Source organism: Eumetopias jubatus, unplaced genomic scaffold (assembly GCF_037043125.1).
Source record: "Eumetopias jubatus isolate StellerSeaLion01/CBP00866 unplaced genomic scaffold, mEumJub1_p1.0 scaffold_6, whole genome shotgun sequence".
NCBI classification, from domain to species: Eukaryota; Metazoa; Chordata; class Mammalia; order Carnivora; family Otariidae; genus Eumetopias; species Eumetopias jubatus.
In genome coordinates this window covers 26086786-26147733 of record NW_028274812.1, presented here as the reverse complement: position 1 = coordinate 26147733, position 60948 = coordinate 26086786, and the positions used below count along the sequence as shown (strand labels likewise).

Genomic DNA, 60948 nt, shown 5'->3' with positions numbered 1-60948 from the left:
GATATGCTATAGCCAATGTTGGTGACCATCATCTCATTAGAGCAACAAAAACACTGTCTCGTTAATGTTGAAGAGTGTAGATTTATTTTAGAACGTTGACCTTTATTTAGCCAATGCTATGATTTGTGGTGTTATCATATGTTTCTTGTCACTTCATAAACCAGAGTTTGACCCTTTCTCTTATTTTCTCAGCTACCACATTTGTATGTCTCTAGAGTTCCTTGCTTATTAATTTCTTTTTTGAGCTGCGTTAAGTTCACTCTAGCTATATCCAGATTTACTTGGAAATGTGCCGTGGAACATCCAAGTTCAAGGCATAGCACGACTTTTCCAAACAACATGCAAGAATGTTGTATATTTGTATTTGCATAGTCATGTTTATTCTATAAATAACATAATATGCTTCCATGTTTATATGGTAAAGTGTATAAGATTTGAATACATAGTGTAAAGACTCAAATTTGGTGGCAGCTCATAGCTATTACTCTCAGTTGAACTACTGTTCCTTTCTCCAAAGACTAACATCGTGTTAAATTAAAAAGATAGATATAAAATATATGACAATAGAGCGAATGTTGACCCTGGTTAAGTTAGGGTGATGGAATTAAGGGTAATTGTCTCTTTTCTCTGTTTTCTACACGTCCCATGATGTAATTTTATTATTTTTTTTTACTGAAAAGAATGCATTTATTATTTTAGAAGAAAGGCAAACAAGAAGAAAAACACTAAAGCAACTGCGCTGAGAAACATGTCCGTAAGAAGCCGCAGGGAGGATTATGGCTCTTGCCCTCTGGTGGCATCTTGCTTTCACAAAAGGGCCCACTGACTCATGTGCCTCTTCCTTTTATTGCTCTTAAAGTTTTATCCTTTTTATTTTTCATTTTTGTATGAGCTCTCAGACTGAAAGTCTCTTTTTCTCCCTACTTTCCCTCTCTTAACATAATGTCTTCTGTGGTGGTTTTGTGTTATTTGACATAAAATGTCATACTGACTGTCAGCCCTGAAATAAGGAGTTTTATACCTTGGTATGTTTCAATTATGACATGAGGTAATTGAACATTATGATATATCACTTTGTAAAACATTGACCTTGTTTCTTATCTCCTGGTAGAGTGAATCATCTTCTGTGGATGATTTTTTTGTGTCATGAATCAATGAACTTGTAGGTTTATTTTGCTAATGAAGTCTTTCTATCAAATATCCTTCTTTATACAGGAAATGATTTCTTCTCATAGTTTGTCCTTGTCAGGAAAGGTAATAGTAATAACCTTTGAAAATACAGGTGTAAACTCACTGACAGGAACAGCATCAAATCTAGGACAAATTTTGTACACATGTGTTTATATGCGCCATGTGTATATGTGTTTGTGGAAACATTCACACACATATACAGCAACAACTGGTATTTGTAGAACTTCTCTTGGGATACCACCAAGGAGACCACTTCAAGTATGGAAAATATGGCTTCACAAGACTAAGAAAAATCTTTAGTGCTATCATTTATGAATGCTTCTATTCAAATGGAATGCCCTCATGGTTGATCTAATGATAACTTTAATTTTTAGGTTGTAAAGTATAGAAATATAAATGGTTTAAACCTTGTGAAAATGTACCCACCTACCCTATTTGTACCCTAAATCTTACCTGCCAGTTTATGATGGCAACAAATTTCAGAGACCAGACTCATTATTTTTATTTCCTATTTTCTTTTAGGCAATTCTTTGCATTTTATGTGAGCTCTACATGCAACGTGGGGCTTGAACTCATGACCCTGAGGTCAGGAGTCTCATGCTATTCCAACTGAGCCATCAGGTACCCCAATTCTTTACATTTTAAATTGCTTTTAGTTTTCCTAAATACTGGATTTAGCTGCTGATTAGAGGAGAAAGAGCTGAGGACATTTTCCTGAAATGATTTCTCTCTAACTATATCTTAGTCTTACTGAAAAGCAGCTTCAGTTTTGGAGCAAATACATACTTTATTATCTCAAAAAAAAAAAAAAGAAAAGAAAAGAGAGAATGAGAGAGCTATTTTAAAAATGTGTATCTAGGGACACCTGGGTGGCTCAGTCGGTTAAGCGTCTGCCTTCGGCTTGAGTCATGGTCCCAGGGTCCTGGGATTGAGTCCCGTATCGGGCTCCCTGCTCCGTGAGGAGCCTGCTTCTTCTTCTGTCTGCTGCTCTCCCTGCTTGTGCTCTCTCTCTCTCTGACAAATAAATAAATAAATAAATACACACTTAAAAAAAAAGCTCATTAAAAAAAAAATGTGCATTTATACCAGGCAAAAAGGAGCAAAAACAGCCTTCAGAGCAGGGTTTAATCTTTTTTTTTTTTCCATTTTAGGGAAATATTTCTCTTCTCCGAGTATACTAGGAAATGTTTTGTTCAAGAAACCCCTCCTGGATCGGTATAGACTGGGAAGAGAGAATAAGCAAAAGGCAGAACAGTCAGGACTCTTGGGGTCTTACTAAGGAAACTCTTGGAGCAGTTAGAAGGACAAGGTAGAGAGGTACAATGAGCTGACACCTTCCTCATCTGCTCCCTTGCTCCTCAGTGTTTCTGAGAGCTCACATGACCGAGCAACCTGTGGAAACAGTTTCACTGGAGTCGGGCACCAAGGAGAAACATCAGCCATGTGATCTCTGCGGGCAGCTGAGGGCCAGGCAGAGGAGCTGGGCTTTTGCTCTCTCACCAGTTCTGGGCAGTCGTGTTCTCTCTCCCTTCTTTCGCTCCTCTTTCTCTCACCACACAACACACACACAGACACATGCCAAGGTGTTCAAAGTGTTCATTATATGTACATTCGACTCAGAGACCAAAAATGTAGCCAACAACAATTTAAAGCCATACTCTTTGTTAGGTATTATTGACACATGGAAGTAACAGAAGTAGGCATTCAGGAAGAGAAGTAACTTCAATAGATACATAAATTAGAGTTATTTAATTTAGAAAATGCAAACAATGCTGGTGTTTCTGGAAAGTAGACTTGGCATCTCTAGAAAGAGCTACGTGAACTTGATAAAGAATAGAAATTCCTTATTCTTTCAGGTCTGATGAGTTATTGTGATAATTAGTAAGGCTGAATTTTAACACAGAGGACTACAATAAAACATTCTTTGAATATTAAAATAATCCTTCCAGAGCCTATATGAAGCTTTGCAAAGTTTAGGCAAGGTATTGCATTGAAACTCGGCCCAAGATATACCCAGTAGTGCGTAATGTGTTGCTGTGAAAGCTTTTTGGGTGAAAAAAAAAAAGAATTTAGGTATTAGAATATTTGATTTACCGGATTTTGGCTCCTCTCCTGCCTGTTTGTCTTGCGAAACATTCAGACTGAGACTTTACTATGATTATCTAACCTTACTCCGTTCTTGGAAGTTTAGCTTCTGTAAATAGTGGGCCATGAGACCCTCCTGGATTGTTGTGGTGAGTACTTGGCTGTGAATTAAATTAATGTTTAAATCTCTAAGATTTCCAGTAATGTTGAATTTGGCTGGATCGTCTGCGGCTATAGTATTTCGAGCCTTTAAAAATCCATGGGAAAAAAATAAATAAAAATACGTGGGTTCTCAAATAGTGATATGCTTTTTTTTCCTGATTAGCATTTTGTTATTACCCTCACTGTCTACTTCAAACAAATTTTATGCAGTTTACAATTCTTGGAGCATATGGTTGCTGCCTACAAGCACTTTGTGTTCCTTGGCAGAAAGCCACATGCGACACTCAAGAACGGTTTTCTGGATGAATTGTAGAGAATCTTGCTTTCACCCATTTTTCTACTTGAATTCAACTTTTAAGGTAGGGCTGGGTTACACCTTTTCCCCTTTTCTCCCTCCTCTCGCGCTTCTTTTCTCCTTTGCCCTCCTGTCCTCCCTTGCTTCCTGTTTCTTTGTTCCAGCCTCCTTCTACCCTCGGTTGAGTGATTTATGCTCTCAGTGGTGTTAGAAGTTCTTGTCCAGCAATGGTAACGTAATACTCAGGTAGACAACCCCAGGTGTCTCTAGCTTCTGCCTTCTTCTGAGTCCTCACCTATTTTTCAAAATATTTAGAGTAGGGCCCCATTTGTTCTTTGTAGAGAATTCCACAAAGCAGATAACGTGTTGGTTTGTACACCTCATTACTCATATTGCAAAACTGTGTGGACTTCTGCTTTGGAAAAATAATAGCTTTTAGTTAGCAGTAATTGAGATGAAGGCCAGGTATAATTTCCTGCAAAGTCTGGGGCGGGGGTTTCAAAAAAAGGTGCAGGTGTTTTGAGAATATAGATTAAAGCCGTGACAGCAAGAAGTGGTGGGAGCCCCTCTGGAGAGAGAGCAGTAGATGACAGTGAGGGAACTGGGGACTTGGCAGGGCCAGGTGAGTATTCTTTCTCAAGACTCCCGTAGCACAGGGGGCAGCCTCGTCTCAGTCTGGGGGCCCTCAATCCCTCCATGCCCTGGCTCGCTTCCCACTTCCAGAACTTTCCGTGCAGGTAGCCACCAGTGCCTGCCTCACCACGCAGGGTAGCAAGGCAGTGCTCTGAGTTGTGTCCAAGTGGCAGCTGGAGGAGGTGAGCGGTCTACAGCTGCGATTGTTCCCCTTTTCTGTTTACGACCTCTTGCGTACCTGCGTGTCTACGTGTTCTGCACACTCGCAGTCGGACCCAACTGCTGTTCGGTCATTTGATCAACTGGTTGGATTTATTGATGTACCATTCAGTTACTTGTTTCTGCCCAACATTACATGGCCTGCATACTTATGTTCTGAACCTGCTTCTGATTCATAGAGCATTAATCTACTCTCATCCCAAGCAAGTAAGAGATGTTTTTTTTGATTACCATCTAAATATTTTGCATAAGACAACTCCAAAAAGGGATGAGGTGTATGTATTTTATACACACACACACACACACACACACACACATATGTATATATATATAAAATATACACATGTATATATAGGTGCATAAACTCATATATGTATATATTCACACACATATGTATATATTCAGACATATATACATGTATGTATATATATATATACACACGCATACCCACATGTATGCATATATTATGTATATAATGCTTAAATGGAACCTGGACATTCATTACTTACTTTGGAACCTATTAAAACTATATAGGGAAATAAAATGAAACATCACATTTTCTGTATTTCTAAATTGTAGTGGAAGTCTTGAAACTCCAAATCTTACTGGTTGATTAAGAAATTGAAATAAATACCATCTCAGTGGAAAACTAATATGAATTTTCTATTTGTATGTTCTGTTGCCATTTGGGAAAATTATACTATCAACCTGCGTTAAATAGAAAAGCTCCAAATCAGTTATAAATTGAGAACAAATGGCACAGGATGAATGTGTTCTGCATAGGATTTGAAAATGTCTTGATTCTAAGTAAGTCTCTTCCCTTAGACATCCCTAGCCCTTAATGCCTTTTCAGAAGACAATCTGTTATGATGGAGATGTAACGTCAGGAAGAAGAGCTTCGGAAGGCACCATGAGGCTTAATCTACTCCTTCTAGGTTGGTGTCGGCTACTTGGGGCAGCTGGGGCCCCCCTGAGGCCCCTGCTGGCAGCCCCCCTGCTGTTGTGTCCGGTGGGGGTGGGGGCGGCAGCCTGCTGGGCCCACATCCAAGCACCCCAGCTGGAATCTGCTCAGCTGCCGTGGGTGGTGGAGCAGGACCGTCTGCCTCCATCGCAGGTAGGGAGGCCTCGCGGGGGGACGGCCGGGCCTGACTGGAAGCTTCTGCCTCTGGCTTGTGGGGTGGCTGATCAGCCTGGGCTGCTGCGAGGGGACCCCGGTCTTGGGCCTCTGCTCCCGACCCCAGGGGTTGGTTCCCGGGCCTGGGGGGCAGTTCTGCCTCATGGCCTCTTTCGGCTTCAGCCTGAGGAACTGGGGGAGGCAGGGAACTCTCTGAATGGCACAAAGGGCTCAGAGGGGATTGTGCCGGCTCCTGGAGAGCCGAGTCACCATCCCCTTGAGGATTGCTGAATTCTGGTTGGATTTCTTTGGCCTGGTCAAGGGTCGACTCTGGCTGATGAATGACCATGAAGGCTGTGGCCAGATTTTTCACAGCATTGTGAACACTCTCAGCTGCCTCCGCATCAACCCCCACCCCCTCAGACACAGTGGACTCGGGGTCCTCGTCGGAGGTGGGCTGACTTCGGTCTTCCTTTTGAGGCATTTTTGCCTCTCTAATTTTCTTGTAGAGTTCATTTCTCTCTTCTTGTAAAGCTCGACAGAGGTTCTCCAGCCTTCCGATTTTCATGACGAAGCACTCATATTCTTTAGCTCTCAGTGCTTTCTGTGATTTGAAAACAATAGAAAGCAAAAAAGCATAAAACAACAAAGCAAAATTGCCAGGACGCTGTCTGGAGACAAGCAAAACCATTTGTCCAGGAATCTGTCTACCAGCCTCTGGGGCCTGACCGCAGAGAGGTGGCTGAACAGACACCTGACCAGGGGCATCACTGCTGTTTCTCCATTAGTGTGTGAGACTCTGGTAGAATTTTAATCACTGTATCCTTTGCTTTGGGAGAGAAAGATGGCAAAACTTCTCTTTGCTTCAGGCCAAGGCCTCCAACATCTTAAAGTAGATGCATTTTCTGCTTCCAGGACTTAGATGTCTTCCAGTAGCAGAATGAATGAGATGGAGGGGGACCTGGCTGTCAGCAGTGGCTCATTTAGTCTATAGATAAACTGCTGGATGTGAATCCAGCAAATGTTTGATTTATGTTGGTGAATAATAAGCTCATCTCTTTGGAATTGGTTGCAATTTGGGATGAATTGTTAGAACAGTAATTATAACGACAGAAACTCCCCACATACTAATTCATGATGCTGCTTGCTCAACCTGTTCCATTCTCCTCCTTTTCTGTAGAAATGTTGGTGTGTTTGTGCATGAAATCGTTCCTAATCATCTTACTCCTTGCCTCCACCTTTGTGCTACTTTGTACCCTTTAAGACTTTTTTTTTTTTTGCCTGTTGACATGGAGAGACCTTTGCCTGTAAAATCTGCCTCTCAGATTCAGGGCCACGTATCTTTGGCTCAACACCTACAGAGCCTGACATATTACCGTAATTAAATGCCTGTTGGAAGAATTAAACAATACATCCCCATATCTGTCTATAAAGTAGTACATACCCTGGGTGCTCGGGCTGGTGTCTTCTCTCATATGTTCAAATCAACTCACTAATATATTCTGTACCTGCTATGTGCCAGGCACTGGGGAAATTCAAAGACAAGTAAGACACTTGTCCTGTCTTTAAGGAATGCAGTCGAGCAGGCATGGAGCTGATTTAAGGACAGCTTTGGACCCGGCAAGGAGGCATGTGACTTAGGGTCACAAAACTCTTTGTGAGTCTGGACCCAATTCTATTTTTTTTGCTCTATTTTTATTATAATTTCATATGTCACGTCTCAGAAAAAAAATCAGCTCTTTTTCAAAGATAATAATTTGTACTATTAGGTTATAATTATCTTCTGAGTACAAATATTTGGACTAGACAGGGGAAAATAAGCTGGGGGGGAAGTCTTCTTACCTCTTCAATCATGTCCAGCAGGGCTTTGTTACAGTTCTCAAACCGGGCTTTCCACGTGGCTGTGTCCTTCTCTAACTTCTTCATTTTCTTAGTTGTCTACAAAAAGTTGAGTATTTTAATGTTAATTCTGAAGACTTAATATATCAAAAAAGCTATTAGTTCCATATGTGATGCCAAGAAAAGTCCTTTTGTTACTAGCTGTTGAAGCAAACAGGTCTGATGTTGAGGAATGAAGATTGAGTGGGGAGAGTCATATTTATTTCTGAATCATTTAGGTCAGTGGAGAACGAACTTATTTGCACCTGAGCCAGTTCAGGAAGAAGGAAGCTCCTTAGGTCCAACCTGTTTTTTCATTGCATTTTCTTTAGTTTAAAGTAAAAGTTGCTTTATTTAGTCACAAGAATAAACTTGCAATTTAGATTTTTTACATTATTGAATAGGAGACTCTCAGTGAGGAAGCTGGACGGGCTCTTTAGCCATTAAAATGTTGATACTATCTGGGCACACCTGAGAAGTAGCTACACGAAGGCAGCTTTCTATTTTCTCAGTCTTTACATTTTTAAAAAAGTTTTTATTTAAATGCTAATAAGTTATCATACAGTGTAATGTTAGTTTCAGCTGTATGATATAGTGATTCAACACTTGCATACAACGCCCGGTGCTCCTGACAGCGAATGCCCTCCTTCATCCCCATCACCTATTTCACCCATCGCCCCACACCTCTCCTCTGGTAACCATCAGTTTGCTTTCTCTAGGTAAGAGTCTATTTCTTGGTTTGCCTTTCCCTCTCTCTTTTTCCCTTTGCTCATTTGTTTTGTTTCTTACATTCCACGTATGAGTGAAATCACATGGTAATTGTCTGTAACTGACTTATTTCACTTAGCATAATACTCTTTAGTTCCATCCGTGTTGTTGCAAATGGCAAGATTTCATTCTTTTTTATGGCTGAGTAATATTCCATTGTATATATAAATATACCACATTTTCATGTATCTGTTGGCCATTTGCATGTCTTCTTTGCAAAAATGTCTCTTTATGTCATCTGCCTATTTTTTAATTGGATTATTCATTTTTGGGGTATTGAGTTTTAAAAGTTCTTTATATATTTTGGATATGAACCCTTTATCAGATATGTCATTTGCAAATATCTTTTCCCATTCCATAGGTTACCTTTTAGTTTTGTTGATTGTTTCCTTCACTGTGCAGAAGCTTTTTATTTTGATGTAGTCCCAATAGTTTATTTTTGCTTTTGTTTTCCTTGCCTTAGGAAACATATGTATGAAGCTGCTACAGCCAGTGTCAAAAAAGTTACTGCCTGTGTTCTCTCCTAGGATTGTTATGGTTTCAGGTCTCACATTTAGGTCTTTAATCCATTTTGAATTTATTTTTGTGTATGGTGTGAGAAAGTGGTCTAGTTTCATTCTTTTGCATGTTGCTGTCCGGTTTTCCCAACACCATTTATTGAAGAGACATTCTTTTTCCCATTGGATATTCTTTCCTGCTTTGTTGAAGATTAATTGACCATATAATTGTGTGTTTACTTCTGGGTTTTCTCTTCTGTTCTATTGATCTATGTGTCTGTTTTTTGTGCCAGTACCATACTGTTTTCATTACTACTGCTTTGTAATATAACTTGAAGTCTGGAAGTGTGATTCCTCCGGCTTTGTTTTTCTTTTTCAAGATTGCTTTGACTATCTGAGGTCTTTTGTGGTTCCATATAAATTTTAGGATTGTTTGTTCTAGCTCTGTGAAAAATGCTGTTGATATTTTGTTAAGGATTGCTTTAAATGTGTAGATTTGCTTTGGATAGTATAGACATTTTAACAATATTTGTTCTTCTGATCCATGAGCATGGAATGTCTTTCCATTTCTTGTGTCATCTTCAATTTCTTTTTTTAAAAAATAATTTATTTATTTATTTGAGAGAGAGAGAGAGAGGGAGAGAGCACTCAAGAGAGCACAAACAGGGGGAGCAGCAGAGGGAGAGGAAGAAGCAGACTCCCCGTTGAGCAGGGAGCCTGATGTGGGGCTCGATCCCAGGACTCTGGGATCATGACCTGAGCGAAGGCAAAGGCTTAACCGACTGAGTCACCCAGGTGCCCCTGTCATCTTCAGTTTCTTTCATCAGTGTGTTATAGTTTCGGAGTACAGGTCTTTTACCTCTTTGGTTAGGTTTATTCCTAGGTATTGTATAGTTTTTGGTGCTCGTAAATGGGATTTTTTTTTTTTTTAATTTCTCCTTCTGCTTCTTCATTATTGGCGTATAAAAATGCAACAGATTTCTGTTCCCGTTCAGCACTTTGAATGTATCATGCCACTGCCTTCTGTCTTGCCAAGTTTCTGTTGAGAACTCTCCAGCTAGCCTTATGGATTTTCCCTTGTAAGTTAAGGACTTTGTCTTGCTGTTTTTAAGATTTTTTCTTTATCACTATATTTTGCAAACATAATTACAGTATGTTTTGGTGTTGGCCTGCTCTTGTTGATTTTGATGGGAGTTCCCTGTGTCTCTTGGATCTGGGTATCTGTTTCCTTAGGGAAATTTTCAGATTAGGGAAGTTTTCAGCTATTATTTCCTCAGATAAATTTTCTGTCCCCCTTTCTCTCTCTTCTTTTTCTGGGACTCCTACAATACAAATGTTATTTCATTTGATGGAGTCACTGAATTCCCTAAGTTGATTCTCATGTTGCATAATTCTTCTTTCTCTCTTTTGTTCTGCTTCTTTACTTTCCATGACTTTGTCTTCCAGGTCACTAATTTGTTCCTCTGCTTCTCCCAGCCTGCTGTTCATTGCAGCAAGCCTGTTTCCAATCTCATTTATTGCATTCTTCATCTCTGGTTGATTCTTTTCAAACTCTTTCATCTCTGTGGTAAGGGTCTCACTGATGTTTTCTATTCTTTTCTCAAGGCCAGTGAGTATTCTTATGACTGTTGCTTTAAGTTCTCCATCAGGCATGTTACTTATATCTGTTTCGCTTGGGTCTCTGGCTGTGGTCTCATCTTATTCTTTCATTTTGGATCAATTTCTCTATCTTCACATTTTGTCTAAGTCTCTGTCTTCTTCTCTGCATTAGAAAGGCCAGTTATGTCTCCTGCTCCTGAAGGTAATGGCCTTATAAAGAAGAGGTCATGTAGTGCCCAGAGTCTGGTGCTTCAGGGAAGGTCTCCAGCATGTGCTGTGGCGGCTGGTGTCCGTGCTGTGCTGCTTCCCGCAGGCGGCTCTACGTTTATGCTGAGGAGCAGAGGAGGGAAATGGTGCTGGCCAGCTCCTGTGTTCCTGGAGAGGTGTTTCCATGAATGCTGCCCCTCAGGGACACACTCTGAGAAGCAGGAATAATCTCCCCACTGTGTGCCCCAGGTGTTCTTCACATCACCATTTCCACATTGTCTACCCTAGGATTTTTGCATGCTTCTCTCCAGCCAGGACTGCTGACCTTTAAAACTCCAGGCTTTAAGACCCACAGGTCTTAAAGAACTCACAAAATTCAGCCCTTCTCATTTTCCAAGCCAATGGCTCTGGGGAAATGTTCTCCTTGTGCATTTCCCTGTGTGCTCCTCTCTCTCTCACCCTTCTCCATGACCACAGCTCCTTCCCCTCCACAGCAGCTGCGATCTGTTTCTCCCCTGAACCACGGCTCTGCACTGCCTACCTCTTTGATGTGGCCTCTTCTCTCCCTTTAGTTGTAGAGTTCATTCTGTCAGTCTTCAGGTCAATTTTTGGGGTATTTAGGATGATTTAATAGCTATCTAGTTGTGTTTTTAGGACGAAGTGAGTCTAGGATCCTCATACTCCACCACCATCTTCCTGCTCCCTCTGTCTTCACATTTGTAGAGTGTCGTGGGATTCATAGAATGTGGTTATATGCATTATTCATTCTATCCTTGAAACAGTCCCAAAAGGAAGGTTCTGTTTTCACCTTCACTTTATCACTGGGGAAACTGAGGTTCAGAGAGGTAGAAGAATATTCAGGTGAGTTAGCAGAAGAGTGGGACTAGAGTTATTTCATTCCATAACAGCAGCATAAACAGAGTGTCTGCTGGTCACCAGTAAGGAGCCGGGTGTAGGGGATACAGAAGTTAATAAAATGCAGCCCATCTTTTTTAAACCTGAAACTGTTGGATCTCTGCTCTGCTTGGATGAAGTGAAGGTCAGGCATGTAATGGGGTGCAGTTTCTCTGGATGAACCACACCTGGGCACTTGCTGGCTCTGTGCCATGCTGTCTGAGGCGGTGTATGCTTGGAGGCCAGAGGCTGGGCCCAGGCTGTCAGCCCCTGGGCTCTATAGAGAAGCTAGGGGAGCTTTGAGTGGTTTTCAATTTTGATCATTTCTTTACCAAGTTAGTAGTTTAGAAACTTTTTAAAGTCATCAACCTCTTTAAGAATTTGATGAAATCTATGGAACCACATTCAAAGAAATGCAATATGCACATCAGTTTTTTGTGTGTGTGTGCTAATTCTCAAGTTGACTTTAAAAGTCTATAAATAAATTCCAGATTAAAAATTTCTGTTCTAATATTTATTCCAATATCAAAACTAATTTTGAAATAAGTAAAAATACTTTTCTGCTCTAATATTTATTCTAATCTTAACACACTATAGTGAAAAAAGATTTTTTTTTAAAGATTTTTATTTACTTATTTGACAGAGAGAGAGAGAATAGGCAGAGAGGCAGGCAGAAGGAGAGGGAGAAGCAGACTCCCCTCTGAGCAGGGAGCCCAGTGTGGAACTCGATCCCAGGACCCTGGGACCATGACCTGAGCCGAAGGCAGCTGCTTAACCGACTAAGCCACCCAGGCACCCCGTGAAAAAAGATTTTTGAAAAATAGATAGATTCATCCTGGAGTGGGAAAGTAGTAATTTTAACAAGTGTTGGCCTATTTATGTTTGTTCATTGAATTGTGAAATTTATCATATAATTTTAAGAAAAAAATTTTTAAATTTTATTTATTTATTTGAGAGAGTGAGAGAGCATGAGCAGAGGGAGAGGGAGAAGCAGACTCCCTGCTGACCAGGGAGCCTGATATGGGCCTCAATCCCAGGACTCTGGGATCATGACCTGAGCTGAAGGCAGATGCTTAATTGACTGTGCCACCCAGGCGCCCCAAGAAAATGTTTTAAAAGGATGCTTTGTGCACTTAAAAAAGGTTAATGCCAGTGCCTGTTAAGAAACACAATTCTGATGCTAATTTTATTTTGGGAAAATATTGGATTGAATAAAATTTAAACATGTCCAATAATAATATTTAGCACTTTATATTTGTAAAAGGGTAGAAGAAAGTTTTAAAACCCTTTAAAAATACATTAATTTATATTTGAACTTCACAATCTTGTGAAGTCGGCAAGGGAAATGGTATCTTAATGTACAGATAAGAAAAATAAAATTGGAGGGAAGTTAAGTGGATTGCCCAGTGCTACTTGAGGAGTGACAACACACCCAGAATTTGAATTCAGGCTTCCTTCTCATTCAAGGCTCTGCCAGTTATAACATACTACATATATTCTCTTCTAAGAAGGATTGTATGAAATGGTTTTTCTACTCTAAAATTCTCCTCTTGCATTGTATGAAAGTTGTTTTTTCGATCTTTAAAAATTAGATTTTTCAAAAAATTTAGTATAAACAACATAATGTTAAATTGCCAGCTCTTGTCTTTTTTTCTTTTTTTCTTTTTCTTTCTTCTTCTTTTTTTTTTTTTTTTTAGCTCTCAATGGACTAGAAAAGGAAAATATTCTTTCTCAGAGTGAAGGTGTATCCTAGCGTTTTTGGACTCTTCCTGAGATTAATTTACCAGATACTTACCAATAAAAAAAATACAGTCTAAAATCTCATTTGTGTTTCATTACTTCATGAAATGCACTGAAGTATCTTAATGAGAGGAAAATGAACCCAAAGGAGAATTGCCTGTCAAAATAGAAAATGCAGGATTTTGTGGGGAGATAATAATACTCACTTTATCCATTTCCTGTTTGAAAGTGGCAAACACCTCATTGCTTTTTGTTAGCGTGTTCTGGAACTCTTCAAACCTTCCAGAGTACAGAGTAAGCTGTAAATAGGGGAAAGAGTGGATCTATTTTAGGGCTGCTTTCAGAATGCTTCTAGAACAAAACAACGTGTCATTGTTCATTATTTGAGAAGAAAAATGACTTGAGGGAATTTTCAATATAATGTTTGTAATATGTTCAGTTATTTTATTTACTATGAGAACAAACTAAGTCAGTGAGTACGAGTGAAGTACATTTTTAAGGAAAAATGAAATAATGACATGTCATCACCATTTCATTATATCAAAACTTTTACCAACAAACTTTTATTGAGCACTGAATATATGCATTGACTCTATGTACAAAAGCATTTAACACGTGACTACTGTTTTTGAGAGACTTCTGCTCCTGATAGGAAGATAATCTCAAAGACAACTTGATTGTGGGACAGTGAATACAAAGTGCCCACTTCATTAAGGATAGTGCCAGTCAGAGAAGGAAGTGAGCATGGCAGGTGATCATGTGAGCCATGTTTTTGTGGAGAAGGCGAGCCTTGCACTTGGTCTTGAAGGGAGTGAGAAAGTAGACAAATGAAAAGAAGTGGTAGGAAAGGTGGGCCAGACATGGGTGGCTGCCATTATACAGCTTGTGCCACACTGAGCAGCCGCCATTCACATTTTAGTCAAGTTGGTTTTGTATGTTTCTGAATACAGTGTTCTAGCCAATAGCAGTTAAATGTTCCTTTTCATCAAAACCAGTTTATTATACCAATTTTCTACAGATGGAAAGAATGAGTCTTGAGGAAGAAATGCCTTTTCTAATATGCATAGAATATCAAACATATGGGTTAGCATTGGCAAGTGTGTGGCTCACCATGGGAGTAGTACCTTGTACCTCTATCTACATCCTTATTCCAAGGGTTGCATTTGGGGTAGGAATAAAGCAGGGCAGGAAAGGAGAGTGTGTTGTTAGTGACAGTAATGCAATAATAAAATTTTGCTTTTGAAAATGATTTTAGAATAGCATGCTTTGAGGAATGGAGATTTAATATGGATGATACATGTTAGTAAAGCCTGCATTTTCTTTTTTCTTTTTTTTAAAGATTTTATTTATTTATTTGACAGTGAGTGAAAGACAGCGAAGGAGGGAACACAAGCAGGGGGCGTGGGAGAGGGAGAAGCAGGCCTCCCATGGAGCAGGAAGCCTGATGAGGGGCTTGATCCCAGGACCCTGGGATCATGACCTGAGCCGAAGGCAGACACTTAATGACTGAGCCACGCAGATGCCCCAAGCCTGCATTTTCAAATAAGTATTTGGTACTGTTGAATGCCTGGAGCAGCTCCAACTCCTCAAAATGGGCACTGAAAGACTAGCTGGTGGTACCTGTGACACTGTCATTTTGAAAGCAGAAAAAAAAAAAAAAAACACTGACTGGAAGCCAGTAGATTGGAGAGTTCTCAGTCTTGGGTGTGAGAGGTAGAGAGAGTATGGGACTCAACCCCTAGAACCCAGAAAATCTGCTTATCTAGAATGGCTTATTCTCAAATGTTTTAGAATAGCAGAGATTTTACCACAGTAAACAAGAACAACGAAATGATAACATAAAATCTTTCCACAGGATAGATTTTCCAAAGAAAAGTCAAACAATGGCTGGCCATGATCTTGAAATCACGCCTTAGCTTTGTGAATATGTGACAGGGCAATGCTGCTGGCCTAAAATTTGTTTCTTGTGGTTCCTTGGCACACAGATTAAAGAAGATTGAGTAAAGGAGCGTCAGGGAAGTCATGGCCAGGAGGGTACCCCAGGATTTTACACACACACACACACACACACACACACACAGTGCATAAGACAATCCTTACTCATTAACTCATTATGTGCAACACACTCTTGACCTATTCTATTTAATTGTTTCATTTTTTTTTTTTCCCAAAGTACTGGCTGGGATCCACTGAATTGATTTCAGGGCCCATGAGTAGGTCAAGCCCCTTAATCCGAGGATAAGCTTCTATGGGACTGGCTACCTATGCTGCACCTGATCTAGCAGTCTAGGGTAGGAACAGCTACTCCAGGCTGATGCTCTTCACCTTTTATTACAAAATCCGTTCATTTGCATTCCTGGTCAGGTCTCCTGTTAAGCTTCTTTTTCTGACTTTCTCTCCTGTCTTTTCCACACTTCTCAGTAATTCCTGCAGAGTTACAGGAGGGTGGCAGATACTCCGGGCTCCTGAGCAAGTCCTCCCAAATCCGCTCTTGCGGCCCTGGAGCTGCAGGAGGCCCACAGGAGGGGCACGACTGGGCGCATGCGCCGTCCACCTCTCAGGCGCAACCTTGTCAGTATCAGCGGGGGCAACCGCGCCCAGCTTGCTCAGCTTCTGCCCTTTCTTTGGGCAAAATGCTCTTTTGGGTGTATGCGTTGGGCAGATTTTGTTTCCCTTCCTCATGTTTTCTTGTGGCACGGAGAAGGCAGACACACCCAGAGTGCCAGGAAGCGGTGTCTCATTTCATTACCACTTCTCCTGGCCTTTTTCTAGTGACCGTTTTTTTTCTTCCCTCAACTTTTTTTCTTTCCTTTTAATTAGGGTAATTACATGTAATGTAAGATTTACCATCTCAACTATTTTAAGTGCACGGTTCAGTATTGTTAACTCTGTTCACATGGTTGTGTAACCAATCTCCAGAAGTTTCATCTCGCAAAACTGAAACTCGACACCCAGGAAACAGTTAACTCCCCATTTCCCTTCTAGAACTGTTTTTCATACTCTGCTTTTCTTCCTATTTGACCTCTTTGTTGTAGGTGGCAAAATCTGTGTAGATTATTCTTTTCTCAGGTAACCAACTCTAACACTCTTTACTTACACTAACTAAAAATGGGCACTTCCTGTTTACTTTATGCCAATTTGCTTGGTGGTACCTCCCCTCTCACTATTATGCGGACATGATGCATGTTTGGTTTCATGTGTCATATTTCTGCTCTTATTTTGGTATTTCAGAGAACCATGGAAGGGATATCCAGAGGTCATTCACAGTACTCCTGCCAGAGGCAGCAATAGAAACAAACTATTCTAGGGTCAGAAATAACAACAATTGCCCCATTTTCAGTTTTAAGTGGGTGAGCGACACACACGTTCTTTTAATGGAGCACTGAATTTTAAATACAAACTTTCATAGCATTTAGGAAACAGAAGCGTGTCCAGGAATTGTCTTAGCAAACTTGTGAGATTTGGTTTGGGAACAAGTCCAGTTATTGTAGTAGTCGCAGAGTAATCTCCTCTCATCCTCTATACAGAAGGTGAGGACTTCTGGGTTTAAAGGCTATGATTACTGTCTTTAACAATTTACTCAATGATCTTTTCCCTTGGGCCGTATTTTTGTGGCCACGTGGCTGGGTTGTTTGTATTGCTGACTTTCCACATCTACCATCTTCATCCGTATCGATCCAATGAACACTCTATTTGTAGTGACAATTGTATCCCATTGATCATGTCTGACATTTACTCTGTTGCCTTGGTTTGTATAATTGAGAGCCAGACATCGCTTCCCTAAGTGAAAACCATGCCCCACACTGGCAAGCTGTTGTCTTACGGCTGAAAGTGACTTCGTCTAGTAAAACACACTCTGTCCTTGTTATTTCCCTTGCTCAGACTGTAGAAATGGGGACTTAAGACTTCTGTCTCCTACCACTCCACTCCTTCAAACAAACTGTAAAATCAAAGGAAGTGTTCAAGAGCTAAGCACACTGACCTGTGGTAGATTTTGTTTCTCCAGGTTTAAAGGTTTTAAAAATATAATGTTGCTACTTTTGAAGAGGAACTTTAAACATGATTACACATAGGGTTTGGGGACCTCTATATTCTTCTTGAAGATGAAGTTATTATTGGAGTTTTGAAAAGTGCCTTGAAGACAAGAGACAGACAAGGGAGGGTCCTTGCAGAGAGCCCCACATGATGGAAAACAAAGCAGGAGAGGAGAAGGCTAGGTTAACCCAGCTTCGGGCCACATGGCTTCGATTCTGGAAGTTCTCTGCATTCAAGAACAGAGCTGGACAGGGTCTGGAGATCATCCGTTCCAGCGGTTCTTCAACTTTTTTGCAACTAAAGACTCCTTTTGTCTCATACATCCCTACGTAGATCCTCACCCATGAAATAATAGTTGTATTAGCTCACACCCTAATTGTTAGCATTTTTATTAATATTATTGTTATCACTAGATTGTGAATTTAATTGGGTAGGGATTTTTGATTCTCTTATTGATTAGTGTATCTCCTACACCTAGAACCTTGCCTAGCACTAAGTGGGTGCTCAATAAATATTGGTTGAATTAATTATGCTTCCTATGGGCCAGGCATGGAGCTAAGTGCTTTGCATGCGTAACCTGAAAACAAACTGCATATATTACATATTCATTAACTCATTTTCCTTTTATAAGTTTAACAAAACACGTGAATAATTGCCACGCATAGCTGCTGAGGGAGAACTGATATATAGTCAAAAACTACTATATTTTAGATCGTAGCTGCCGCCTTGTATGCTGTTATGTTTTGGAAATACTGAAAAGTGATGAACCTCCCAGAGGTCAGAGAACTCCAGCTCGGGATCACTGATGCATTTTACGGACAAAGAAATGTAGGTGTAGGGAGGTTCAGATGGATTGCACAGGGTCAGACAAATTCTGAGCAGAAGAGCCAGGACTCTGACCTTGGTCCCTGGACTCAGTCCAGTATTGAGGGATGAACGAGGAACATGGGCAAATCTAAAATTCCTGGTAGATGCTTTTTCGAATTTGAGGGGGTATTGGTGGGATATTGGATCACACCTTTATGTTTTATTCCACAGGTCTTTAAAGGCCTAGATTCTGATGCCAGCTGAAGACATGGCTCTCTAGCCCAGAGTCTAAGGTATTAACCTACCCTTCTCAAGTTCATTATCACCACTTAGTATAAAGGAGTAGACATTGCTCGTCACAAACGATGTGAACAATGAATAGCTTCAAATATTGTCTATTGTACCCCTCAAGGCTCTGTGCTGCGAATGGGGCAGAGATGGGGCCAGGAGCCCTGCCCTGATTCTCTGGACTGTCTCCAAGACTGTGAGGTCACACCTCCTCTCCTCCTGCCCACCCCTGGTTAGAGAGCGACCACTGCCTACCACCTACCCCACAACCATGATGTGGTGGCTCTGTGATGACCTAGAGGATGATCTTGAGTTGTAACTCTAGCGTTTAGTCTTTTAACTCTGGATCCTTTAGTTTTATTAATAGTAAGAAACATTATACTTCAAACTCCTATGTAATGAGTATTTAAAAATGATTTCGATGGGTTATTTTATATTACTGAGGGGAAACAATTATCACTGCATTCGGTTCACACATTGGAAAAGTCTGCTTCAGGAAGTTTAGATATGGAAATGTTATCTGTATTTTTGTCCGCAGTGATAATGATTTGTGATTTTAAGTTTCTTATTTTTCTTATCTGTCTCTTTAAAAATGAACAAGTATTCATTGAACTTGTTCATTCATGTAGTGAACAAGTTTTTTGGTTTTGTTTTTTATTCTGAGTAAGCATATAGCAGTCCGCACATAAACATTTACTAGTGAATTACCCAAATCTGAAATTACCGCTGCCCAGCTTGGAAGGCTTGTGATTTCCTCACGTTCTGTGAGTTTATTTGCTCTCTGTGACTTACAGTCCCTGTAGCACTGGGACTCCCAGCATGGGAGCTAGCGCCCCTCTACAGCTCAGCCCTGGGATGCCTCACCCGGAACACCACAGGGAACGTTTGCCGGAAGGGGCAGAGCCCCAAGGGCATGGGAAAGGTGGATACAGTCATCTGTTGCCTGAGGCTTTATTCTTGAGTCTGAAATATGGATTCTTGCAGTCTCCACAGAACACACACATGACAACACAAAGCCAAATCAAAATTGTTCCCTCCTTGTCCGCTGTTTCTGGTCATTAACCGCCGACAAGGCTGCCCTCTGACAGCATGAAAACTTTGGCGCTGGCTTTATTTTTCCAATTTCCTTATGTTATAAATAATATCAGACAAGCAAGGATATTCTAGATGGTGCATCTGATCAGTTCACATTTTATTCTTACTTTAGTAGGGTAATGGGGAGGAGAGAGAGAGGATGTTTTATGAAAGATCGGCAGGAACCTGGACACCAGCTCATTCTGACTGGCTATTCAGGGCCCTCACTGGTATGTCAGCAAACCTTCTGACTGGATGTTGTTGTTGTGGAACATTTATTTTTCTTAGATATAATATTGTGCTTTTCTTTTTACTTTAAAATAATAAATATGCAGTTAGTGTTCATTTCTAACTCCTATACCCCTGGCCCCACCACAAGTAAGGCCTGGTGCAGAGGAGCTTTGGTTCGAAATATGGAAACAGCGAGGAGAGCACACCCCATGCATTGTTGCCCCCCCAACTCCAACTTCACCTGAGCCTGCAGGACTGTCTCTTGTTCCTTCAGCACTTTGGCCTGAAGTTTCCACTCTGCTGCCTGGTTCAGCAACTGTGAGGAGAGAGAATGCATGGAAAGACTGTCAAATTGCCCTTTACATCACCATGTGACAATAATTTGTGTGTAAAACCTAATGACTTGCTAACTAACCCTCTTAAGTAATTTTTTGGGAACTTCACAAAGTATCTAGGAAGGCTAAGAAAACAGCTGAACAGTTGGATTCGTCACTAAAAATTTGTGGTTCTAATTGATAAAAAAGAGAAAAAATAATCTGCAACTCAAGCATGAATCACATAAAATTTAACCTCCCACCAAATTCTGGAACCTTCTCTAGCAGTCCTGCTTAACCATCATTCAGCGTCTGCTTGAACATCTCCAGAACACCCCCACCTGGATCATTGTTGTGAGCAGCTGTTCCTTTATAGTAAACTCAAAGTTATTCTCCTAGACCACAGTTCTCCACCATCGCATGCATCAGAATCTGCTAGGGAGCATGTTAAAATGCAGATCCCTCTCAAAGAATGTAAACTAGGAAGTATAGAGTGTGATTAAAGTCTATAGTGAGAGCAAAACTCCAAGGCAGTTTGGATGTTGGTGTTCCATGGATTACATTTTGAGAAACACTGGGTTAGAAATTTGACCTATTAGTCCCCCAGACTGCTGCAGTAGCATCCTTGTCCCTCTTCAGTTCATTCCACCTAGGAGCCAAATTCATCTGTTACAGATGCCAGGCAGATCATGTCACTTCCTTAGCTAAAACTACCTGGACTTTCTCAGTATCTTTAGGATAAAATCCAACCTACTTTCCAAGCCTACAAAGCTACGCAATTTGGCTCCTGGTCACCCCGTCTAGAGTAGCCCCCTCCTTCTGCCCTGTTTCAGTTCCTCCTTATTTTCTTAATAGTACTGATTATTATCTGAAAATTTCCTTCTTTGTTTGCTTGCTTATTGCCTGTCTTTTCTTAGTTAGATTCTAGTCTCTGTGCTGGGACATGGCCTTCTTGGTCTTGCTCACTGCTATCCCCCAGCACCTAGGATGCTGCTTAGCATAAGATAGGTGTTTGAAAAAGGTCTGTTGAATGGATGTGTGACTATTTTATGTCAAAAACCATGTAGGTATAGTGCCTTCTATGGGCTGGCCAATGTGGTTCTCTAGGGAAGCTCAGGCTCCCTCTATCAGTTTCGTGTTCTGTGATTCTGATCAAAAGCAACTTTCTCAGAGGTTCTCTGACCCCCAGGCAGACCAGACAAGCACACTGATAAGTACATATTCCTTCTCGCGTTTGTGTCGCTCCTCGGCTTCCTTCATCATTTCTTGGGCCTGTTCCAGTTTTGCATCTACCAGCTTCTGCTGCAGTTCTCTGTGTTTAAATATTTTGTCCAGATGCTAAGGGAAAATAAATGGCACATATCAAGCTTGACTTATTATTGGTGCTGAGAAATGTAAGATAAAAAAGTAATATCGACACACATGTTCTCCAGGTTTTGAGATTTAAAGAAAAGGGAGGCGGGGAGAATAAATGCATTGGCATCACTTATGACTTTGTATAAAAGTCATAAATTGGTGAAGTCCCCTGCATTTGGCACTATACAAAGTAGTGGCTGCAAAAGGTAGAGGTGTCAGAGTTCAGTAATGTTAGCTCCAGAAACTCCCAACTTTGTTGTCTAAACTTAGTAACTACTAGATATGATGCTACTTATTATGCTAGATGGCAGACTGATGTATATGACAAGGGCTACAGCACCATCACTCAGTATTTTGGTGATTTCTATGAATCTAAAACTGCTTTTAATCATATTCATACAATTTATCATAGTGAATTCTCTTCCACGTTCTTGTCTCAAGGGTTGTGACGCAGCTCTGGGGGACCACCCTGTGGCCCAGGGTCTGGGACTGAGTGGGGAGCCCCCCCACTTCAACTCTGTTGCTCTGGTGGGCAAAACAAGGGCCAGGGTCACTGATGAATTGATATGCAAATGTGCTCCTGCCTCCTCTACATCTTTTGACCTCTCAACTAGCTTAGTGAAGAGAAGCTTTGAATACTACTTCAGCGTAGAGAATTTCTTGGTCATTAGGAGGCCCCATCAGCAAGAGGACCTATGGGATTCTAGCCTTGGGGCTTATCTAGAATCAATCTCAAGAATGTACAACTGGTCTACCAGGCCATTCTTATCTGGTCTCTCTCTGAAGAATATGGACTTTTTTTTTTTTTTTTTTTAAAGCTTCTTCCCTTTTGCTTTTGCCTGAACCTCCACTCTGGACTAGAATTGATCTTGGTGACAAGATAAAATGGTACCATGGCATTTTGGCTTACTGTGAGGGGTGTCTTGATTTACCTAACTGCTGCTTCTGTGTGCTATTGGCTCAGTTTTTCTCTTGATAAAATCTTAGCATGTTGCCAACAGAGCCACTCTGATTATGTTCTGTGACATTTAAGGCAGACATTTAAAATTTGGGTGGGATGGGGTAAATTATGATATATAAAAACCCTGAGAGGGCTTTTGGAGTCTTAAAAATATATTAAATATTAAGATATAATTTTGGAATTTTAAAAGATCCTCATAGTCTCCCTAATGTAAAATATTAAAAGCAAAACTCTTTTGGCTTTTGTGACTATGGGTAAGTGATTTAATCTTAGCCTCTGCTTCCCACCCATATAATGTGGATATGGTATTATCTAATGCATAAGATTGTTGAAACAAGGAAATGACATATTGTATGTAAAGTACAGTACTCAGCGCCTTTCCTGGCATAAACTCAGCACTGAATAAATAATACCATTAATATTATAATTATTATATTATTAATACTATTATTGGTTTGCGGGGCATATAGAACACAGATGGTTCATTTAGTTGACATGATGATCCTTAAGAGGGGGTCTATGAGCTATTTCCTAGCGCTGTAGAAAGTGTTTTTAAAAAGCTGAGAAATACTATTTTCAAGGATAACTGTGCTCACGGCCTACTACTTCCTATTTATTGCCTTTGCTTTGCAATGATTCCAGTTTCAAAGAAATCCCATATGGCTTTTAGCCATGTCTTTTGCAATACCACCTGTTTTTATTTTGGCTAGTAAAAGAAATCCAATCCTAAATATTAATCAGTTGAGAGGGCTGGCCATAACTTTCTTATTAACCAAGTCTCCCACCTTCACAGCCCAGATCTGGATCTATATATAGTGCCCCTAAGTTGTTTGATGTGGTTCTCACCTCCTCTCTGAGCTCATACTGATCAATGATGCTTTTCAGTTTCTCTGCAAGCTCTGTGTTTTCCTGACACAGCTTCATATTTCGCTCACTCTGCTGTTCAATTTGGGCCTGGATATCTGTCAGAGTGGTCTGGAAATGACTTGTGATATCCTTCCTTTTCTCTTCTTCCTCTCGTGCCCGCTGAAGGGTTTCCTCCTGTGTATAAAAAGCAAAGTCTCTTTTAGGCTGGTTTATGTGCATCCAGGTTTATAGAACTCAGGGTTAGGTCAATGAAAGGAGATCAGTGTGCAGGGTTAAGTAGGATATTTTTTCTCTCAGTTCTCTGGAGCTAACCTTGCTCAGCCCCAAAATAAATGTATGAGCAAACGTTTCAGTTGTAAATACACAGTTACTCAGAGCAGGTGCAATGAGGGCCTTGCAATTGATAGTTAGTGATGAATAGGCTTGTTTTAAAGATGATGGGTCGTCATCTTTAAAATGCACTGAGTGCATACACTACCACTTTCTAACAAACACGCAGTAACAGGGTTTTGATTTCTTGGCTGTGGCCTGGAAAAAATGCCACTCAGCTTTACTGATGGATGAGACAGATCCTGTGTTTCCTTGGTTTGGTACAGAAAGAAGAATAATAGATCTTATATTCCTCTATTAAAAAACACACATACACACAAAACTATGGCATGTTAACCACGTAATTGTATTACCCAAGTTTAGTAAATATAAGTGATCACAATATAAACTTTTTCTTAGTAAGAAAAACTTTCATCAACAAGCTTGAAAAGGAAACAAAGATAGCTATAGATCAATTATAGCAATTCAAGAATGTAAAAAGAAATCTTAGAAAATTTGCTGTACATTTTATTTCTGAAAGAACAATCAGCCCACATGTCACATAGGGTAATTGAAATGTTCAATATAAAGTTTGAATCTGAAAGCAATTTTAAGTCCCAAATTTTCTTTAACTCTGAAATGAAACATCTAATTTCTCCCTCTTCCACTTTGTTAACATTCAAGAATGGAAATTAACTTTTATATCATTTCTGTTCTCTTTTCTCCTAAATCAAAGCACTCCCTTCATTGCTAACAACCAACAATGTGCCCAAATTTCCCCCATAACTATATTGAGAATTATTTGCTTTGTGATGATTCCTCTCATTCTTTTAGAATCAAAGGGTTTAATCTTGCTGTATCATAGCAAAGATAGAGACACTGCTGAAAAATGATATAGGCATTTTAGGATGCCTTTCAGTTGTGATTAATTATTATTATGAAAGCTTGCTTCATGCTTGGCAAGTAAAATTATATTGCATTTAGTTGCCTCCTGTGATCAAATTATGTAACAGGATTTTTAAAAAGAAATAATGATTTAAATAGAAGTAATTGTGCAAATCCTTATTATGATAGTAGAATATTGTGATCAAAATAAAAACTGGTGCTAAGAATTATGCTCTGAAAATACATTAATTTATCATTAGGTATCCTCTTTCCTCTACAATATTAACATATTCTCCTACTCCAATAAAACTCCTGCTATCTGAATCATAATTAAGTCATAAAACCATTTCTTAGGGGTATTGTAGGAAATAGCCACACTTCCTAATCTGAAGACATTAACTGAGATGTTATTTCCCTGATCTTTGTATGCTAACACTCACTATATATCTTTCACTAAGCATGATTATAACCATCTGTAAGAGTCACTGAATATACATATGATAGTGATTGTCTCCTTGCTGCTTCAGCTTAGCTTAGAAGTCAACAGGTTCCTAGCTGTAGAACTATGGACCATGATCTGAATGCCATTTGCATTTATAACTATTCCATCCATGAATGAATGAGTAAATGAAAGAACCATCCCAGGATAGTCAGCAGGTTTGAGCTTGTCACTGGCAACGGGCTACAGAAAGAAGGTGTGGGTGTCAGGACGGTTTAAACACAGGTCAAACCATCATAGTGCTGAATCCTGGCCCACAAAGTAGCATTTTGCATTTCACAGTACACTGTTTCTCAGTGAGAGAAAAAGACATCTAGCAAAGTCTTATATAACATTTGATTCTATTGGTAAAGAATTTGGAATCATTTGGATGATGTCAGAGAAAAAAATTTCCTTATCAAGCACGTTATTCAAAATGGAAATTAATAATGCAAATAAGATTGAAGGGCAAAGTCTGAAATAACTAAGAAAATGGGCTGTGCAAGCAGCACTGTGCATCTTAGAACTGGTGCTGTGCCTGGCCCATGATTCATAAATATTCAGTAAATGTTTATTCAGTGAATCAATAAATTATTAATTTACATACAGACATTAGTAACGTGGACTAGGTGAGTCTTATAGTCCTTTCCATGTTAAAATTTGGTGGTATTCTGATAACAAATCTTATTCATTTACTAAAGTCATATTCCCTGAAACACTTACCCATCTCTTACTGGCAAGTTCTTTTTCAGTATAGTTTGAAGTTTCACATTTATTGCTTCAAATATATGGGTATTTCGTTGAAATAAACCCATGTCTTAGAACTTCGCTGGTCTTTTTCTAAATTATCTTAAATTGTGAGGTTTTGTGGGATTTTTTTTTTTTGACTCACTGAAGAATCAATTTTATTTTATTTTTTTTAAAGATTTTATTTATTTATTTGACAGAGAGAGACACAGCGAGAGAAGAAACACAAGCAGAGGGAGTGGGAGAGGGAGAAGCAGGCCTCCTGCTGAGCAGGGAGCCCGATGTGGGGCTCGATCCCAGGACCCTGGGATCATGACCTGGGCCGAAGGCAGATGCTTAACCAACTGAGCCACCCAGGTGCCCCCACTGAAGAATCAATTTTAATAAAGAATAGTAATAGTTAAGGGTTTTTTTTGGTGGAAGAGCCTGGCATGCATCCTTTTTCTGCATCTTCCCAGGCTCCTAGCACATGGATTTTAGATGCGGATATACTTAGGTTGTTTTACTAGTATGGCCAAGGAAGCTCATACTACTTTGACCCTTCTATGGATAATAAGTATAAGGTGTGGACAAAATGCAAGAAACAACTACTTAAAAACACTGGAGAACTGGAGATAGAATCAAGCAAATTCTAGAGGGAAGTTGACACCTGTAAAAAGGGAATGGTATACTGTAAGTTTCTCTCTCTCTCTCTCTTTTTCTAGCTTTTAGCTTGAATGCAGACTGAAATTATCAGCTGCATGGGATGGATAAAACTCTCATAAAAAACCTACCTACCACTTTTCTGGTGTGAAGAATGAAGAGTTCTGGGCAGCTATAGCTCCTGGAAGATGAGGGGAGATTCCCAAAAAAGAGAGAGAGAGAGAGAGAGAAAGAGCCCTAAATTCTGTGGATAAATTCTGCCCAAATCTTTGGCTGACCCTGAACCAGACAAGTGCAGTGTAGACTCAAAGCAGCCTAACTGAGAAAAAAGAAATGAACTGAGTTTGAGCTGCTGCCCAAGAGAAGGGATTTGCAATTTGACTCTAATCAAGTTAAATGCCTTCTTAAAAAGAATGACAACAACAACATTCACAAGGAGTATAGTAGAATCCATATGCTCCACAACACAACAGCTGCAACATCCAGGATACAGTCTACAGTGACTTGATATATGAAGAATTAAGAAAATGTGACCCATTCTCATAAGGAAAGATAATCAGAGGAGGCCTATTCCATATTGACCCAGATGTGGAATTAGCAAATGAGAATTTAAAATAGGTATTATAGGTATGCTTAATGATTATAAAGGAAAGTATTATCTTAATGAATGAAAAGATAGGAAATCTCAAGAGAGAAAAAAAAATCTCTAAGAAAGAACCAAATGGAAATTCTGGAGTTAAAGTAACAAAATATGAAATTTACAGATCCCTGGGTGGACTTAGAGCAGAATGGAGATGACAGAGAAACGAATCAGTGAATGTGAAGCTAAACCAGTATACATGATCTAATCTGAAGATAGAAGAAAAAAGATTGGTGAAGAACATATGAGAGACCGAAGGACCTATGGGACAATAGCAAAAGGTTGTCTGGGTGGCTCAGTCGGTTAAGTCCCCAGGGTCCTGGGATCAAGCCCTGAGCTTAGGGCTTCCTGCTAAGTGGGGAGTCTGCTTCTCCCTCTGCCCCTCCCCCCTGCTTGTTCTCTCTCTGAATAAATAAATGAATAAATAAAATCTTAAAAAAAAATGTCTAACACACATGAAGTTAGAATCTTAGAAGGAAAGGAGAGAATGAGACATAAAAAATACTTGAAGAAAAATGGTTGAAACTTTACCAAAATTGGTGAAAGACATAAATTACAGATACAAGAAACTCAGCCAATCCCAAATAGGATAAGTATGAAGAAAACTGCAGCTAAATATAAAGAAGTCAAAATTCTGAAAACCAAAGAGCATAGAAAAACCTTGAAAATAGCGAGTTAAATGGCATATTGCATACTGGGGGACAACAATTCAAATTATTGTTGATTTTCATCAGAAATTGTGGTGGTTAGAGTACAGAATGCAGAACCTATAAAAGGCTGAGAGAGAGAAAGAAAAAAAAAAAAAAACCCTTGCCAACCCAGAATTTTATATCCAATGACTATAGCCTTCAAAAATAAAAGCAAAATAAAGACATTTTAATGATTAAAAAAAAGAAATAAGAGAATTAATTGCCAGCAGACTAGTATAAGAAATACTAAATGGAGTTCTTCAAGCTGAAGGGAATGACACCAGACAAAAAGCTGAAGCTTCAGGAGGAATAAAAAGTGTCAGAAATGGTAAATATCTGGGTAAATAAAGAAGACAGTTTTTACCTTTAATTTTTAAAGAAATGTATAGGATCATTTAAAGTAAAAATTATAACATTGCCTCATGGGCTTTATAAATATATGTAAATGTGGTACATATAACAATTATAGTTTGAACCGGGGGGTCAGTAAATGGACCTATTTAGGTTGCAGTGTTTCTACACATTACATAAAGTGAGACAGTATTAACTCCAGGTAGACTGGAAAGTTAAGAATGTTTAGGTAATCACAGAGCAACCACTGAAAATACAAAGAAGTATAACCAAGAGATAAATTAGAATGGAATTTTTTAAATATTCAAATAATCCAAAGGAAAGTGGGAAAAGAACAGAAGACCAGAAAACAGAGATGGCAAATAGTGAATAAATAAGAAAATAGTAGAAGCATATCCAACCACATTGATAATTACACTGTATGTTAATGGACTAGTACTCTAACAGACAGATATCATAAGAATGAAAATGAGTAAGATCTAACTATATACTGTCTATAAGAGGCTCACTTTAAATATAAAGGCCAGGTTTGGAAATAAGGATAGAAAGAGATATGCCATGCAAACAATAAGAATAAGAAAACTGGAGGGGTTTTATTGATATCAGATAATGTAGACATCAAGATAAAGATTATTACCAAAGGACATTTCATAGTGATAAAACAATTTATCAAGAAGACATAACAATCACGAATGTGTATACCTGTCAAATTAATACTTCAAAATACACGAAGCAAACATCTACATAATTAAGAGAAGTAGACTGTTCCCCAATTATACTAGATTTTAAATTATACTAGGAGATTTCCTCAACAAGTGATAGAACAACCAAACAGAAATTCAGTAAAAACCTAAATGATCTAGGGCTAATTGTTGCTTATGCAAAATTACACCTAACGTTTGTAGAACACACCTTCTTTCCAAGTGTGTATAGCATGTTTGTCAAGACAGACCATGTATGATGGGCTATAAAAATTAAGCAACACTTCTAAATAATCCATGGGTCAAAGAAAAACTGAGGAGGAACCCGGAAAAATATTTAGAATTTGAAGCCTGATTTTGATACTTAATATATGCATGACCTTGGACAACTGATTTGGATTGCTGAGTTTCAGTTTATTCAGCACTAAAATGGAGCTATTAACCCTTGCAAGGTTGTTGTGAAGATTAAATAACATGTTATTTAGCGCAAGTCCTGGCACAATAATTATACTTAACTTCATTGTCCATAACTGGAGGCCATTAGTGAGGCTGTGTGTCTATACTGATAGGGTCTCCTGCCACTTCCATCATTCTGTCTTTGGATGCTATCCAAAGAGCACAAGCTACATCATCCCATTCTTTATTTTATTTATTTCTTTATTTATTTTAGGGGGGGAGGGGCGGGGGGGGAGAGAGAATCTTTTTTTTCCTCAAAGACTTTATGTATTTATTTGACAGAGAGAGACACAGTGAGAGAGGGAACACAAGCAGGCGGAGTGGGAGAGGGAGAAGCAGGCTTCCTGCAGAGCAGGGAGCCTGATGCGGGGCTCACTTCCAGGACCCTGGGATCATGACCTGAGCCGAAGGCAGATGCTTAACGACTGAGCCACTCAGGCGCCCCGAGAGAGAGAATCTTAAGTAGGCTCCATGCCCAGCCCGCAGCCCCACATGGGGCTGGATCTCATGACCCTGAGATCACCACCTGAGCCAAAATCAAGAGTTAACCGACTGAGCCACCCAGGCGCTCCATCCCATTCTTTAAACATCTTTGTTGATAGTCTTTCCACTATATCGGATTTAATTTTTATCTCCTTACAATATAACACTACTTATGGAAACACACGGTGCTGTTTACTTGAATATGTATCTTGAGTTGAGAATACTGCTCCCATCCCCAGGCCCCCATTTAACTGGCATTTCTGATTGTCACTAGTGCAATGATTGAAGACATGCCAGAAGCCCTTCTCCTACAACTTGTGATCTGAGAGTTATAGTTCATCCTGCTGGCCTTCCATTTCCCAGATATCTGAAACCAGTCTGGAATATGAAGAGCCATGATTCTCTTCCAGCCTTCTGCCCAAGTCTGTTGTGCAAACTCAGCAGTGATCTTAATCTCTCTGCTTCTTAAAGGATCTCCTTTTAAACATATGTAATAATAACTATCTCACAGAAATATTGGTGTCTAATTAATTATTGTTTGTCAAAAGCTTTAAGTTCTTCAGCTGGAAAGGGGATTGTGGACGCCTGCAGTATTCTCTTGGAGAGCCCTGCATCTTGCTTCATTGATGGAGATAGTGTCTGTGTGTAACCAAATTAGGCATACTGCTATAGGCTTATGCTGTAATTAATGAAACCCATGCAAACTGAATGGAGAGATCAGTCTATTATTTTTAGATTGAATAATTAAGTCTGAAGAGCTTCAGTGTTTTTTCAAGTAGCTTCTTTTTCAGCTGACTATTGACATTTTGGCTCTCACTCTTGCTGTCTAATGTCAGTTAGTTTTGTGTCCGTTTTTCTCGTGTCCTGCAGATTTCATTATAATACAAAAACTGTTGAATTTTTACAAATTCGTATTTTAAAGAGTAGAACTGAGTCTTATCTTGAAAAAGAAAACAAACTTGAGGTAATAAAAAAGCAAGGGGGATGGCACACATTTTATTGGGAGCCTGCTCTGTGTCAGGTACTACGGAGCACTCTACACATATGACCTCATTTAATTTTTCCCTGGCCACATGGTGAAGTTGGTGTAATCCCCATTTTAGGGATGAGGAAACAGGCTTGGGGAGTTAAAATAATTTATTGAAGGTCAGAAACTCATGCTCTTTCCATGAGTGGCAGAAGCCTGTGTCTATGCAGCATGCCAGAAAGTGTGTTATTCAGAGTGGTGGTGATACATACCTTCAGTGTCTTGTTGTGTCTCTGCAACTCTCGGCATAGACTCTCCAGTTTGCTTCGAGCGAGGATAGCTCTGCTGTGTTCACTTTGTAACTGGTCCTTTTCTTTTTGGATTTGTACCTGTTTCTTTTGTAAGAGCTTTAACTTCTTTTGCTCTGTGCGATGTTCGTCCAGCTAGACACGAGAGGTGCAAACGTAAAAGAAAATGGCAGGAATTGCTTTTGAGTTGCTAGAAAAGCATCACAAGAGGAAATACCTAAAGATCACTCTGTGGTTGTTGGAAACATTTTTTGCTATTGTCACCGCCCCACTGCAATCAAATAAACTTCACAAATGGGACTTTGCAATACTTGTAGATATGGCTTTTAGAGCCTATCATTTATAGGTTTTTCCTTATCATTATAACGATCCCTTCTTACTCTGATCTTCTTTTTGGTGGTCTAGAAATCATTTTCTTTCTCTTGAATCTCTCTAGTGATACCAGTCAATAGAGAAGGGCATGTCTTGGAATCTGTAGGCCGTCAGAATTCATGATAATGCCTTGCACTGGTGCAATGGTCAATGGTGTGTCTGCTTGGTGTATATTTTGTGCTCACAATTCTTTCTCAAAACAATCTCATAGCAACTATTCTTTTAAAATTAGGAAAGCATAAAACAACCTCCTGGTAAATGGAAGATGAAGTTTGTGGTTTGTGAAACAGGGAGAGAAGAGAGAAAGGACCTCTTGACTACCATTGGTGATTTTCCGCCAGAGCTTCAGAGGTAGCTGCTGCACAATTCAGCAGTGTGAATGGCAAGTGTCCGTAACATGCCCTGCCCTCCGACCACCCCCAGCCTCCATGCTTATGGCCAATGAATCATTAAGAGAGAGTACATTTGGATTTTGAATGATCTATTATCTTTTTCTGAAATTTAGATATTGTTATTATTGTTATTGCCATTATGATTTAGACTTTATCTTTTGAAGATTAAATCATATGTCAGGGTTTCTCAACCTTAGCACTTAGAATATTAGGCCACATAATTTCTTGCTGTGGGGGGGCTATCTTGGGCATCATAGGCTGTTTAGCCTACCTACTAGATGTAGGTCCCTGAACTACTGGATGCTAGGATCACCTCCCACAATCGTAACATCCATAATATCTCCAGACATACATCGACTATTGGCCCTGATGAGGGAGCATTGCCCCATGTGGATCTACCTGAGTGCCAGGAGGAAGATACTCTACATGTGTTTCATAAGTTGGAAGTTGCTTGCTTATCAACAACGTAATGTTCTAGTTTTACTGCAAAGTCATATACGTTTGACATTTAGCTAGGTCTGTCTTGCTTTGCTCTAAATAAAAACCCTTAACTTTCTGACAATTTTTTTAAGAACATGGCTAATTTTACTCAAATAGTTCAGGCTTGTGAATACATACATGGTTTCTTAATGAATGAAAACAACATATTGCAACTGAGTCAACTTCAGTCAGATACTTCCTGGCTTAGTGATTTAATGATGCACTTAGACACCATAACACTTCTATACTATTGTGACAGGCATATTGGATTTTTATCTGCTCTTTTTCTTGCTCTCCCTTTTTATTATTAAGTTAAAAAAGTAAAATTAATGACAATTACTAAATCAGAATAGTATTAGTGATTTGTTGTAACTACATTAAAACTGAGGAAACTTAGAAAAACTACTTCTTCCAGGTCATGTGGTATCTTTATTAATAAATGTATCCTTATTTGTTAATGAAAACAATAGTAGGTAATATTACAGGATTCAGAATCTGCAAGGGTGAGTTAGCTAGAGTGGCAGTTTGATTCACATCTTTGAATTTGATGATTTATTCTATGTTAATACTTACACATCGGACACCTTCTATATTAATGTCCAAATCAGTGAGCAATGGAATAGGTTTTAGTCCCCAGGTAAAAGACTGAAATTATTCATAATTTTTCCTTTCTGAAAAAGAAATGTAATGGGTTTTTGGCCAATTTTCTCGTATTCATTTTTCCTAGAATGATCTTTTGGGTTTTGAAGTTTATTATAGGACATGATATAAATGCCAAAGTGTAGTAAGTAAGGCTTAATTAAGTTGAGTAGGCTCTCTGGAAAGATAACCTCTGTTGGGTGACTCCTGACTGGGAGGGTGAGTAGGTGGAGGGAGTTCCTAGGGTGAATAGCTGTGGCCCAGGAAGAAAATCTCAGGCAGACAGGAGAAGTGATGCTTCTCTGGTTTGCTGCTGTGGGCTGCAGCACCCCACATGGCTTTCCGGACGAGGCTGGAATGCTGCCCAGTCCAGCCAAGTATGGAGCATGGCACTAGAAACGAAATATGAATGGCGTTGGTAGAAGGAGGTAAATTGAAGGGGCAAAGGGAAAACGATGTGGAAAATACCAAAGAGAACAAGGATGGACATGTCGGTGAGAATGGGGGCCTTACTTTTGGGAAAAATATTTTTGAAACCTAACTTATTTTATGGCGTTGAAATTGCTCATGGACAGTTAATAGCTAATGTTAAGCAAGCTGCGATAAAAACAAGTTGATATACTGATACTCGCTTTATAAATTTCTACCATTCTTTTGGAAAGTGCTATGACCATTTAAAAAACCCCTATACAAACAAAAGGCATTCATACCGTTTGATTCAGTAATCCCAATTCTGGATTAGGATCATAGATCATAAAATGAAGGAGAAGGAACAGATCTAAGGCATGACGATGTTCAGTGCAGCAGTATTTGGTAAAGCAAACAGTGGACGGAATCTAATGTCCCCAAATTAGAGGCCCAGGAGATAATGGCCACTTCCTGGAAAATGACATAACTATTACAAAATATAATTATAAAGACTAAACTACATGGGCAAATGTCTGTTGTATGAGCCAACAGAACTGGATACCAAATTATATATGTACCTTATGAAAGTAATTGTTATAAAAAGTATCTCTGCATATATAGCAGCACTGGGAATGAAGACGGATAAATCAAAGTTTGTGTTTTAGGTTATGGGATTAGAGATATGTTTGCTTGTGTCTGCAGCATTTCTCATATCATCGTGATGTGGGGTTTATGTGATTAAAGAACAATTAAAAAGTGTTGGCAGAGTTAAACAACCAGCCAGTGACTCAGGGTTTCAGAGTTCCTCCGGGTCTATTGCAGGACAGTTCAGCCCAAGAAGATGCGGCAATGTGACAGGAAGAAAGGGACGAATGGGGACCATGGGACGACGAGAGTTAGAAAAAGAAAGAAAACAAGTCACCTGTTAAACTCCATCAGTAGGGATAAGATGAGGGGTTTGTGCACCTGTGCTCATTCAGTTTTGGAGGCCCTCTTTTAAAAACAAAACACACAAAAAAACCCAAAATTAAGAAAAGAGAATTGCATGCAGGGCCTCAGAGGGGCCCATGCCAGTGAGAGGCTCTGACTGAAACTTCGTTAGTGGCAACGTAATTCTGCCTTCAACCTGCCGCCTGGAGGAAGCATTTTGCTGTGTGAACTTAGCGTCATACTCCTGTCACTGCTTGTCCAAAAGAAATAAGTGAATGAAAACATATTTTTTTAAAGAAAGCAAGCAGAGGGACGCCTGGGTGGCTTAGTTTGCCTTCGGCTCAGGTCATGATCCCAGGGTCTCCTGGGATCGAGTCCTGCATCCGGCTCCCTGCTCAGCCTGCTTCTCCCTCTGTATGCTGCTTCCCCTGCTTGTGCTCTCTCTCTCTCTCTGACAAATAAATAAATAAATAAAGTCTGGAAAAAAAAAAAAGGAAGAAGATGGGACGGAGAAGCACGTTGGCTAGCCTCACGTCAGAGGGTGTCACATCCCAGCGGTGGGTCACACACCCCGGGGAGTAGTGGCCCAGACCTCAGATGGCAGTCCTGTAGCAGAGAGACTGGCCTCACTGAACCCTCCTCTTTTTCCCAACTGACCCATTGTGGGAGTACTGGCGGGGAGGCAGTGCCCTTCACGATTCTGTGATGTCTCTGAGTGGCTTCTCTGCCTCCCAGTGGCCTTATCCAGAGGGATCCTGTCTGGAGAGGACCTAGAACTAGGCACAAAGCAATCCACATCAAACACTGCCACAGGGGATGGGGGGGAGAAGAATGTAGACCAAAGAGAACAAAGGAATGGTTGAATGAATGACTGACTGAATGAATGAACAAATAGAGTTTTCAAGACCAAATGAGAAGGTGTCACAAGCTGAGGGTAGGATAAACTCATCCAACTTGCCTTCCTGAGGGGACCCCTCAAAACACCTAGGCATAAGAACTGAATGAAAGGGGCGCCTGGGTGGCTCAGTTGGTTAAGCAACTGCCTTCGGCTCAGGTCATGATCCTGGAGTCCCGGGATCGAGTCCCACGTTGGGCTCCCTGCTCAGTGGGGAGTCTGCTTCTCCCTCTGACCCTCTTCCCTCTCGTGTTCTCTGTCTCTCATTCTCTCTCTCTCAAATAAATAAATAAAATCCTTAAAAAAAAAAAAGAACTGAATGAAAGTTTGCCTTTAAGTCGATTATATTTCTGTTTTATTACAAACCCAAAAAGAACTTTAAAATATCCACAATTTTCAGTGATCTCTAATTCTCTCTTCCATTCCCCAAATTATACATATAACTGAAGGCAGAATAGACTCCAACTCTATCCTCTTTCTTTGTTGTGCTGTTTTTCCTCAGTTTTTCTGTTTCTTTTTCCTTTAAAAAAATTTCTGCTTTCATGTATTCTCGCTTTGGCTTGTGTGAAGTAACCAGCTATGGTCTCTAATGAGGTACCTGAAAAACGAATGGCCTTTTCTCAGCTCTAACCAGAGCCTGAATCTTTCTGACACAAAGAGCTAATCAGAGATCTTACCAATTCGGCATACTTCTTGAATAAAAAATCAAGTTTTTCTTCAGGTGTTTGCAACTTGTTCAGATTTTGCATTAGCACGTTGGCTTCTTTGCCTTCAAAAAACAAAACAAAACAAAAAAACCATAAAGACATTTAGAAAAATGTTTTAAATCTTTTGAAAATAGTCAAAAGAATAAAAAATACTGACTTTATATGTCACCCACTTCCCCGCATTGATTAATTTAAAAAAAAAGGAGAGCAGCCAATCAAAACTTCTGACGCCCACCAAACTGCCAACATTGACGCATGCGGTTCTAGAATTCCAGCCCAAAGCACAGGAATTTGACAGTTTAGTCTGCCATTTTTGGGTTTTGGTTTTGTTCTTTTAGTACCTTTTTTCTCTTTTGGGGGGGGGAACCAACTGTCTTGTTTCTGTGCATGAATGCATTCCGTGAAGTTTGGGTGGGAATGTTCTGCTCATATTTCCTACCTAGCAGAGAATAAAATCAACATAGAAGGAAAACCAAGCCAAGACACAGAGGGCCTTCCCACAGGCCTTTTTGTATCTCTGTGACAGTGGGTTCAGCCTTCCTGGCCCTTCCTTCTTCCCGCCCAGGCCTTAATCTTTGTTGGCAGGCTCCTTTTCTGACCCCACTTGGAGTTTATTTTACATTTTTAATACTCATCTGTTCATGATTATTTGATAGTGAATCTCAGATTCTTCTCTTTCCTCATTTTCTTCCTTTTGTCTTCTTTAGCTCAGCCTCCCTGTTTGCCTTTCTGTGGGCCTGGAAATCTTGTTTTCAAGTAGCCATTGGGCTGAGTGTTGGTGGGGAGGAGAGGGACCCTGGGGCCTGCATGTACCACTGATGGTATCTTTTCAAAGAGTCTGATCAAGGTGGAACAGAGTGACGGCCCCTCTGTCTAATTAGAATAGGAAGGTCAAGCCACACAGTAGAGGCCACGTTTCCTGATGTAAATCTACATAAGAATATTAACAACTTTGACAACCTTTCCCCAAGAACAGGCATTTCCCTTTTGCTAGAATATTTGCTTTTATCCTGGGGAGGCAGATAAATCATGGAATTAGGCTTACCATATGAAGTATATGACATGGGACATGCTTATACTAAAAAAAATTTTGCATTGTTTACTGAAGTTCAAATTCCCCTTGGCATCCTATATTTTTATTTGCTAAATCTGGTAACTCTAATGACATCAAAGAATTTTAGGTCTAGAAGGATTTTAAAGAGCATCCAGACAACTGATTAATTTTATAGATTAAAAAACTAAGGCCCAGTGAAGGCCAAAGTTACATAATTAGTACTGGCAGAGCCAAGGCTTGAATCCAAGGTTTGTCTACTTGCTCTAAATCACTTCATTCCCATGTGGAATTTGGATGCCAGGAAACCCAGAGAAATAAAAGGAAATTTTTTCTTAAAAAACATGACCTCATTCCTAACAGCCGGTTTTGTCCATCTTTGCCCAGTGAGTCAATTCAGATTAGAGACATGGCCTACGACGGGGAGAAGGTGGGTGTGAGAGGTGCCCACCAGCTCTCCAATTATGGCCTGTGGCTTATTGTGCTGCCCCACCTCTCCTGTGCCTGTGCTCAGAGTTATTTCTCGATTAACAGGGAAGGATGTGACATCCCTTCACCCTTGCCTTCAGTCTGGGAAAGGGTCCCACATGATGACTGTCGTCCTGAGTGAGTGTCGTCTATTAGAAGAAAGAGATTGTTGTGGATCAGATTTGGCCCAGGACCCAGATCATGTTTGGTCCATGGCAAGTTCTCAGTAAATGTCGGTAATGGTGGAACAAAGCAAAGCCAACCTGTGCCCACTAGTAGCATGTGAATTAAATGAACACTGTCCTGAAGACAACTCTGTGATTGACTAGAGGACAGACAGGTCTTACTCTCACCTGTGCCTCTTGAGTATATGCTTAGGATACCTCTTAGTAGGAGTACGGTCACATAAAACCATTATGTGTCTCATTTGGGGGACATAGAAACATTTGAGTGAGTCCAGTGGGTCTCTTTTTCTCTCCACATGAAGTACCTTCTTTCCTTTTTATTTTCTTTAACTGTGAGAAGAGGGTTTTGTTTTGTTCTGTTTTGTTTGGGGCACACTCACTGAGGTATCTTTCTGCTCTCATGTCCTGTTATTTTGTGTAGAAGGTCAACATTCAGAAGCATCAATTTATCCTTCAAAAATTATTTTGCCCTTCAACAACAACAACACAAAAACCCAGGAAACCGGAGATAAGCATGTACAGAATGAATAAATTTGTGACATCAGGGAGCTTAATTTTTAAACTTCCATTGGTTTGCTGGACTAGAATGCTGTGTGGGATTATGGAGGAGAAGAGGAATAGACAGAGATTGCTCATCTTCTAATAAAGGCTGTAATTACAGTTCTACAGAAATGGGGTCATTTGGTGATAGTGCAAACACAAGAGACAAACTGACTTTTTTCAGGGACATTTTCCTGGGAGGGAATGACCTGCCTTTTCCCCGATGTGTCATTCCAAAGCAGTGTGATTGTGAGATTAGTCATAAAGAAAGCAAGGGACAGACCTGAAGTCCCCATTAAAGCTGGAGAAGGCAGGTGAAGGGCATATGGCCATCCGTCCACAAAATAGTCAGTTAGTAGTAAGTCTACAAGGAGGTAGGACCACCTGAGCAACAAGAGCAGCCATGTCGCACATGGCTATGGCCAATGACACAGTTGTAGACTGAGGGAGTATTGTAATACAAAGGAATGATTTTTACATCAAAGAAACTAAAACATTAAATTGAGATAATGAAATCAGCTCTATAAATGAGGACTGGGATTTTTCTTAAACTTTTAGCATAGTGATAACTGTTTATACTAAGTTTATGCGGATTTGATGAGTGTCTAAAACCTGGCTTTTTCTCTTCCAAAATTATCTTCTAGAAATTTGGGGCTAAAATTTGGTCTTGGACACACAAGTGTGCCTCTCTTTCCCCTTCCTGATTTCCATGTGTTATGGCAGAAGCTTAAAGCTGGAAAAGATCGTGAATGTTCTGTTTCAAATGTTAGACCCAGATTCATATTTCAATGTTAATTTTGTTTTCTAACACAATTTAAAAATAGTGACTATGATACAAATAATTCCTGAGTATCTATAGGTATCTTTTGAGAGAAATAAGATTTGTGTATGTTGATAAAAAAGGACAGTGTAGTTAAATTCACACTGGACTAAGGATAAGGACTAGACCCTGGGTTCTAGAACAGACTGTGTCCCTGACTTATTGAGTGACCTGTTTTGTAGAGTCTTCAACTCTCTGGGCCTAAATTTCCCTGTCTATAAAATTATTAAGTTGACTGAATGGGTTCTGAGTTTAGCATTTAGGATTTGTTGATTCCATGACTGGAATAATTTTAACCATTTTTAGCTTGATTTAGACAACAACAAAATTAACAATGTTTGGGTGGTATATTTGTCTTCCCAATATGTTTGGGGGGAAAAAACCAGACTTTTAAAATTTATCAAGAGTCTCTTATGCCTCATTGTCACCTCTCATAGTCTGGTTTTTGTTTGTTTTGCTTAGTTTTAATGGCTTATCCGTTTTGAAAATACTGCTTACTCTGTATTGTTTTTATTTGGCCAACATTTTATATCTTTTGTGTTTTAGTCACCTTGTTATATGTACTTGGAACTTTGGCCTCTCACTCAGTTCGGGAGAGGACCTGGACTTCTTATTAGGTCAGTTGATGATATGTTTGAACTATTAGCAATTTCTTGGCTATAACTATACAGAAAACTTTCTTAAAAGAAAAAAAACCTTCAAGAGTCTAATGATGAGGAGATTATTCCAGGGGAAAAAAAATAAAGCAAAACCTTAGTGAAAAAGAAAAATACCAGGAAGAACGGTAGGAAATGAATACATCTATTCTTAATTCTGATCAGAAGAGAGTGCTAATCATTTTGTTCAAGTTATAGTTTTCTCTCCCATTTGACCTATTTTTAAACCTCTCCCTCTGTTTAGGATGTGGCCTAAAATCTAGCTTCCCTGTGACTCTGCTCATGAACCTTGCAGTCTCTGTTGATTCCTCTTTTCCCTGAATTCTTCTGGTCTCCTAACATCTCTTCCAAAAATTCAGCATTTGTATCCAGGCAACAGTTTATCCCCCTTTCACAGTGAAACTAGCAATGAAGCTAAAATGGAGAAACAAATCATCTGGGAAAGTGCCCATTCTAAGGAAGAGTAAGTAAATGGCTTTCTAAAAACATTTCAGAATCCACTGTTCTAGTCAAGGTCCTCCAAAGGTACAACTGAAAGTCACCTGTAACTAAAAACAAACCATTAACTGAGCTATGGTAAATGCTCCTTAACCAATACACCAGTTAGTTTGTATGTCTCTTCAATCCTGCAATATCAGTAACTTCAGTTCTGCCCCCTTGCTTTCTTTATGACTAATCTCACAATCACATCAACTAGTTGAGTAACCTCTTTTGTAGACTCTTAAACTCTCTAAGCTTCAATTTCCCTGTCTATAAAATTAGTGGGCTGACTAGACGTATTCTGAACTCAGACTGGACCTGTGGATCAGCTTTGTTTTCCTCCCAGGCTTATGCTTCAAACCTCTGATTTCCTACTCAATCAGTTATCAACCTGAATGTCAGAACGTATATTCTATTTTATCATTGTTCTGTGCTTATTACTATGTGGTGCTTGTGCAGCCCACGTACTGTTGGCAGAGGAGGGATTAATAAGACATTTGTGAGTCTGGAGGATGGGGTCGGGGAGGTAAGGGGGTTACTTTAGATGTTGACAGGATGTGTCAGGATCTGTCTAATGGGGAATCTGTTTTTGTTTCCTTCAATTCATATGCCAAGGGGAAAGTGACTCTATCAACTAAAGAGATTTAAAAATGTTCCTCCAACTGCTCTGGTGTATAGTATGTCAATGGTGGGAAGATATGCAGTCCCTAAGGGAAAAACAAGTCCTGGGTACTTGGGTTGTAGAGACATTTCCCAAATAATCAAAGGTGTTCTATGAAAGAAGGGTATCTTTGGTCCAGTAAGTCCAGGAAATGTTGTAAACTATGCCCATCTCTACTGAGATTTTCATTGCATATATTAAAGGTCAGAGAATTCTGGCAGTAAGGGAACTTTAACTTTGTCTGAAATCTCAAATATCCCAAAGTATATACTACGGAAAATTTTACGTTAGAGAGCCAGAACATTTCAGCATCTCAAAAATACCAATAAAGCAGATATTATCTGATAAACATGCAATAATGAAAGACTTGTCTTTGATCAAGTATCTAAGCAAAATCTAAGGATATATTTTCAGTTACTGGTCAAATGATTTACTAAAATTCTATAAAAGGTCCAAATAGATTCTAAAGAAGACCACAGCCAGGACTTCACTTTTTCTTCAAAAGGACGGAGGAAGAACTTTCTGAAACAACAGAACCATTGCTTCCACAATCTATCTGTATCAGAATTACCCTTGGTACTTTGGCTCCACTCCAATCCTCCCAATTCTGAATTTCTGTACTCAGGAACAGCATTTTTCATAAATTCTGTATTTGACTCTAATGCACAGTTAAGTTTGAAAACCACTGGTCTAGACAATAAACAGCTGAGTAGCCTGCTAAAGCTACTTGCAGACAGCTGAAATCATGTTTTAAATGGTGGTTACATATTTAGATTAGCCTAAAAATGTTTAAGTCTCATAATGTAGCTGAAACATTATAGTGCTTAGAAGAATATGCTGATGGTGTTTGGAGGACTGGCATGGAAGTGTCAGCATTCACATACATGTAGTTAGGGTGGACGCAAGTGGGTACCCGACTTCACAGTCATTGGTTCTGATCAAACATTCAGTTGAAATCTGGTAACTTGGACATAGTGGCAGAATTAGAGTTGTGGAATGTTTTCTTTCTCTACAATTATTTTGATTATTTGGTAATTAGATGGTTACTATAGATTTTGAAATAACTCATGGAAGACAGAGAAGAAACCAAAATTGGTCATCTTTAATTTTACCCCTAATTTTTTCATATCCTGATACAACACATGTACATTCCTCTGTATAGATAGTTGTAGAGTGATAAAGCAAAAGAACTCTCCGGGTTAGGAACACTTGAAATCATAACCCTCCATGATGAGATTATATACTGTCTTATGGGAAGTTTAACAATGACTAATACAAAGGGACATTTCTGAGATGTCTTGGATAGATAAGGAAAAACAGCTTTTGAACACAGAGCAACTTTATTCTCTTTCCCAAAGAACCAAAACACTTGAGTGATTCCAGTCTTGCACTTTGCAACTTGGTAGATATATTTAAAGTATTATTTGGGTTATTTTATTCTTTATGTTGGGTGAATCACGTGTCCTATTTAAATGTGTCTTTTAGCCCTTCTTAAAAGCATTGCCCACAATGAGTTTTAAGTACCATGGTGATATCCCATGCCAGCAGAGACATATTTTGGGATTTATAGATAGCTTGTTATTGGAATCTGAACACAGTTCTGACTCCAGTGCCCGTGATCTTTCACTTTGCCACACTATCTTCCAGAAATGAATAAGACATTATAGCTGTCCCTGATAAGATTCTCCACCTCCCTTGGGAGGCAAGTGTATAAACAAATGATTGATGCAGAAAATTTACTGGAGAGGTAAGGAAGGTGATGCTAACTCTAGCTGGGCATGTCTGGGAATGTACCATAGAGGAGGTGGTATTTGTACTGAGTGTCACAGTGAAATTCACCAAGGAAAGACAGGCAGAGGGGCTCTCCTATGTACAGTAACATGCTTTCACTAGTAGCTAAAAAATTAACTCTCTCATCCTTCTTTCACAGCCATTTTTGGTGTAGAATCCCTCATGGTCTCCTAACAATTTTCCCATGCCTGTTCTTAGCACTTATCCTATATAACAGTTAGATTACCTGTCTGCTTTTCTCTCCATATTTAGAGCTACTTAACCAAAGGGTCTTGCTGACTAATTTATCTTTGTGTACCTAGCCCAGTACCTCATAAAGTTGAGGCATTAATAAATATTTGCTGAATCAATAAACTAATGAGAGTAAAATTATTTTGTGCAATTTTTGACATTCTATAATTGATACTTTTTAAAGTTTTGTGAAATAAATATTTTATATAGTAAGAGAACATACTACTCAGTGATCTAATTAACAATCATTTTATATACAAACCATCTCTAGGGGCACCTGGGTGGCTCAGTCATTAAGCGTCTGCCTTAGGCTCAGGTCATGATCCCAGGGTCCTGAGATCAAGCCCCACATCGCTTCTCCCTCTCCCACTCTCCTTGCTTATGTTTCCTCTCTCTGTCTCTCTCTTTGTCAAATAAATAAAATCTTAAAAAAAAAACCCATCTCTATATTTATATTTTGCTTAAATCCAGATTCCACTAGCTTTGCTTTAAGTAATTTTCCTTTCATTTCCTTGTTCATTCATCCTTATAACAAATATTTATTGAGCACCTAGCATGTGTCATCCACTATCTTAGAGACTAGGCATCCAGTGATGTCTGAATACACACACAGTCCCTGTTCTTGATCTGAAAGAGCTAAAAGAAGACATGCATTAACCAAATAATCACAAAAAGTAAATGTACACTCTCAAAAGCTGCTAAATGCAAAGAAGGAAGGATAACACGGTACAATAGAAACAGAAAACAAGAAGACCTTATCTAGGGTTGGGCTACGAAAATGCCATTTGAATTGTAAGCTAAATTCAGCCCAACAGGGTGAACTTTAAGGATTTCTAGGTAGAGAAAATAGGATGTATGTGGGCTTTGTGGGGGATGGAGCATGCTATGTTCAAAAAACTGATAGAGAAGATCAGAATGATGAGCAATTAGGCAGTAGTAGTAGTGGTGGTGATGGGGATAGAGAGTTCAGGAGGGAGATACTGTGGGGTAGAGTGATGGGAGATAAAGCTAGAGAGACTGGTTTGGGTTAGACCATTAGGGCCTGAAATACCATGTTAAGAATTTTAGTCTTCGTCCTAAGAGCAGTGGGAAACCACTGGGGAGACAGGGTAAGTGAGTAACATGTTGAAAAGTTCACTTTCTCTCTTTTGAGGGGAAGCAGCTAAACACAAGTATAGCAAGGAAAGTGTAGGGAGACCCTGAGGGAAACTCTTACAGTAATCCAAAAATGAAATGTGGCTTTTAGTAAAGTTTGGAGGAAGTGCCCCGTTTTAGGAATCATCGAAGAAAAGTCATGCATTAGAATATAACTACTTGCCTAATCCTTTTAGGATTTTCTTTTCCAACTTTTGCTCTTTATTGCTGACAGACTCTTTGGCTGTGGTTGGCTCTCCAGAAGCCATGGGTTCTCTCTCTGTCTCTTCAGTGGCCTCATCACAGTCCCCATCCTCATTGTCGGGTGGTTCTATGTTCTCAGGCTGCTCCTTTGTCTTGGTGGGACCCTCTTTTTCAGTAGCAGACCCATAGGTATTAATGATGTCTTCTAATTGTCGATTCAACTCCTCAGAGATATCATGAGCTCCCTGTTCAGACTGCACACCTGACTTCCCCTCTGGTGCTTGAAGTGGGGTTGTGGAATCCTTATCATCTGGCTTCTCCAAGCCATTTTGATTGGGTAATGATGAACTGTCCCCTGGAGGTGTTGACTGGGGTTCTCCTGAGAGCTGTACAGAGTGATTCATCTCCATACTGGGAGTAGTATCTAATGAATGGTAAGCATAGTCAAGTTGTATATAGTTAACCCAGTTATATGTAAAATGTAAGGATATCCCCAAAAGGGCACCTACTAATTACAGTTTCTAACATAGAATGAAAGTACTTTCACAAACCATTGATATTTCAATTAATTAGGTAGAAACAGTGGGAAGCTATTTTTCCAAAGCGAGTCATAATATTAGCATATTTTTGGTTTTGGTCTTTAAATTCCAGTAGAAATTCCTATGATTGACATTAATGGAGTAATTCAAGATATTGTTTTTCATGTTATATTTGTCATATTACTTAAGACAACTTGTGTTAACATTCTCTTACATTGTTCTATGTAGATTTATGGTCATTGGAAGTACATAGATGTCTATATTTAAAATGTTTAAAGTGCTGTTATTTTTTTTCAAAGTGAAAACATTTAATACGAGAGTGACTGAACTTACTAAAATCACTCATAATGACAGCAGTCATAAACTCTTCTAATTCATAAGTGAAGATTTGATAAATATGAGTACATTGATATAAATGAATTATTATACTATATACAGGAAATACTTTCTTGCTTTTCAGGTGTTTTCCTTTTCTCAGATGAGCAACACATAATTATCCATCAGCAAGATACATTTTCTGAGTTTCAAACGAGCTTCATTTTTGGAATAAAACAGAGAATGGAGGAAGGTACAAATTAACCAACAAACTAGTTTGGAACCATGGTGATAGTCATAATAATAATTTCTTGAATTTCAATTATACTTTTTTGTTCCAATATAAAAACTGACTTTCTTTTAGAAAAAAAAAAAAGATTACAACCCTTTTTTTCTCAGTCAAGAAGCTCTAGGATAACTGTAATTTTTAAGAAATAGTAATGTTTAATGAATAGGAAGGGAATGAACTTGGGAAATAATCCACATATAATATGGCCTCTTTGGAAATAGGGGCTGAAGTACAAGCTCAGTCAAAGAATACCAGGATTTCTGGCTATCTCCATTTCTCGGGTTGCAATAGAGTTGACTTAGCCTTTTAAGTGATGGTGCATTTTATTTGTAAATGGTATCTAATGGCAATGCTGCTAATTAACAGCATAAAAATATGATGGTGTTCTCATAATGCACAAGTTTTGCTGTTGTGGTTACCCAAGAGGAAAAACAAAAACATACTGTTCCATGCACTGCACAGCTTGTTTCTCTTGTTCTCAGGGCAGGGGATGTCAAGTGTTTGGACCCCAATAAGAACGGAAAATTCAGCCTACAGCCAGTGCCTCCCACTGATGGCCCTCATCAAGTACTCATTCACTTCGAAGGAAGTACTTTTTTTCTCTTACCCACTTTAATGTACCGACTTTATTATCAAATGATGCAGTAAACAGCCTTATTGTTTTCATCACTGGCATTTCTTTATCCTGACCCCTACTTGTTGGGCACACTCATCTATATTTAACTTATGCCTCCCCTAAGCTCCGAGAAAGATACATGGCACCTGCTGTCCAGCCAGAAGTTATTTTAAGCTCTTCTAAAAGGAGCCATGACATTTAGCACTTCTTCAAAAATCAAGGGAAGAGAATCCTTTTAAAATCAGAACTAAAAGCAGTAAACATGTACTGGCTTAAATACATATGTGGGTTTTAAAGTGTTAGGGAGCCTTCTGAGGAAGGAATAAAATCTAAAGTTAAACCCTAACTTCAGAGCAATGAATTTAAAACTGACTTTTCACAGGAATTTTAGTATGGTTAGTCTAAACACAAAAGTTGTGTTGTATTTGATTTATGCTTCATTCCTCAGAGGCCACAGCCATTGATGTTTTTAATATTAATTCCACGGATATCCTTTAAACTCAAAGCCCACATTTACTTTAAAACAGAATAACTGAGTCATTGTAAACCACAAGACAACTCAATTCCTAAAAGTAGCCTCAAGATAAATCAACAAGAGGGGAAAAAAAGTCAAAGAACTCCACTACTTTTAAATTGTTCCTTTCTGTATGAATTGACAGCAAGAAATTATTTCTAAATTTTATCTTCTTAATACACTTTATTGCCTTTTTTTGTTGTTGTTGTTCCTCTGAGAATTTTCACTTGTACGGGGAACCCAGCAGATTATCACACACATCCCTTCCTGAGTAACACATTTCAATTATAAATAAAACAATGGAAAGTTCTTCCACAGTTCAGCAGCAATCTCAAAGTTGCAAGTTTCGAACACCACAAACCGCACCCTACACCTTCTCACAGGGCTTGGGGGAGTGTTTGTCGCACTTACCAGAAGACAAGGAGCTAAGCAGAAAGAGAAGGAGAGGCAAGAGGCTGCAAAAAGCTAGTCAGAGGAGCGGCGACAACAGGAGACAGGCAGCTGTGTTCTTACAAGGGAGAGAGAAACCACACACACACACACACACACACAGGCACCCATGCGGCAGGAGAGCAGGGAGGGGGTGGGGAGGGAAAGGAACAGTGTATGACACAGCAAGAGAGAAATACACCCAAGTTTCAGTAGCTGTCTCCGGGGGCAAGTGTCTGGGGAAAGAGAAACAGCTGATAGATATCAGACTCTCCATGTTTTATCCTTTAAAAAGTTTAAACTCTCACTATAAGCCCCTCTGTTAACACAATTTTTCACCGTTGTTCTTTTGGGGGGAGATCATATTTTCTTATTCCTTAGTTTGTTTCCAGTGTGGTCCATGATTCATCTTTCTTTTCCTTCTTATGCTAGTCTAATTAGCGTCAGATTTCTTGTAGGAATCATGGGGGGAAAATCCAATGGCATAACAAAAAGGAGGTGGGAGAACTACTTGAATTCTGTTGTCATTGGTTTGTTTGTAAAATTTGAAATACAAATGGAGGTGGCTGTCTTGGCGCTGGGTTTGGTGGCATCTTCACGGACATGGTAATTGGCGTAATTGGCCTCAGATCCCACATCTTAAGCATGTCACCACCTTCACATCTCGATAAGCCCTTGGGGTGGCAGTCACTTTTTCTTCCTGAGTTGGAGCCTTTTCCACCAACTGCTTTTCCAAGTTTTTCCACCCTTCTTACGTCTTCAACTTGCTCCTTAGTCCTCCTCAGAAAAAGGATCTTCTCTTCATTCACCATAAAATGCCCCTTTCTCCCACCTTACATCCATGCCCTTTTCGTTCTCTTTCTAGAAAACATGTTCCCACACTTTTCCAAGGCGGGTTTCTCCATCAGAGTTCCTGCTCTTGGGACTGGCTGGGCATAATGATACCCATTGTGGTATGCAGAATAGTGCCACCAGAAAGACGTCCACATCCTAATCCCAGGAACTGGTAATACGTTACTTTACAAGATGAAAGAGACGTTGAGATTTTGCATATGTGATTAAATTAAGGATCTTGAGATGGGGGGATTATCCAGAATTATCTGGGTGGGCCCTGTGTAATCACAAGTGTCCTTAAAAATAAAAGAGGGAAGCAGGGGGGTCAGGGTCAGAAAAGGACTCCAAAAGAGGTCAGAGTGATGTGGGGCCGCAAACCAAGGGATTTGGGAAATGAATGCAATTCTGCTGACGACTGATTTTAGCTCAGTGAAACTCATTGTGGAGTTCTTACTTCCAAAACTGTAAAATAATAAATTTGTGTTGTTTTAAAGCTATTAGATTCATCGTAAATTGCTACAGTAGTAAAGGAAAACTAAAATATTCTGCCCCCAAACATTTTCTCATGCCTTTCTCTGAGTTCAGGGGAGGCATAAGTTATATACAGGTAAGTGTTCCCAACAATAGGCTGTTGCTGCATCATTTGATGATAGAGTTGGTAAATTAAAATGGGTGAGAGAAAAAGTACTTCTTTCTAAGTTAATATGTCCTTGGTGAGGGCCACAAATGGGTGGCATACGGGACTGCATTAAACTGGTATAGTTAGATCTCTCAGTGAATACAAAAAGTAAGTCAGTTCTCAAATTTGATTTAATGTTGAAATTAATTTAAAGGAAAAAAAAAGAACTTACCATGATTGAAATAGGTTATTATATTATCATTTGTACCAATATGTACTAATATAAAAATAGATATAAACTTCTGCTGCTTATAGTTATTATATGATACAAATTTTAAGTATATATTATTTTAAAAACCTTACAAAATGAATAAGTAAAATTTAAATGAACATTACTTTTATGTGACAGATAATATTTTGCTGAACCCAAATTGCTACTCGCAACATGAATATGGTACTGCCTGCTGGCCCTATTGAGTTTATGACACTCTTCTAGAGTGTACCTTATGAAATGACTCGATTTCTTTAACACTTGGTCCATCCGAATGATTACATAAGTTTCATTCCATTACCGGCCATGATTTCAACTGGACTTCCTTTGATACGAATGTATAATTTATAGCTCTTTCTTACTTTCTTGCAATTATGAAAATAATACTACTTGCATATCCTCACCCTGGCCATAACCCTAACCCTAATCCTAACCCTAGATCTGAGAAAAAAAATAAAGAATGGACTATTACTCAGCCATAAAAAAGAAATGAAATCTTACTATTTGCAATGACATAAATGGAGCTAGAGATTATTATGCTAAGTGAAATAAGTCAGAGAAAGACAAAAACCATATGATTTCACTCATGTGGAATTTATAAAACAAAACACATGAAGAAAGGGGGAGAAAAAAAAGAAAGAAAAAGAGAGGCAAACTAAGAAACAGACTCTTAATTGTAGAAACCAAACTGATGGTTACCAGAGGGGAGGTGGGTGGGGGGATGGGTTAAGTAGGTGATGGGGATTAAGGAGTGTGCTTGTGATGAGCAAGGGTGTTGTATGGAAGTGATGAATGACAATATTATACACCTGAAACTAATATTACACTATAAGTTAACTGACTGGAATTGAAATAAAACTTAAAAAAAAAAAGTGGTGCCACTTTGAGCTAAGTTGATAGATATACACATGATAGTGATGGCACCAAATGACAGTTATCCAGGTGATCCAGGATAGGCTTATACATTTTCAATTATTATTGAAATGAATACAAACAAGCTTGTAGCTCTCTAGACTCCATCTGTAGCCTGGTAGAGGCCCAAAGAACTGGGAATGTAAAGAGAACAAATTAATAATAATAGTATTTTAATTTATTTATTTCTTTATTTCTTTAAGATTTATTTATTTATTTTTGTGAGAGAAGGCGGGGGAGCAGAGATGGGGGCAGAGGAAGAGGGGAGAGAGAGAGAGAGAGAATCTCAAGCAGGCTCCCTGCTGAGCACAGAGCTTGACACAGGGCTTGATCTCACGATCCTGAGATCATAACCTGAGCCAAAAATCAAGAGTCTGACACTTAACTGACTGAGCCACCCAGGTACCCCAGAACTCAGTGATTTTATAAAATAAACCTTTGAGCTATTATACGGAAGTTTTGGGGAAAATAACATTTTGATTTTTATGCAAATGTTATAAGAAAATAGAAAGTCTAATTTCTAATATCAGTGCTAAAAAATTTATCACAAGAAACAATAATCCCTTGTCCCCCTCATCACCCTGTTCCTCCAACCTTGTCATGTTCCCAAGGGGCAATAATATTAAACCAATCCAGATATTTCTTCTGTGATTTACTGTTTCATTTATAAATAACGCCTAGCTTGCTGCCTGTCAGCTCATCAGTTTTTGACATTACCTATTGTCTTCCCATAATAATAAAGATTTTAGCTATATCCCCCTTTCCCTCATTTTCTTCATAAAATATAACACATTTTTAATTAATATTCTATATTTTCATTATTGAAAAAATGTTCACTGTTAAGTTGGGTAAAGCACTGTGATTGTATATAATTCTATTCTTTTGTAACTTTTTGTTTTTCCTGGAGTTAATGACTACCTTCTCTTTTCATTTGTTTAGTATCGAGAGTACTCTGTTTTCCCAAACTGCACAAAAGTTCTGTAAAATGCCTTGCTATGCAATTTTCCCCAAGGTAAAATCTCTCATATAATTTATACATTCTAGTATCTTCTTGGAGATAACACCTCCATATACAAACATCCCCAGAGACTTGACTTCTGCTACAGTCTGGTTTGGTGACTTTCTTGGCCTGCTGCACAGCTGTGGTCCTAGCACTTCCCCTGATGTCATCCTGGGAAATCCCTTTATCTCTCTCTTGTTTCCTGATTCCCATTCTTCCTCTTTCTTGGTGTACTTCCTCATTTAGTGAAACATATTGTATGCTGGCTTTCTGAGAAGGCATTTATGGGGGACTTTGTATGTCTCAAATGCCTTTTTTGCTACCCTAATACTTACTTGATTGCTTGGCTAGATGTAAACTTTCTTACAAAATGTAGAAAAACTTTTTTTGATAAAACTGTTTTTACATATCTATTGAATTTTTAAAGGCATTATTCCTTTGTCTTTTAGGTTTCCATTTTTTTTTCTTTAAAGTGGAAAGTCATTTTTATTCTTGATCCCTTGTATGATCCTCTTTTCTTTTTTTTTCCCTTTGTGGAATCTTTAGAATCTTCTCTTTATCCCTTATATTCTGAAGCTTCACAATGATAAAATTTGATGTCCATCTTTTTTCATTTATTGTGTTGGATGCTTAATGGGTTTTTAAATCTAGAGACGTATGGCTTTAACTTCCTTCCCCCTTATCATTGTTGCTCACCTTCTTCTTCCTCGGGGCCTCATATCCCTGAATGCAGAGTCTTTCTGGTGAAGCTTCCCCAGAGAACAATCCTTAGTTATCCTGAAAGGGTGGAGAGAAGTTACTTTACTTTGTGAGGTGGGATTGGGGACCATTGGGTTTGACTGTTCATTCCCTTAATTAAAAACCCAAAACTAAAATAAACCCAGCCCTACTACTACTTTTGATAGTACCTCTGTTTGCTGAGTATTAACCTCAAATTCTTTAGTCTTTTCAAAGTCTGCCAGGAAAATTATGTTGCTTCTAACTTTCCTGCTGCCTTTCCCTCAGCTCACTAACCCATTTCTGTCAAACATCCTTTTTCTGTTAGGTTATTTACCATTATGTCTTTTATTCTAGTCCTCATTCATTATGGTTTGGGGTTTACAGATCCATTTTTTCTGGTTTCATTGAGGTTATAAGTTTCTATTTCTTGTTCTTGTTTGCTATAGAATTTTAGAAGAAAACGAGGTCAGAAAGATTTTTACAATGTCATCTTGGAGTCAGGAAGATCTGTTTAACCATCACACTGGTCCAACAATGAAATGAACTATCAGCCCAAATCAGAAGCTTCAGTACCAGAAATATCTTGTAGAGCCTTGGTTGTTCTTTCTTTTAGAGATACTGAAGAAGAAATTTCTGCTTGGGGTGGGGGAGAATTAGATTAAATGAGTCACTTAAGACCTTTATCAAATATGAGTTTGTTAATTCTATACTTTTTTACTGTGGATTTAAGGGAAGCAGAAATCATAATAATTAAGATTGTAAGTCTGAAAATCAGGCAGCTTGCGTATGAATTCCAGATCTGTCTTTTGCTTAGACTATCTTATTTTATTTATTTATTTTAAGTAGGCTCCATGCCCAATGGGGGGCTTGAACTCACAGCCCTGAGATCAAGAGTTGCATGCTCTTCTGACTGAGCCAGCCAGGTACCCCCTTAGACTATATTTTAACTTATTCAGCTTTAATTTCCTTCTCTGTAAAATGGGACTACCTATTTTATATCGCTGTTATGAGACTAATATAGTAAATGTGGTCTGTATAATGAACACACAATCTATGTTAACTAATTCCAATAATGATGTGTTGAAGTGAAGCCTGTGAAATGGAAATTAATATTTTCTACACTAAAAGCATTTTGAACTTGTTGCTGTCTAGAAGCAAGGTTAAATGTGAGAATCTATTGTGTTTATCTTGGTCATGGTATGTACTTGACCTGGGTTAGATTGGTTTGGGGTGAGGAGCAAATCTTTGTACATTATGTTCCTACTCGTCAGACAACACCTCTGTGTTTCTGGAAAAGGGGAAAATGTAGGATTGTGGCCGAGCAGAAATTATTTTCAATTAGTCTAAATATAAAAACCTATGCAGCAAGTTACAATGTTCAATTCTTATGGTGATGCTTCTTTAATTTGTACTTGTTGCGTACAGTTGGTCTCCAGAAGTGAAAATTATGATTCACATCCTATGAAAAGACTTCGGTTTTATTACATGTAAGCAAGAATTAACCAAACAAGGATTGTCTCTAGGAAGGACAATGTGAACTAGCTTTCGTGAATAAAGGAAATCATTTGAAATTTGCATAAATATTGGGTGCTACACTTGTGCTTGGAAAGAGCTCCACTTCTGAAGTGGCCTTATTTGATTACACTTAAATTTTTTTTCGTGATAATAATTTAATCATGAATTTCTTCTTATAAACAATGCAGATACATTTTAGAGTAAGCTTCTTTACACTGATTCTCTGTTTAATCTGAATTAACAAGATTTTGCTGCATGCATTGTACAAAGGAGATTTGGCTTGTGTCAATATTTTGTCCAAGGAAGGTCAGAATAAAGTCTGTCACATTGTATAATATTGATCTCTCATCTTTGAAAAGCCCCTCCTTACTGCATTGCTGAATGTAGTAGAGATCCGGGAGCATCGGTCTGTGTGTTGCCTTGTTCATTTAGAATGTGTCCACTGAGGGTAGAGCTGAATTTTAATGGCTGCCAAGGGCTGCAGCAATGACATTCTCCTGAAAAAGGCTTTACCATTTCAGCCTCTGAGTGCCTACAAGGGGGCTTGAAGGCCACATAGTTGAAGCATGGAGACAGGTTTTCCCCTTAGTCCTGTCTAAAACCTGTGTCATCAGCGATTTGCCCAGCAGAGTTCCAGGATGTTCCCTGGAACATGCTTATTGCTGCAGACCAGCGGGAAAATCCTGCTGACATTTGAATATTCATAACAAAACTCTGGGGACAGAAGCTCCTGAACTCCAGGGGCATCGTAACTTTTGGTGCCCCACTTCCTCTGGCTCATGTTCCATACAGAAAACTTGCAATATACATCCCATTTGAAAGAACTATAGTCACAAAATTAATGGCTACAAGAAGGAAATCATGCAGATTGAAAATGCCAATTGCTGATGGTCCCATCTTTGAGGTTGCTAAGCCACCCATGGTTTTGGACTGTGACTCCCTGTCAGGTATATCGCCCCTCCCAACACTTCCCCTCTTCTCATTCCTTCTTGTTCTGGGATTTGATGACCACTGTGGCATCTGTAGAATCTTGGCAAGGGAAGGGAACTCATCTTACCATCTTCCTTGGACTCTGGGGTTTTGTCCAGAGCTACGCTGACCTGCCATTAGTAGATGACATTTTGGTGAAAAAAAAATCAGCCCTTCCTAATAAGTCAGCACTACTTGTCAAGTGTTAAAGAAAGGAATAAAGTCTTCCAAAATGATAGATCCATGGTGTTTTACCCTAAGCAATTGTGTCTTTTTTCAAAAGTTTGACAAAGGCTTCTCTTTCAAAAACGCTTTTTTGAGGTTTGGTAACTAATGACTACAAGGTTCATTTTTCTTTTCTCTGTTTAGTATCAAAGGTTCTTTTGATTCTCCTCTGTGAGGGTCATGAGTTCTTCTTTCCCCTACCTGAGGGTCAGGAGGCCCCTTTTCCCCTGCTGATCACAGAGCGATTCTCAGAAAGGGTCTAAGGCTGACCTCATGTTTAAGAAAAGCCTGTCATTTTGATGTGTTAAAAAACAGGGGTGTGGTGGTCACCTAGTTACAAGCTGGTGGGTTCTCTTCTCTTTCCTTCTTGCAATGTAGTTCTTATCAGAGAGTCCGGACCTATTTGTAAATTCTAAGTATGTGGCCTTTTCTTTCAAAATAATTTGATGCGGTTTTGATACGATCTAGACAAACACAGACCCTGCGAATGGCAGAGGTGGTCAGCAGGGTAGGACTGAGTGGGCAAATACTTCGACCACTGACACTACTTTATCCTCCTTATTATGTCTCCTCCTTATACCCCTTATGTGGTTTGGGATGCCTAGGCTTTGTTGTTTTGGAGACAGACCGTTAACTGGGTTTGTTTATCTGCCTATCTAATCTTTAAGAGCCTTTCTAGCTCTTAATAGTCTTTTATGTGTAAATGACCATTTATGCTCCTTAGTTTAATTTCAAGGACTGGGGAGGAAGCACCTCACCTCTTCTATTCATCTTTAAACCATTTAGTGGATCCCATTCTGTATCCATTTGGAATTGAATTAATCCATAATGGTGCCAAGGCTGTAGCTGGATCCTGTCAGAGCTGGCTTGTTTAACTCCAGGGGTCATCAATGAAACAAAATAAAGGATCCCCCCAGCTTAGTGTGTCATGGTGGTCCTAGGTTCAACCTGGACTGTGGCCAGATGGAATCATGATATCTGGGAAGGACAAATTCCTACTTGCCTTTCTCATAAGTACCCAAAAGAGTTTTGCAAAAGTATTAAAAACGTGAAGGTGGGCACCTGAGTGGCTCAGTCAGTTGAGTGCTGGACTCTCGATCTCAGATCCTGATCTCAGGGTTGTGAATTCAAGCTCTGCATTGGGTGTGGAGTCTACTTAAAAAAATAAAGATAAAAAGAAATAAATTAGCAAATAAATAAAAACATGAAGGGCAAATGCAAGGGAATCATCTTGGGTGTCTGCATAGTGCCCCCGAGGGCAAAAGATAATATCTTTTAGCACTTTATAGGGAAAAATGTCAACTATCATTAAAAAGTAGTGATACTTGGCTGTTGGGGACGGCGGTGCCCAGGTCAACCTCTGCAATCTCCACTGTTGTTCTCTGCCCCACATCTACCTTCCTAGGACATCCCACAAGCGACCATATATCCCTCCTCTAGGGATGCCAGGAAGCCTTCTACATATTGTCTGGAAATAAGAAGAAGCTCCTGAGACACGATCACTACTTCCCCGTAGATTAGAAGAGGACAGCCTAACACGAATGGGTTTGGGTCCTCACCAAAAGAAGTACTGTCCTGCGGAGTCCCACACTGAATGGGACAAAGGGCCCTCAGCCGAAGAAATCTGTTCACAGAAATCTGTTCAACCAACGCTTGAACATGGTCAAACACTGCCTGAACACAAAGCAAAACAGGCTACTGACATAGCTTTTCAAAATCCAAAATTTAAAATCCAGAGATCTTAGAATCTAAAGAATGAAAATCTTTGGCATGGAGGCAACAACAAGCCAACAATTTTTTTGAAAAAGATTTTATTTGTTTGAGAGAGAGAGAGCATGCACTGCGAGAGAGAGTGAGCATGAGTCAGGGGGAAGGGCAGAGGGAAAGGCAGAGGGAGAAGCAGACTCCCCGCTGAGCAGGGAGCCCTAGGACACAGACAGGGCTCCATCCCAGGACCCTGAGATCACGACCTGGGCCGAAGGCAGACGCTTAACCGCTTAACCGCTCAACCGACCGAGCCACCCAGGTGTCCCAACAAGCCAACAATTTAAAAAAACATACACTGAATTGAAATGATGAAGCTTTATTGGTCAAAAGCTTTATTGGTATGAAGAATTTGTATTTGAATATTTTGTTTGAATGGAGTTATATGTATTTAGCTAAAAAAAAAATAGGATGACAACATAAATGCATGTAGATGAAGTTAAATATTATATGAATTAAGCTGCTTTAAATGAATATTTTTTATATCATAGATTTAAGCTCAAAAAGAGACACGTGACTTTGTGCTAATAAGAAAAAATAAGGCCAAGGAAGAGATAGGAAGCTTGGGCCTGAGTCAAGTTTTGAGAGGAGGAAAAAAGTGGCCATTTAAAATCTGTCCTAATAGCAAAAACTCCAGTTCTAGAAAGATAAGGGTTGAATAACAGCAACAACAGCAAAAATAATCCGGTGGGTTTTCTAAACTACTTATTCCCAAATTTGGTAATTCTGTATTAAAAACCTGTTAAATTTTGAAGTGTGATCATACCTATATTGTATTAATGAAACTGGAAAATTTAATGTGATTTTGTTTTTCTCTGTAAGGTTGAGTGACACAAGATTAGACTTCTGCACAAAAGCAAGTGAAATTATACAATTATGTTAGGTAAATGTACATAATATTTCTATCGAACTGTCTTATTTTGATACATTCTGCTTTTTTTCTGATATCCTAAAGTCATTTTTGGAAGCTTGAATTCATAACATATTAAGTAATGGATACTTTTATTTACTCGAAGGCCCCTGAGAAACTTGACTTCTATACTGATGTCATCTGTAATTAAAGACATATGTGTTTTTGATAAATGAAAATTTATCAGATGATATATTCAAAATACATGAATTTTTGGTCATAGGTCAAAGGAGAGATTTTGTGTCTAAACCTCAAAAGCCCGAGTTTACATGTCATGTTATTTGCACACAAAGTCTTTCCTTGATCTCCCTACAGAAAATTAAACACTTTCAACTGACCTGGCCCTGGAGGGAAGTGGAACGGGGAGAATCAGTTGGGTCCCCAAAATGCAAATAAAACATTCCACGATATGTTAGGTTGCTAAGGAAATGAGGAAATGGTGCATGGTATATATAAGGATGTGCTTGTGGCTCAGGAAAAAGAGTAGGATACATTTAAAGAGTATCCGGGGAAAGGCAAAATTTAGGAGAGCTCAAATTTAATTAAATGTGTGTAATAGAAATTACTGGAAATTAAAGAGGAGTAAGAAGAATCAATTTGCCCAGCATGCACTTAGATAAATGAATTTATACTTTTAATTGCTCGGTAAATCTTAGTGGACCACAAGTTAAAACTCTTCCCCTCCTCTCAGAGTGGGCTGGGCTGGTTCTTGGGCTCTCTCCCAAAGCTGAATATTAGCACCAAGAAAGGAGTAGTGCCCCAAAAGCTCCACTTCCTGCGATGCAGCATTGGCAGCTGTGGGGATGCCAAAGATCTCAGACTCAAAACCAGTTGAAACAAGGGAAACTTAAACCATTTGTCAAACAAGCATCTACATAGCTATGAAGAATGAAGGCTGCAGAACGAACCTAGAACCAAGTAGCTGGAATGCATCCCCCTCTCAAAACAAAAGTGACTACATATAGGATGGCGTGCTTCATTCAATACTTTATTGTTCATATTGATGTTGGGGTGGGTCTCTTGGAAGTCTTAGTCAAATAAAGAAAATATGAAATTACTCTTGTGTAAGAGAAAAGGTGCTGTGATTATAGAAGTCATCAAATTAAGGAGGAACATTGTAATTTTAGAACGGGATTAGAAATATCAATGTAAGCTTTAAAAGAAAACTTTTGGGGCACCTGGGTGGCTCAGGCAGTTACGTGTCCAACTCTTGATTTTGGCTTAAGTCATGATCTCTGGGTCCTGGGATTGAGCCCCGTATTGGGTTCCATGCTCTCTTTCTCTCTCTCTCCAAAATAAATAAATAAATCTTAAAAAAAGATTGAAAAAAGAAAACTTTTGTAGCTTTGATACTAAAATAACCTAGGAACAATATTACCCCATGTTGCACCCTATTACTCAGTTCTTGGTGTCTCCATTTTTTCACTAAAAGAAACTAAATATCCTTGGAGAAACATCTCAGTCTATGCATGGTCTAGACATGTAGCTTGGATAGTTTTGGATCATCTTGTGCCAGGAACAAGAAAGCTTTCAAAATAAAGTCATATCAGAAAGACAGGAACCTGCCTGCCTAAATGAAACCACCACTAGCCAAAGTTGTGACGTTAAAAATGGTAACAAATCATCCAGTCAACTTAAATACATTTAATTTATTAAAAAGCCACAATTCCCTAATGATGAACAAAAAGAAAAAAAAAATCACATGAAATATTTGAAAGAAGATGAAGGGACTAGAATTTATTACTGCTGAGCCTTCTTTTTTACTTGGCATTATTGGCTTGTTTATTGTACCTAATAAAGATTACAGGAATTAGCTGATCCTATAAATGTATCAGTTTGAAGGCATTTTCTGACATCAGGTAAGAATGTCAGTAGAAAGACTCCATAACTTATGACTATAAGTCAGTCATTAGTCAAATTCCAAAATTCATTTGCATCACTTTTTAAATGACGCAAATGGGAAAGAATGTGTCTTGTGCAAATGTCTTTAAAGGTAAATCGAAGAGGCAGATACCACCACGGGGAGCAAAAGAAGGTCAAGTCAACAGAAGGAGCAGGACAAGAAGATTTGAAGGGGCAGCAGCAAGGCTGTCAGCTGAACCTGCTCGTGCACATGGAAACAAAACCACAAAAGACAACAGGATGGGACAAATCTTCAGACAGAAATAAATGCAAACAAAAGAGAAAAGGCTGAGGGACTCATCAAGAAACTATAGAAGACTGCCCTGAAGAAACCAGAGAAACTAAAAGTGAAGTCTAGTTAGTGTCATACACCAGCCCTCAACAGTGGTCCTTGGATGTCTCTTCTTGTTAATCCAGAGGTATTTGTACCAATCCTTTATAAATGCAGATTATTGGTAGCTCTAGGAAGATATTTTTTAAGAAGATTTTATTTATTTATTAGAGAGAGAGAGAGAATGAGCAGGGGCAAGGGGCAGAGGGAGAGGGAGAAGCAGACTCCCCGCTGAGCAGGGAGCCCGACATGGGACTGGATCTCAGGACCCTGGGATCACGACCTGAGCCAAAGGCAGACGCTTAACCAACTGGGCCACCCAGGCGCCCTCTAGGAAGACATTTTAAAGGGGGAAAAAATCCCACCCCTTATTCTACTTGCCCCCCCTTTTACATATTTAGGTAGGTGCTTTTTTTTTTTTTCTTTCACTGCAGCTCTTCTTTAAAGAGTGAATGATTGTCTTCCGTGTCAACACGGAAGTCCTATGGAAATAGGCTGCAGAAGTGCAATTTGAATAGCCTGTGATATGTGGTGTAACTATAGAACAATCTGAAGTCATAATCTTGTATTTGGCATGACAAGTATTTCAAATGACTTCCTTTTTTTTTAAATCCATTTTTAAAGTAGAACTGTTTCACCAAATGCCTGCTCCCTGTTCTTAGCTCTTCCATTAGAACTGTGACATCTTTGCAGTGGTACTCTAGTTTTCCTTATTACTTTTTTCATGTGCTGTCAGAGAGTGGAAATTTTTGTGTATTAAATTACAAGTTGGAGGGAAATTAGGTCTAACAGCTCATCATTATTTTAAATTAGGTCTAACAGCTCATCAATATTTTAAAATATTGATATTTGAGATCCTCTATTTAAGAACAATTTGCCTACAAATTTTAAGATAGAAAACTACGTGAAAAATAGCTATGATTACAACTCATGAATTTTTAAACTTTCAGTGTTTATATTAAGAATTACAAGTAGTTTCATAGCATCTATGGACTAAGCATGGAACAAAAATTTCGATTAAGAAAAAAATTAGATGGAAAAGCATCTACATATTGTATGATATTTTCAATTTGTAAGTCTTTAGAGTCAAAGAGATAGTTACATAGCTTAAGAATCCCAAGCGCATCAAATGGATCATCTTGGACAGGATCTGTAGATTTCTAACGATAGCTGGAAGAATTAGAAATTGTTTATAATGTAAATCTAGGAAAGTGAGCTGGGTGATCACTTCTCTCAGAATTGTGAAATTATTAGCATGATTACTATAAGTAGGGTTTGCATTAATCCTCAGGTCTTGAGAAGGATCCAGATCCTCCATTTGTCTCTAACAGTAAATAATCTCAATTAATTAGAAAGGGAATCATCATCCTCAATATGTATGGATCTTTTAATCCCCAGAAGACTTATAATTAAGCGGAGAAAAACTTAAAAGAGTCAAAAAAATTTATTAATGTTAGTGTCAAATAGGAACTGTAAGATCTACCTAGGAGAATAGCCATGATTGCAGCCTTTCATCCAATTTTGTTACAATGATCTATTTGCCTATAACCCCACTGGACTGTGTTTCTTGGGAACAAAGATGATGTGTTTTATCTCAGCTTTAGATGGCAGGAAGAATTCAATATGTTTATTCTTATCTAACAAACAGTATGGGAATTTCTTCTTGAAATTTTGCTTGGAGCCATAAATTTCTAAGAGTGATTAAAAATGATACTTTTACATACAAAGGAGGGGAAAAATAAACTGTGGGAAATTTTTTTTCTTTAGTGATGCATTTAAAAATTATTTCCTTTCCTTCCTTGGAGACCCTGACAATGAGAAGCCATCTTAGAGGCTCCCATGCACAGGGCAATTCGAGAAGTCCTCTTTGGTGAGGCGATATTTGAGCTGAAATTCAAATGATCAGACAGAATTAGCCATTCCAAGACCAGGGCAGACAGTCCAGGCAGAGGAAGAGCAGGTATACTCTTAGCATTCTTATCCTTGACTCGGACCTTCCCTTTTGCCTTCCTCACCCAAACCCTGTGCTCCCCCAACCTTTTTTATTAGACCAGGGAAACTGACTATCAATCTGGAGTAAAAAGACCCTTCATTAGCGATGGGGTATGGGACAGTCTTTAACATTATTAAACAGAATACTTAGTGTCTCAGCATGAAGCATTTGTAGCAGGGTTCCTCCAGCCATGCCCAGAGATATCCCAAGGGAGATGGTTAGATTCTTGACTTTGAAATGCTTGTTAAAGTGATACCTCCCCAAAAAGAAGGTATCCTAAAAACAAATTCCCACTACCACCATTCAATCTATCAGATATAAACTTCTGGCAGCTAAAGTATCTGGCAGCACCATTCTATCTATCCT

The 60948-nt window shown here is 39.0% G+C and overlaps 1 protein-coding gene across 1 annotated transcript; it reads right to left on the bottom strand.

Annotated features, from left to right (window-relative positions):
• Window positions 1–5204: 5204 nt before the first annotated feature.
• Window positions 5205–44334, bottom strand: TXLNB (taxilin beta). Its single transcript, XM_028121425.2, has 9 exons — window positions 43896–44334; window positions 35665–35756; window positions 30836–31006; window positions 23195–23389; window positions 21250–21369; window positions 19959–20033; window positions 13489–13581; window positions 7542–7637; window positions 5205–6303 (listed from the first exon to the last, which is right to left on the bottom strand). Exons 1-9 carry the CDS (start codon window positions 44323–44325, stop codon window positions 5503–5505), a joined length of 2073 nt encoding a protein of 690 aa, XP_027977226.1. The 5' UTR covers window positions 44326–44334; the 3' UTR covers window positions 5205–5502.
• Window positions 44335–60948: the final 16614 nt, after the last annotated feature.

Excerpts from the sequence above, each read along its gene's own strand:
- TXLNB (XM_028121425.2), bottom strand. The coding sequence starts at position 44,325 with ATGGAGATGAATCACTCTGTACAGCTCTCAGGAGAACCCCAGTCAACA. Across the intron at positions 20,034-21,249 it reads ACAAACGCGAGAAGGAATAT|TTGCTGAACCAGGCAGCAGA; the intron begins GTACTTATCAGT and ends CTCTCCTCACAG. Across the intron at positions 7,638-13,488 it reads TCAAACAGGAAATGGATAAA|ACAACTAAGAAAATGAAGAA; the intron begins GTGAGTATTATT and ends AACTTTTTGTAG.